At 27.8% G+C, this 67311-nt stretch overlaps 4 protein-coding genes across 4 annotated transcripts; 3 read left to right on the forward strand and 1 right to left on the reverse strand.

Annotated features, from left to right (window-relative positions):
• Positions 1-4358: 4358 nt before the first annotated feature.
• On the forward strand, positions 4359-19967 carry LOC107167630 (putative sodium/potassium/calcium exchanger CG1090). The gene is made up of 10 exons (XM_089226460.1): positions 4359-4760; positions 10120-10410; positions 11999-12218; positions 12612-12900; positions 12989-13112; positions 13180-13389; positions 14402-14609; positions 16779-16880; positions 17501-17632; positions 17844-19967. Exons 2-10 carry the CDS (start codon positions 10141-10143, stop codon positions 18035-18037), a joined length of 1749 nt encoding a protein of 582 aa, XP_089082586.1. The 5' UTR covers positions 4359-4760; positions 10120-10140; the 3' UTR covers positions 18038-19967.
• Positions 14616-16772, forward strand: LOC149056079 (histone-lysine N-methyltransferase SETMAR-like). Its single transcript, XM_089226461.1, has 2 exons — positions 14616-15452; positions 15535-16772. The coding sequence occupies exons 1-2, from the start codon at positions 15353-15355 to the stop codon at positions 16422-16424; spliced, it is 990 nt and encodes a 329-aa protein (XP_089082587.1). The 5' UTR covers positions 14616-15352; the 3' UTR covers positions 16425-16772.
• Positions 19968-23896: 3929 nt separating the features above from the next.
• On the forward strand, positions 23897-53968 carry Meltrin (disintegrin and metalloproteinase domain-containing protein meltrin). Its single transcript, XM_015516782.2, has 18 exons — positions 23897-24295; positions 39770-39879; positions 45564-45646; positions 45722-45797; positions 45876-45958; positions 46032-46147; positions 46203-46246; positions 46329-46493; positions 46563-46732; positions 46799-47014; positions 47077-47175; positions 47285-47444; positions 47521-47661; positions 49448-49620; positions 49695-49896; positions 49973-50168; positions 50238-50379; positions 51584-53968. Exons 1-18 carry the CDS (start codon positions 24202-24204, stop codon positions 53025-53027), a joined length of 3714 nt encoding a protein of 1237 aa, XP_015372268.2. The 5' UTR covers positions 23897-24201; the 3' UTR covers positions 53028-53968.
• A 1155-nt stretch (positions 53969-55123) lies between these two features.
• On the reverse strand, positions 55124-56570 carry Alg2 (alpha-1,3/1,6-mannosyltransferase Alg2). Its single transcript, XM_015516781.2, has one exon. The coding sequence runs from the start codon at positions 56331-56333 to the stop codon at positions 55143-55145; it is 1191 nt and encodes a 396-aa protein (XP_015372267.1). The 5' UTR covers positions 56334-56570; the 3' UTR covers positions 55124-55142.
• Between the last annotated feature and the right edge of the window lie 10741 nt (positions 56571-67311).

A 67311-nucleotide genomic window follows, 5' to 3' on the forward strand; every position in this document is an offset into this window, starting at 1 on the left:
TTTTCAAATCTTAGATATAAAAGGAAAATATTTTGTGAATTTCTATAGTTTAAAATAATTTGCGAATTTTCGTGATTTTTACGTATTTTGTCAAAATTCAAACTTTGAATGCTTGTAAAAAAAAATTGTGGCTATATATTTTTAATATTTATCAACTGTTATTGTTACAATGTGTTAGGGGCCTTGTATTACATTTTCAAATCTTAGGTATAAAAGGAAAAACTTTTATGAATTTCTGTCTATGATAATTTGAACATTGCCGTAATTTTTACGTATGAAGTCAATATTTGAACTTCAAATGCTAATAAAAAAAAATTATACATATGTATTCTTATAATTTTTTAATAACTATAAGAATAACTTACGATGAACTTTGTATTAAATTTTCAAGTATTTAGATTGGGCCAAAAAAATTTTATTGACACTTCAAAAAAAATTTTTTACAAAAATTGAAAATTTCAGCTGTCTATAAATATCTCAAAAAAGTCAAAATATTTTGAAAATTAAATCATGTAAAGAAAATGCCAATCTAAATAACTGATAAAATTCTCAAGTGTCTACGACTTATACTTTTTGAATAATAACAAATATTTAAAATCGTTTCAGGATAAATCGTTATCGTTACGCTATTTCGTAAAAATTTAAAATTCAAACGCACTTAAAATTGTTCTTATAATAATGCTTCGAGTTTTCTCTATAGCTAGGTACCACCCCCAAAGTTTGCCACACACAATATTGAAAATATGTCATCTTTGCATTTTTGCTTTCTATATAAGCGTATTACTATACAGCTAATCTACAGTATAACTATTCTACTTATTATATATTATATAATCTACGAGTACATGCAGGGTACCAACTAAATTAAAATATAATATTTCAATAATGCGCTATTATATGGCCTATTAAATCTGAAAATAAGAGCTTAATATGTCCTAAAGACATGAAAAATAGCAAAAATGAAAACATTTAAAAAAAAATAGGTATGAATGAACGATAGAATACGCGCACCATTATATAACCGATAAGGAATCATGATTGCTTACTGTTCGATACACCAATTTACAGGAATACTTTAAAATAGATTTTAATATTGATCAAAATGTGGGAATTTACTATTTTTCCTACGGATTCAAAAAATATATAATTAAAATAATTGATAATTCATGAAAATACATAATAAAACGTTTTAATGGCAAATTAACAAAAACTAACTCGCAAAAATCATTTAAAACCTTAAATGCGTCAATATGCAAAAAATAGCAATATTATGATACAATTTCATCTATATTCATGGAGTGCTAGTGTTTTTCTCGACAAGAAACTCACATGGAACATCCACAAGGATTTTGTTAGTAAAAATTCACATGGAACGATTTTTCTATTTTGTTGTGGTTCAAAAAAAAAAATAACTGTAGATACGCGCACCACGCGGATTTACACCACATGTATATTTAACCATGTCCTATATAAGTAATTGTTAAAAAAATTTGAATTGTTTTTAGCTATTAACTGACATTTTTAATTTTTCATATTTTTTTTTTAGTTTTTTTCTGTAAATGTCAATAAAATTGTATTAGTTGGGTCAAAAAACTGGAAAATTTAATGTAAAGCTCATAATATATTGTTATATTGTTACAATAGCACTAAAAAAAAAAAAATAATATAAAGATTTAAGTTTCAAATTTTGGCAATATTTGAAAATTTACAAATTATTTAATAATTAAAAATTTATAAAACGTTCATCTTTTATAGCGAAGAATTGAAAATGTTAAACAAGGCCCACGTAACTAGTCCATTCTGTAACCACTAATCACAGTTAATTTTTTATTGTTATTTAAAGTTTGAAAGTTTAAGTTTACATTTTTAAACCAAGAATAATGATTTTAGTTTTATTTTTATAATTTAAGAATATTATTTGTGGTACTTGAAATTATTGAAATATATTATTATATACAAATATGATAATATCGAATATGTAAATAATATTAATTTAATCTACCTGTTACAGACTACAGTAGTAATAATAACAATATAAATATAATATAAAATATCCTATGACGACAAACCGTCTCCGCTCAGAATCGTATTTTGTATTACACACTATACAATTATATTATTATTGAATTCAAATTGAATATATCGTCAATTACGATAAATAGTGATCCACTTGTAATAACCTACCGCACAGCAGAGCGACACGCCTACACCCACTTACCCGCTTTTTTATAACTGAAAATACGTATCTGTATATTGTGTATATTACTTACCTATACCTACCTATTTTGTGTTTAAATATTTTGAAGATAAATGTCAAATAGGTAACAATAATTATTAAAAATAGTCCAATAATAGTAAATAATAATAATAATAATAATAATAATAATAATAATAACAAATAATATATTCTATAGATAATAAAATAAATGTACACTACATGGTTGGTATGAAATAAATTATTAGGCCTATTGCTCTTCGAAAAGTCAAGCTTTCGTAACCCTGAACATGATTACAAAGATTGCCAATTCCTAACAATAGCATATAATACTATAAATTATAGGATTGCATAATTTTAACCTAGATTTTTTAGTTCTATAATAATTTAATTAAAATATAATACATATTTATATTATATTATAATAAATATGATACCTTGATTTTTGTATTATAAGTTTTAACGAAAAGTTTCGTACTTTACTCAAATAATTTATTCATGGGCACATATAGGTATATAAAACACTTTTTTATATAATATGTAGTGACTATATAGGCTTACTTAATAACTGCGCTGACAAAAGTTAATAAATTAAAGATTTAGCTTTAATTTAAAATTTTGAAAATTACCACGGCCTACCTTGTATAAAAAAAAACTAGGGCCTCCTCTAAACTTTAAGACAGTATAGGCCTTTATAATTGCAGTCCATCCTTTCAGTATATTTAAACATACAGATTATAGGTACAACTTAGACCAACTTTTATTTATTATTATTATTATTATTTTTTTTTTTTTGAGGGGGAACTATATCCCTCATATTTTCTCCTTATTATTAATCTATGCGATCATTTCTCTTACACCATTCTATATTAAATTGGTATACTTACAAACGGATTGTGAGTTGTGATAAATATATATTCACATTCACATCAATATATTTGTATGTACCTATAATATTTATTCAGTATGTTTGATTCACCAAGCATGAACATAACCATTTTGCTCTTTAATAATGTATTTATTCGAACTCTGAATATTGGAATTTTAGAATATATTACTTTATAAGGACCATGTTTTGAATTATTTAGATTTACAAGTACCAAATCAGCTTAATAATATACAGTAAGTTAACGACAGAGTCTTGCACTTTACAGCAATAATAATCGTTCTTATAGCCATGCCAAGTCCTGGGCAGTCGTTAAGAGGGGGAGGGGGAAGCGGGGCATTTGTCCAGGGCCTGCAAGCGCTTAAAATTTGCATTGAAAAATATTTTATACGTAAATCGCGTAGGCTAAAGGCTAAAGGTATATATATTGGTTGAATAAGTTTTGCCCTGCAGGGCCTCGCGAAGGTAGTGCCGGTGTAACATATATTTACCGGGGGTAAAGAAAACCTAGTATATTTATACCCCCGGTAAAATTATAAGGGGGGTAAAATTATCCTAGGTTTATTTTACCCCCGGTAAAAATAACCTAGTATATTTTTACCCCCGGTATATTTGAGAGTATTAGAAACCTGCGACACCAGCCATAGCAAAAATCAAAGAAAATATTTACGTTAATTATTATATTCAATATATATTTGGGAAACTTAGTCGCTTGCCACAAACTGATACCTATAGACTATATAGTATTATATAAGGTATATCATTTATATTGAATATCTCCGTATATGAATAAGCACGAGAAATTGGAATTCATCACACTGCACAAAACCAGCCAGTTTTCTACTTTCGTATATAATATATCCATCGTACATTGCACGACGCACGTCATATATTATACATTGTGTACACTATAATATACATTAAATCGCAGTGCACTATATATACACTGCAGGCATAACATGTATCATTCGTAGGATGGGTGACCGTCATATATAGTATTTGAGTATTTGACACCAATGATGGCCACTACACGGGAAGGAAACGACCGCCGTGGGCCAATATACAACATTACATTAAATGATATGACGTGCTCGCCGAACCTCGAAGCGGTGGTGGCGGTAGCAGCGGCGGCGCCATCGGAATATCGATACGTTCGCCTGTGTTGTTACATATAGAAACGCCACTCGACTTTTGCGGATTCCCTGCCGAGCTTGCGCCTTAGCCACCATATATACGCGAGCAATATTTACGCACACAGACAGTCGCGGAAAAAACGAGCGCACGCACACTCGCGCGTAACGCCAAGCTTTATTGTCCGCAGTGTATATATAATAGTCACTCACCCCTCCGCGTCGAAAGTGCACGTCAAGCGCTGTTTTGGTGCACCCTGTCGCCTCCGTATACTCCGTCTTCTTTTTTATAATTGTATATTACAACAATATAATATTATATCTATCGACGAGCAGCTGTAAAAATTTGTGAAAATCGTTTTTCTACTTCCGTTTTAACCGCCGTCAACGCCAAACGCATCGAACAGAAAAACTCATAGCGGTCACTGCAGCAGCAGCAACAGCAGCGGCAGTAACTTGCAAACTGCACGCGTTAACAGCGACCACGTCGTTACCGTCGCACGCAAACCGCTTGGACAAAAGTCAAAAGGTAAAAAGGAAAAAAAAACCGGAAAATTATAATCTCGGTGTAATATTATTAATTATTATGATGGTGAATGACGGTTTTATAGATATACAGCGGGGAAAAATAAAATGCATTCTCGGTGAATTTGACAGCATAATAATAATATTATTATTAGGTAGGTACGTGAGTATTTCTTACTCGATCAAACGACACGTCCAACACACGCGCGCGCGGCGGACGTCGTCGAGTTGCAGCTTTTAGCCCCGATAAACGTCACGCGCAGCGCTGTCGACGTCTTTATGACGACGTGTAATTGGGGTTTTGGTCTGGCTGCGAATTTTGTTGACAGGTGCCCCCCTCCCACCCCACCACTTACACACAATTATTATTATTATTATTATTATTGTTATTTGCATGGATTGGTCGGTGGATGGACGAGAGGGAGACGGGACAGCCGCCGTACTTTACCCGTTTCACGATGAGTGGCACGCACACAGCTGCATTATGGCACTTGCTGTCTCATTAACAATACAAAAGAGATTACACTGACGCTATAAATGTATAATGCCCGTTAAGGTTCCCAACGCGCAAAAACGCCGACCGAACTGCGGTCGTGTGTATACGTTCAATTATTATTGGACTATATTCTGTCATCGATCTGCCCACAAAATCATCCATTTCGGTCGTTGCACGACAGTGCGAAGTGAGCGGGTGGAAATCGTTTAAATTCGTCGATTCGTCTTTACCCGCATATTACAGTGATGGATGATGTTTTCCGGTGAAATTCGATATTGTGTACAGTGTACACAGTAGTTGCATCGACCGAAAAAAAGACAAACATATATTTTGTTATCATATGACACGGCGTAAGCTCTTATAAAAAAACAATGCGGGGTCACGTAAAAAAAAAAGAAAATAATAATACAAATTAAAAACACGTCATAATATACGCGCATGAATAATGTATAAAATATTATAATATTGTAGGGGTAATCGACCGACACTAAAATACATCGTGCGCTCCACACACGATAAAAAGAGTTATTTTTTGTTATACACAAAAACTTTTTTAGCAAAAATACAACACACACAAATGTATACACTATATGTATTATTATAACATGCATAATACAGTCGACGAAGTACTGCAATGGAAGAGTACTGTTGACACTGTTTTGTAAAAACGTTAAAGATGGGTCAGCGGTGTATATATAGTAGGCATGTACATAGTCTTCGACTGCGGGGAATTTGAGTGGAGCGACGGTGGAGTAGGAACAGTTGGAATCGATAAAAAGTTTCGGGGGGCGTATGGGACTCAGTCGCTGTAATTTTACTTAAATAATATAAAGTAACCTGATATGGCCATCTCAATGGTCTGTACTAACGAAAACGTTTGTCAGTATAGTCACATATTTATATTCCGCATATTTGTTGTGATTTTGATATTTTTTACTGTTTTACTAACAAATATATTAAAAAATTTAAATCATATAATATGTATTACTACATTACAATATGTATTTGCTCTAAGTGTTTCTTTTATACTGTCACGAACTTTTAGACAACGAATTTAGACATATTTCGTATTAGAAAAATAGAAATTAGAATTAAATAAACTATAACATTAATTAAATATTATGCTATCAATTAAATTTATCACCATTAAGATCCGAAATAAAATAATATTTGTATTCTTGTTAGGTCATAAGCGAATTGAAATTTTACAAACCCATTACATTCCTTAAAGCATTAATAAACGTTGTGGGTATGTAAAATACTATATTAGGATCATTTTCCTCACCCTATCATATTTTCTCTTATGTCTTTCCTGAAAACGGACATTCTTCTTACTTGTAAAATTCCAAACATGCCATTGACTGCATTGTTCTGTTAACCCATACTCAGGATCAGAGATTTTATTTCCTAAATCATTTTGAATCACAAAACCTAGAAAGCATACAATTACTTTAATCATTCTAGGTATATTGTATATAAATATCTATATATTATTATATTATCAAAATTAAATTTGTAATATAAAATTATAAAATCAAATAATGGATAATATATAGGTACTAATAAAAGATACATAATACAGGTAGAATATTAATTATCATTAGTTCCTGTATGAAACATACTAATATACTTTAGTTACGTATTAAAAAAATATATATTATGTTTCATTTATTACCTATATTACATTATTTTACTTGACTTAAAATTGATTGCTAATTATAAATTATATTGATAAAAACAGTACTACCAAAGTCTGAAATAAATGAACATGAAATACTATATAGGTTTAAGAAAATACCTACATATAATTTTATGTTCGTTTTCATATGGAAATAATACATTTAACTAAAACATTTTAAAAATAAAATTACTTATAATAATTACAATATAAATAAATAATTTTTATACAACGTTGAAAGTTTATTTTTTCTCGATATGTATAGTATTAACTATTAATACTTCAATACTCTAACATAATTATTCATGTAGTATTATTTAAAATAAATCTATATAATAGTATTTTGCTTTTAAACATTATTCAATTCTGGTATGATTTCTACTATTTCTAGTATTGATACTACATTATTACTACCACTAGATGGCATGTCAATTGGGTCAGTATATTTAGTCCAGTACAATAAATACATTTAAGTGCGATAAAAAACACCATAAATTGTATAATGAGAATGACAGTAACAATTTAGATAATACTTTCGAGTAATAAATGTAATAATGTAGAACACTATATGATGCCTATATTATTATAGTCCAAAACGTTTTCACTATCAGTAAATAGTGATGTTTTTTGTTGTGTAATCGAAATCCGATTCGATTAATGTTCTGTGTTAATAATAATTAATATATTATTATGACAACGAGTATGGATTCGTATCAAGTCATAATTTTGAAAAGTTTTAATTAAATCTAAAATAACATATGAAAATAAGCTTCAATTAACTTTTCAGATCCAAAAAGTTAAAGTTTGATTTTTTCAAAATTATAAACCACACATTTTCACAATTCTCTTTTAATCCAAGTATTAAAAATAAATTAAACAATACTAAAATTAATTATTACCTTCTAGGTCGGTGATAATTAGTTATTTTCAATAATAAAAATAATCAATAATAAATATTTAGAAATGTAGAATGTATATTTTCATACTTTTGACTCGACGGTGAAATGTAATAAAATTTCAAGAGTGGAAACATCGTTAACCAGCTTAAAATATTACTGATAAAGACTGACTAAACTTACCAAATACCCATCAATTTTCGAAAATGACACTGATTATCAATAATGACTATAGTGACCATCGACATTTCTGAAGTAGCGTAGTCATTATACCTATACATTGTGGAAATTTCCATCCTTAGCAATTGCATATAAATGTATAGGAATAGGTATTCTGTAATCATGAAAAATGATATTTATTTCCAACATTCCACATATTATAATATAATTTGATGGTACCTTTAAAAAATGTATATTATATATGTATGTTATATGTATTAATGAATTATAAATAAATTATAATATTATAATGTCATTATTAAAGTCGCTGCCACAAAAACTGGCTGAAAAATTTTTTCCACATATTTAATTAATGATGATAACCTAATAATAATTTTAATGCAGAATATTTATACTATAACAATTTTTCAATCACTACAAATATATTTTTAAATAAATGTGTTAAAAATGTTAGTTACATTTACTTCTGAAAAATCATAACTTAAGTATAAAGTTATTTTCCAGCCGGGTTTGAATTAAATTATTGATACACTTAAACAAATTCTAGACACATTTTAAAAACACTTAAGATATACTTCAAACAATATTAACACTTTTATTTAATGCTGAATTTAATGAAAGATTTTTTTCATTACTTAAAAAAGTAAAATCTTATCTTAAATTTTCAAGATTCAAGAACCCATAGACTATAAAGAATGAAAACACTAACAATATAAACTTGAACCATAAGCAGTACCTATAAATGAACTTTCTAAAATGATAAGTAGACGGTATAAATTAAAATGACATAATAGCTTTAGTATTCTTATTAAAATTTAATTTCTGCATGTATTTATAAATAATATTATTATTTTATAACATTAGTTTTAAATGTATATAAGATACTACTATAATTGGGTACTATATTATTATTTATTTTTAAATGAACTAAGATAGGTATATTATATTATAGTATAGTATATTATAATTATTATGAAATAAAAAATATATTGTATTGGTTGAATGTACCTAATATATGTAGATCAAAAGGTGAAAAAAGTTATAAATTAACTAACTTAAAATATTAAATATCTAACCACTCACAACTACAGAGGCATGAGACGCTGAATATAACCCCTGTATTTACTATTATGATGATCACAAATTGCTATTACGATAAATAAAAATAATAATGGCGAGTTTAAGTTTTGGCACATGTTATTAAAAATCTCAAATGGGGCACTGCTCTAAAACGATTATTTTCTGAATAATAACGAAATTGATTTTGTTAAATTTGGGTGTGGCATAAATTGTAACATTTTTCACTATTTTTTTTCTGTGTTAAATTATTGGTGTATAAGTAATGATAGACGATAAAATAGTAGAGTAAAAAGTACATGTAACCATCCACAGCTAGATGTGTAATAATATTCACTATTGTGTATTGGTACTAGGTAAATACAATTATTATATAACAATTTATATAACTACTGAAATTTTAAAATTATTTTATAATATGTATACATTATACCTATATCGATGAACATTTGACTGGCATATAATACCTATATTTGTATACATTTAAATATATATATATATATATATTGATATTATTTTTATAGATAACTTTTCTTGCAAAATATATTAGTATACATAATATAAAGGTTGCATCATTTACAAAAAACTGACAGAACCCACAAACAAACCAAAAAAGGTAAAAATCCAAACACAACACGCGTCCCCACACGTCGCCATATATCCAATTTACCCTCGTCCGGTCCATCATACTCAATATAACAGCCACCCAACTTACGTCCAGAACTCCAGATTCAACGTCAAACATTTTAGACGAATTCAAAACATTATTTAATCTCTCTACTAACCAATTAAACATAATCTTAAACAAACTCTCATCAAAATTCCCTTAACACTTAACAGTCACTAATTACATAAAATAAATGTCATAATAGCTATACTATTATTAAATTTTAATATTGTAGTTATCGTGATGATACATTTTAAATATGATAAATAAAAAATGTATTTATATTTTTATATAGCCATATAGTTATAGTTATCTAATTAGTTAAAAAATAACTTTTCATAACTACTCTGTTTAAATATTTTGTTCTAGAACGTACTGCGTGTCCGTCATATGGTTGGACAGAGGAGGCCAAGTAGATCATGTTCAATATTGATATGGGGTGGTTTTCTATTGCTTTATGCCGCGCTAACTGCAATCATAGATTGTACTCAAAGCAATTGGACAAGCACGACAGTTATTCCATTGTCGTCAATTGTCAAGCAATCTTCATCCGCAGCCTCTGTGACCACGGATGATACTTACGTGACTGGCGACGTCCAAACAATTCTTCCGACACAATCGCCACTTCAAAATGAAAACCAAACTACGGAGAGCACTTCGGTATCTATTTATTATTACGATAATATTACAGTTATAAAATACTTAAAAATTAAAAATATATAATTTTTAACGTCGTTGAAATTTCATTTGTATATAGACGAATAGTTCATTGTAGGTATAAAATATAAATTAAATGCATATTAATAAATTGTACTAAAGTATAATATACTATTTTAGAAAATAATACAAGTTATAAAAATCAATATAATATGAATATTTTTCAATTTTATAATTATATTTATGTAATATATTATAATAATTGATTATATATAAGTATAATGTGACAAACATTAAAACCAAATAGTATTTATGAAATAAATGGTTCTTTAGATAAATATAAATCAACAATACTCAAATATCAATAATACCATCAATTGTAATGGGTGGCTAATTGTCGCTCTAATTATTTTTTTAATTAAAGCGAATAATACCCGTATTGGTGTTTACATGCTTGAATACCACTAAAACTTGTTTCTCACTAAAATTCACAATGCATAATATCCTTTAAAGAATAAAAAGTACGATAATATTTAAGTGTTAAGAAACTAGTTATTAATAGAAATTATATTTTATAAAATAATTTGAATAGTAAACTATTTTTAATTTCAGTATTATAAATAACAATATTTTATTTAAAAAAAACATACAACCTACTTAAATTAATATTTTAATTTTTTACCATCGTGACAGATAAACAATAAACATAGGTACTGCAAGCATACTAACACATCATACTTTATAGTTTATATACTATCATGATCATAGTATAAAAAATAAATATAGCACGCAAACAATTTTTAATGTACGTATGTATAACATAGAGTTTTTATGATAATACATTACAGTACCTCAATTTTTCTGAGTTTTTATAGAACCAAAGTTTGAAAAATAATTCTTATTGTTTTTACACTTAAATTAAATCTGAACAATTTTTCATTAAGTGTAACTAAAACATATGCTTATTATAACAATTATTTTATACCAAGTATTGAAGTATACCTACTACCTAAATTTAAATTTATCTCAGTTTTTTTTTTATGTAAAGTCCTTTCACAATATTTTAAATTTCTTGTATTGCCTTATTCAATGTAACTGAAGCGACGTTAAAACAATAAATCCAGGAGAAAAAAACGCTTTTAATTTACATTCGATAGGCTTGAAAAATTCCTTATATCATCGATAAAAAATAATATCGTGATTTCATTATATATTTATTCGTAACAATTAATAGACTATGACTAGTCTAAGTATTAAGCGTGTATATATATATATATATATATATATATAATATATACACCCATTTTATAATTTATTTTAAAATATAGAAGGTGATTATTTTAACAATAAACACTGATTATTAATTCAAAAATAATTTAAAAAATGTTGTGTACCAAGATTGTAGTAACTACAATATGATAGTTCCTACGTCACACCCACCTTCATTTTTGTTACACAAAATCTAAGAGATCCTGTATTAATTTTTCCATGAATAATATCGTAAAATTATAAATTTATTTTACATAATTGTAAATTTGTAATCACATACTTTTGAATTTAATTCAAATAAAATAAAAACGTAATTTTTCAGGTTCTAAATACAGCAAATACAACGACAATTATTAGCGACGATTCGACTGAGAAATGCACACCACCAGCAATAAAACAATTCCCAAGGCCTTTTATGAGACCCTCTGTGAGGCGACGAGGAGGAATATTAATCCACATAATTATATGTATTTATAGCTTCTTAGGATTAGCAATCGTATGTGATCACTATTTTGTAAAGTCACTGGATAGAATTTGTGAAGGTAAATATAATTATTTCAGTGTGTCCTATAGAATAAGTTACAGGGTAATCTCCCATCAGAATATCAGATACCTCCGAATAATCAAAAAAAAATTAGCCACAGATAGTGTCCGGTATTTAGAGGTTTTTCTGTATAATATAATACATTTATAAACCATAATTAGGTTTGACTTAACGCTTTGAAACATTAAAACATATTTATGAACCTATTTTTAATAAGGCTGTAGAATTATATTTTAAGAATTGAAATATGTTTTGATTATAACGTATTGTATTATTTCAATAATAAACTAAACAAAGTGTAATTAAGAATATTAAAAGCTTAAAACGCCAATTTAATGACTATATTTTTAATCAATTAAGGTCATAATTTTAAAATTTCAATTTTTTTTAGAACTGAAAGTAAGCCCCGATGTCGCGGGTGCAACATTTATGGCGGCAGGTAGTTCTGCTCCTGAATTGGCTACCGTTGTCATTGGTGTATTTCTAGCCAAAGACGATATAGGCGTGAGCGGAGTCATTGGATCTGCCGTTTTCAATATCATGTTTGTCATAGCTGTTTGTGGTTTAGCATCCACAACCGTGACTTACCTCAACTGGTGGCCGCTTTGCAGGGATTCATTTTTCTACACTATAAGCATACTCATCATGCTGTTAGCCATTTACAATGAAACTATATCATGGTATAAATAGTTATAAATTATAAGCCCATTTGATTAAAACACTATTCATAAATCATAATTTATAATTTACATTTGTTTAATGTTATAGGATCGAAAGTTCTATGCTCCTTCTGGCATATGTCATATATTGTGTGGCGCTGTATTATAATTTGTACTTGGAAGCATGGGCCAATACTTGGAACCTCCCTTTTCCACCAAGAAATCATGGACAAGTTATTGAATGCTTATTTTGATACAATATTTAATTGTACCTAAATAATATAATATTGTGTATTACAGATAAACGAATTGTTTGCGGATCAACAAACATCAGATATCAAAGAAGGCCAAGAACAAATTCAATTGACCGGTACTAAAAGTCCGATGGGGTATGACACTACTGGATCAACAGGAATAGACCAACAAGAACAAAATCAACAGCATAAAAATCAACAAACACAACAAAATCCAGACTATTATATACCTAAGGTGTATCATGAAGCTGATGAGGTGTGTATAATAATTTGTATACCTATATACAGAGTGATTTTTTTATCATGAACTACTCATTATTTCAAAAAGTATCAATGTTTTTGAAAATATTTTTTTTACAAAGTTTCATGTTGTTAAAAAAACAACGTTTTTATTAAAAAATTATGTTTTATCCTTATAATTTTTTTAAGTTTTTTACTTTTTTGAATGACAACCTAGAGTTTTAATTTTATATTCCAAAGCAGAATATTTTTCTAAGTATTTTGATACGTAAAAATCGAATTTTGGACGAGTAGTTTATGAGTTATAAGTATTTTAAGTTTAGACAAGCGGAGTAGTGGACAAACATTTTGCGGGGTAACCCCGTACCACACCACTCCTCCAATCTAAATTTTAAATACTTATAACTCATAAACTACTCGTCCAAAATTCGATTTTTACGTATCAAAATACTTAGAAAAATATTCTGCTTTGGAATATGAAATTAAAACTCTAGGTTGTCATTCAAAAAGTAAAAAACTTAAAAAATTATAAGGATAAAAAATATTAAAAAATTATAATAAAAAAACGTTAATATTAAAAACGTTGTTTTTTAACAACATAAAACTTTGTAAAAAAATATTTTCAAAAACATTGATACTTTTTGAAATAATGAGTGGTCCATGATAAAAAAAATCACCCTGTATATATATAAATATATTATACTGTGTATTTGAAGTATTTAAAAGATTTCTTAAATATTAAATAATTTATCATAACTATTATACTCAAACTCAGTTGCATTCACTATAAAACTTATGATTAAGTAATATATAGACAAAATCATTTAATAAGAGAATATTTTATTTTAATTACCTATTTTTTATTTATGACGCAATATATAGGTTAATTTTAAATGATACCTACATAAATACATAATATGAGGATATAACATAAAAGTTGAATAATTATTAATGTACCAATAAATGATAAAGAACCATTTTAAAATATTATTATTTTTATTTTATTTCGTTGCTCATTATAACTATAGGTAAATCCACTGCTTAAACCGGAAAATGGAAATATTTTACAAGTTATTCAATGGGCCGTTATGTATCCAATTTACTTTACTTGTTATTATACAATGCCGGATTGTCGGAAAGAAAATTTCAAAAATTGGTATGGAATAACGTTTGTTATATCTATGCTATGGATTTCTGTATATTCATATATCATGGTCTGGATGATCACAGTTATTGGTAAGATTTTCTGTAAATATTTAGGTGCCTGTAGGCTATAATATCCTTACGTATTGAGAAAAATATAAAATGTAAACTATAAATTATTTTATTGAAATTTTTATAGATATTTATATCATTTCTATTGAATACAGTGTGATCACGATAAGTGGAAACACTCAATAACTATGTGCAGGCTTCATATATTTCAATTCTGCTTTTTCGGCTAACTAATAAACATTATTATACATATTTTCAAATAATTAGACTATTTTTTTGACACTTAACTTTGCGCATGCGCACAATAACTTTTTTTTTTTAAATGGCATGATCCATTTTTGACCACAAATTATTTTTTTTTGTATTTTTTTATGAATTTTAGTGGTTGAATTTCTTTTCTAAGTCAAAAAATGACCGAGTTACAGCAATTTGATTTACGTTTTACGTTATTTGCACGGGTATAACAGATTATAAAATACTTAGTTAATAATAAAAAAATAAAAATAACTAATCCAATTTATGAAATACCTGTTTACCTATTGTGTTTATCTTTATTAAACTTATCTCAGTAATTGCATTATAATTATAATGTATAAATAATGATTATTTAATAATTTCATACGGGCATAGGTACCAGTAGTAATTCAAATTAAGGAATTTTTCACAGTCGATATTATTCTGCAGTAAGTGCCAGTAACTAATAGGAAATAAAAATCGATATTTTGTAGTTTTAAACCAAATTTAATACTTATCTATTAGTTATTATGAATAATAATTCAGAAAAAGTTGACATGCTTTTTACATATTGGGAATGCCAAAAAAATACACGTCTTGCCAAAGAAACCTATGCTCTTCGTTATCCAAGTAACTATGATTTAACAATAAATTTAATTTTCTCTGCTTAATTTCTCATAAAATAAATACTCTTTTTTATTTATAAATTCAGATAGGCAGCATCCATCACATACTTTTTTTTATAAACTGGAAAAAAATTTGAGAGATACCGGTTCTTTTTCCAAACAAGTTATTAACCAACAACCAAGACGAGGAAATGCTATTGGAGAAGATATTGAGGTACAAATACTAGCTTACGTTAGAGCAAATCCTAGGACTTCTATTCGTCATGTTAGTAGAGAAATAAACATTTCATTTGGAGTTGTTCAAAAAGTTTTGAAAAAACATAAGATGCACGCTTATCGTGCTGATTTAGTTCAACATTTACGTGAAGGTGATGCCGAACGTAGAATTACGTTCATTGCTTGGTTGGAAACACAGTTAAACGAAAATCCTTATGTTTTAAATTACATTCTTTGGACAGATGAATCTAAGTTTACAAATAATGGAGTTTTAAATAAACAGAATCATCGCTATTGGGATGACCAAAATCCTCATTGGACATTTGAGACCAACAATCAAACTGTATGGGGAACGAATGTATGGTGTGGTTTAATAAATGGTAAACTATTAGGGCCATACTTCTACGATGGCACTCTTAATGGAAGACGATATAACGATTTCTTACAAAATGAGCTACCTAATATGTTAGATGACCTTCCATTAGACATAAGAACGAATTTAATATTCCAACAAGACGGAGCTCCAGCTCACAATGCAAATATTGTTCGCAATTACCTCAATGAATATTTTCCAAATCGGTGGATAGGGACTTATGGAGCAGTTCAGTGGCCACCAAGGTCACCAGATCTTACACCACTAGATTACTTCCTATGGGGTCATTTGAAAACGGTAGTGTATGCCAATCCACCTATTACGTGTCTTTACGTATATTTATACCTACGTATTTTTATTATTCACGTATTTATTATTATTAACTAAGTATTTTATAATCTGTTATACCCGTGCAAATAACGTAAAATCAAATTGCTATAACTCGGTCATTTTTTGACTTAGAAAAGAAATTCAACCACTAAAATTCATAAAAAAATACCAAAAAAAATAATTTGTGGTCAAAAATGGATCATGCCATTTAAAAAAAAAAGTTATTGTGCGCATGCGCAAAGTTAAGTGTCAAAAAAATAGTCTAATTATTTGAAAATGTGTATAATAATGTTTATTAGTTAGCCGAAAAAGCAGAATTGAAATATATGAGTGTTTCCACTTATCGTGATCACACTGTATATTACCGTATAGTCGTATGTACTCGTTCATTTAACTAAATTTAACTCTCAGGTAATACACTTGGTATACCAGACACAGTCATGGGACTAACTTTTGTTGCTGCTGGAGTTAGTGTTCCAGATGCTCTATCAAGTCTTTCAGTAGTTAAAGAAGGTAAGGTTTAAAATTTAAAAATATATAGGTAGTTATGTAACTAAAATGAAATTGTTAAACGTCAAACGTTTGTTAATATTTTATATAAAATTAAATAAATTTTTTAATATAATACTTTTAAGGTTATACTTTATAATGAGGTGCTATACTAGTGTAAATTCGCCATATTATAGTTAATAGTTTTAGGTTCATCATGTAACAATATTTTAATATCTAGGCAAACAATTCTTAGATACATCTAAAGCCTGACAACCACGCATGATCCAAGTACAAAATATGTACAGCTAAATTATATATTTTGCTCCGAAACTACTATAAACAATACCAAATTAAAATAAATTTCCTATAGGAACCTAGTTATATATTATAGTAGGAGGCTTACAAATTTAAACTAGTTTCCAAAATTAAAAACCAAATGCTGAAACTATATTTATTTTTCTTAGGATAACTGCAGGTCTATAAATACCTATATACAAAATACATGTTTCTATACAGTCACTATTTAAGTACCTATTAACATATAAATTTACCTGTATTGAATAACAAAATGTAATATTCTTCATAATTATATGCTTTGAAATCAAGCTTCATAATCACATTATTGTCAAATTTGATTTTAGGTTACGGTGACATGGCCGTATCTAACGCAATCGGAAGTAACGTATTTGACATATTAGTATGCCTAGGACTCCCGTGGTTTTTGCAAACTGCTGTATTTAATCCAGGAAGCACTGTAAAAGTATATAGCAAAGGTAAGTGAAATTCCATTTACACTATTGTCATTAACATAATTAATCATTAATATAATATTTATTTATTAAAATCATTAGACATTTAATTAGGTATACGTTTATTATACTACAATTCATTTTCAATGTGTATAAAAAATAATGATGCACAATCTAACCTTTATGAAAACTTCGCATACCTAGGTATGATATTATGTTATTATTATTGTTACAGGTTTAACCTATTGCACATTAACTCTCCTATCGACCGTAGTATTTTTGTTGGTGGCAACGCACATGAATGGATGGAAATTGGATAGAAAATTTGGAGCTGTACTAATGTTGTGGTATTTGATTTTCATCGCAATAGCTAGTTTATACGAAATGAATGGTACTATGAATCCACCCAGCTGCTTGACCGACTATTAATGTTATTTTATAAAAAGTATTTGAATAATAGGTTACATATAATTTATTAATTTATTTCGGTTTTAAATAAGTTCATTTTGTATTTTTCGTTCAAAATAACGTTATTCTCCTGTCGTGCATGACAGTTCAGCATCCTGTGATTTTTTGTATAAGTAATATATTGTAAAGAAAATATATAATATTACTTATTAGGTATAATACATTAAGCTATTATACTTCAATTGCGTATACGCGTTTTCTGGGATTAATGCTGATATTATCTGGAATAATTATTTTTAATTGAACATATTAGAAAACTTATGCAACGATATAATTTTATGATAACACGCTGTTTCCATATTTTTTAGTTTTATTTTTGGCCGGGCCATAAGTTAAACAAAAGTTATGTTATTTTTAATCGCACAATAATTTAGATTAGTGAGTTATATGAACGTATAATTATATATTGTTCCATTACATTTTATGAGGTATATGCGACATTTGGCTTTCCAATTTGAAATTTTTGTTATTCTGTACAATTTTTAAAATTGTTTCAATTGAAATTATGGCATAATGAAAACAACTTTTCGTAATTATTATGAACTCAATATGAGTTAGTTGAAAAAATAATAATCGTTGTTATTATATTTCCAATTATTAATAATATAACTAGGTAAAAAATCGTTAACAATTTGCAATGTTATTACTTTATTATCATTTTGTTATTTAAATATATAGTTATTTTTTTTAGTTAGCCAATTATTTAGGCATTATATACCCTACCTTAAAATGTTTTATTGTTTTTGTTTTTTTATTCAAAGGTCTGAATATTATAATAATAATTATTTGCAATAAAATAATATATTTAGAAAACAATTATAAATACCTTCTCTAAACTTAAGTGTTAATGCAATTTATTTAACTCCAATAATATCATTAAATAGTATTAAATTATTAATTTGATACTATTATAATCGAGACAATAATTAGTTTTATAAGCCATATATATTATTACATTTGTATAGATAGTTAATTTTAAGACAATGTTATTAAACTTTTAGCTTGTTTACGTCATATTGTAGGTACTTATATATAATTTGAATACCGTACCATATTTAACTATATATAATAACTTATAAGTAATTCATAAACTATAAAATCTATCATATATATTACCTATTACCTACCCTTTGGCTTTTACCGTATTATATGCTGCCTAATTAATATTCTTAGTACCATCTTACTTTTATGATATACTTATCCATGTTGTCTGCTATAATTTAAAAATTGTCTAAATTATTATTTTTATGGACACGCGATGAGTAGAACCTATTTTGGATTTGTAAACCTAAATGTTACTTATATTTTATTCGATGCTTTAACATTTTACTAGTTATACAATAATCATGTAATCATTTTTTATTTTTAAGTAAGTTATATGACTTACCACTTAGGTACCTATATCAATAAAATTTATTTGGTATTTACCTATAGGTACAATATCCTATGTACTCAAACATTAAATGTATTATTATTTTGAAACTAACGTTAAACATTATTGGTAATAATTATATTAGATGATATTATATAAGATAAGTTTACTAAAACTAATAGAAAGCACAAATATACCCATACAACTATTATTATAAGATTATAACGATCGAACTAATTTTTAATAAGAGTATATTCTCACAAATATATCGATATGTTAACTACTTTTATGCGTGTTTCGAGTTATCTTAAATTAATTATTATGTGTTAATAATGTAAAATATTTTAAAACTTACTATTCTATATTACAATTATATATTAATATATAAATATTTAATTATATACTGATATTCAGTTAGTCATGTACTATTGTTACACAGTTAAAATTTATTTATTTATATCGAAAAAACATTTAAGTAAATAAAGTTGCGTATGTTCATTTTCTTTGACATCCTATACAGTTTACAGTCTACACTATATTCAATATATTATATCCAAACATCCCTAACTCAATATATACGATTTACAAATAATATTATTATATACGCTACCTATAGCTACGCTATTTCGAATGACCGAATTTCACCTATATTTTATTATATTATCATAATATGTATCTCTACCAGGGCCGTATTAAGGAATTTGACACCAAGGGGCAACAAAAAAAATACGCCTCATTAATCATTGTACAAAATACAAATTTAAATTATAAAAAAATTAGCCACCCTCTCCTACTCATCCACCCGGGGCAACAGTACTCTGTAGCTCCCCCCTAAATACGGCCCTGTTCTCTACCTAAAGTTAGTTATGTAATTAAAATACAAAATTGATTTTATAAAAGGTCACGAGGAAAATTATTTTAACTATAGGTACATGAAACATGTAAAGGCAATAGAATATACCGAAAAGAGTATAATATGTATAGAACTATTATAGACTACCTTTATAGTATAAGTATATAATAAACTAATGTGACGATATGTGAATTTTGATTAACATATAGGTAGTAAAATGTGTCTGAATAATTGAACACCCTGGAAAACTGTCCCGCTCAGAATTTATTTCATATTTTAAATCATTCAAATTTTTTTAGTTTTTATACTGATATTAGTGATATTGTGTAAACACTAATACAGGAAACTTAGTTGAAACACACTACACAGTACACATCTACAACATTGGCCGTATTTACGCCCAAAAATATATATTATGTAGCTGGTACTATATATATATGAATTCAGATTACTTTAAAATATGTTGTGACAGGATTCTAATATTTCAAGTTTTATATAATTAATATGAAGATTGATGACTATAAAATGTAGTGAGTAAATCCAAATCCCCACACATGTTACATTTAGATATACTTAGGTACAATTAGAACATACCCCTAAATATTTCTAAGGACTGAAAGAAATCCTACAGGCTATATTCGTCTGCAGGTTTAATTTTTTACAATTTACGTTTGTGGATCATTTTATGAGTGATGTATAACTTATAGTACGAGTGTCGAGTGCACTGATAAAGTGTATTCATCTAACATCTAGTGGCATACTATCAGGGGGGAGGGGGGTAAACCTAAATTCTATTAAAATTTACGATATGTCTTGTTATATCCTGCAGCAGGTCATCTAATATGAAAAAAATTTAAAAATGACCTACTACTTACTATCTATATAGAGGTTTTTTGATGATGCAAGTATCTAATTTATCAGTGAAGCTCTTAACTACGAGAAAATTCACGTTTTTGAGTTATCCTCAATATATTAGGACAGCAACTAGCACACCTATTATCTCAATTTTTTTCTAAAATATGCGTACTGCAATAATATACCTATCAACCTATCCACGGCTAACTTCTAAAAAAAATCTATAAATTTAAAACATTTTAACCAATAGAATTATCTTGTTAAATTAATACCAAAGCAATGCACGGTTAGAACAAACAACTGTTTTTTTTATTTACGTTATTATTTTTTAGATTAAATCCTATCAAATTATAATTTTAAACATTGACATAAATTGTACTTGTGTATAGAGAATAGTAAGTACCTATTTTTACTATACATATGTAATATACATATCTATCTATATATTATTATCTATAATAAATTGTCCTTGTGCAGTTGTGCTTAATTAATATTTTATTATTTGATAGGATTTTAATTGAAATTGTTATATTTGCAGTATTTATTATGTTATACTTTACAATATCGATATCTTTTTATGAGTATTTATGCAATCTGTAGAAATGTAGAATAACTATTTAAAATACAGGAATTTTTTATCAAATTCTATATTATTTATTTCTTCGAAGAATATATAATTACAAAGCTAATTGACTGTTGTCACTGCGGATGGTTAATATTTAACAGTATTTTATATATTTCCAGTTAATATAAATGACGTGTATATTCCTAAAATGTCCACAACAAAAAGAAATATAACTAAGAATTAATATGTTGTTTTAATATTTCAGAATAAATAGTTAGTAATATTTAGGTCAATTGTTAATAAGCACCTAAATATAATGGTCCATGGATAATTATCTTTTGATGACAGGTTAAAAAATCAGTTATTGGAGGAAAATATTACGTGGACATTTTATTACTGGTATAAGTGTGAAACCTACCTATTGTTATGCAATGTTTGATGTAAAAACCAAATATTTATTTTATTATATAATATTTTTTTTCAATTATATAAAATATATGGGAATTGGGTTAATTATTTTTTGCATACCCGTATAACTATTAAACCAGAAAAGGACGACTTGATATTTTGTTATATTATGAACATATTCTCGTATTTTTAGTATTTTTATTTTTAATGAAGATATAGCTAGTAGGTAAGTTACCTTTTCCCTATAATGTTTGAAAGCTCAGTATTTTGTACTTGGACATTTAAGTACAAACACTTACAGAGGCGTGTTCACAGGGGGAATGAGGGTGTCTCCCTTGGTTTATTTTTATCATACAAAATATGTGACAAACCAATAAAAATATATTTACCGGTATATAACATGGTCGGTGAATATTAGGGAATCAATGTCATATGCCCCTCGCCCCAATCAAAATAACTGATCACGCATATGGATCCTTGACAAACAATTAAGCATAATAAATGTACCTATCTTTTTTTAAATTTATAGCTGCTCGATAATAATATTGTGTTAATATAAGTTTTTCATAATGCGGTAAGTGCGGTACCTATATACCTATTAATCATTTACATTTATCACTTTAAGTCGGTGATTATTATTTATTATGTCCAATAAACATAATAATTACAATCCGGTTGCGTACCGCTTCTTCAACAATAACATACTTTACTAGGTGGCAAAGGAAAACAATACATGTAAAATTATGCAACATTGTTTGTATTTGCTAATTTTATAATAAAGGTAAGCGGAAATTGAGTCGATGCGCTAAAACTGACACTGTGCGGCGTTAACTATATTACTCGTGTCTCGTTAGTCGTTATCGTAGTCATTATTAATTCGTTACGCTCAATAAAATCATTCCTATTACCATTAATATATATTTCATAATATTATTATTTATTATTATGATAGGAAATCAAATGATTCATGAGTAAAATTATTATATTAATTATCATACCTATTACTTCTTGACTACATGAGCGTCATGCCGTCATATGAGAATATAACTAAATGAGGAATGTCCGAATATAGATTTAAAATTTAGAATTAAAATAAAATCGTATTTTGCGAGTACCTAGTTATTATTTTTGTTGTGTTAATTGTACATATTACTTGCATATTATAAATCATAATATTATTATAATCGTGCAATCGTTTATTGTAATTTATAGTATATTATTACTATTTCAATACTGGCATCTACGGTTTTAAGATCCGTTCGCAGACTTCTCGTAAGATGTAACTTGTAACCATAGGCGCCCGCAGGGGGGTGCAAGCTGGGGCATTTGCCTCCCCCTAGCTTTTTCAAAATATTTTTTTTAATTGAATGTTTTAAGATAAATGACTATATACTATACAACAAATTTAAAGTATAAAATATTAAGTTGTAATATAATAAAATATAATACATTGTATACGAGTATAATAAAAAAGGTTATTATTTTAAAACACCTAGTAAAATTATAATATTTATCCTCAAATCCTAACATTGCCCCCCCCCCCCCCCCCCGAAAAATGTCTGCGGGCACCTATACTTGTAACTACGATAATTATGGGGAAAAGGACAGCCAGATGTGGCTGCACTGCTATCTCTCATAATGGTATCTTATTATTATTGTTGTTGATAAGTGGGAGTAAGAAGTAATAAGATAATAGAAGTGCTCTGCTCTTGGTCTGGTCGAGACAGGACTCGTGAGTCAAGAGGAAGTGGAAATGGTAAAAAATAAAAATCGTGATAGTTTTTTTTTTTTTAATAACATTTAGTTAATTATTGCTCGCTCATCTGTTCCGTCCGCTCATGTGTAGGGTTCGGCACGTCGCACGTGAAATAATTGAATTCTATTATAATATTGTAATTGTTTTAATATTTTATAATATCAACATTTTCATTCTTATGGTTTTTGTTCGATCACTGTGTTAAGTATTACATCGTTCTATATTTATATATCAAAATTTTTTATAATTATTTATTTTTACTACGTTGGTGTAAAATTTAACAACACACTGAGCTTGATGAACGTTCATCAGCGATATGTTCACTACAAAGGATCATCATCATATACTGATTATTGTCAAAGTGCTAGTTCTCATATTCTTAACATTGATCCATATTCAATGTGTTTGCTGTGAGTACTTTAAAGCCTATATTAATTGTATCCATCACAAGTCTCACAATATTTATAATAGTTACCTGTACTATATAAATAGAAGGTAATTTGTTGAGTTGTAATTAATATTTCTTTCCTTTCGATTTTTTGATATTGTAAGTTGTAATCAAATTCGATGTAAGTAGGTGGGTACCCAAACAGTCCCATTAAATAATGTTTGTTACTACTATTTTAAATTGGACCACATTGCTGATTGAACCATTTTAAATTTAATGAATATACCTATCATAAGCTTTTCTGATAAAAAAAAGTATAATGTAGGTACTTGTTATTATGTTATTTTAAGCATATTATCTTAAATCTAATGGGGAAGATATATCATGTAGATTTATTTACCAAGCAGAGTTTTCTAAATTGAGCGCATAGTTAAATTTATCATTTTTATTTCAATGGGGAATATATTTTTTTTTATGGTTAGTCAATGTATGATTATTATTTTTTTTTAAATTACAATGTTGAAGACATATAATTTAATAAAATGTTTTATAAGTTCAGAAATTATTTCCATTAGTAGGTATAATTGGCATATTGCCATTAAGATCTAAATACATTTGTTCATTGTACTATATTCATCTTGGTAAATTTTTTTTTATTGTTGACTCCGTTTAAACAACAGTTTTTGCAGTGTTTTAATATCTATATGTTTTAATAATATTTGTTTTTTTTAACTGGTGAGCACGAGTCTTGGACTTTTTTATTCAAATTTCCATCAGAGTTATTCTGAGGCAATTTGAGTACACATTTTTATATTTTAAGTGGTTTCTAAAATTGTAAAATACTCTTTTTTTCTAATAGTATTCATCCCTAGTCCTTAATTTATTCTTGATATGACAATCACATTGTATTTGTTTTTGAATAAATATTAGGATTGTAGAGAAAAGAGGGCATGCTTTTAAGCTTCCTCCTCAAAGGTTTATGTCGGTTACATGAACAATCATAAAACTTTTAACGAAAAAATAATAAACTAATGGTCCCTAAACAAGATTTAGTGTACATGATTGCAGGTCTGTTAAAGTTATAAATTTTTCATGCAACCCAGTCAGCATAAGTCTGTGTACAACACTAATAATATATTTATATCTACAAATTAGGTATAACTTTAAATTAAAAATATTATTTGTTTATTTACTTAATTCACATATACAGTATGATTCCTCTTAAAGGTAACATTAAATAATTTTGTCCAGTGATATTGGATTGGGATGGGATGTTTTTAAATAGTTAGGGACTTTAAAATACACATCTTGCATTTTTTTTTGAATAACAACTGTTTTAGATAAACTGAAATTTTTTAAGTAAATTTGATCCTTTTTACCACGCCTCTAAATTCAAAATTGACTAAATGTTAAGTTAAAGTTTTGATTAAAATTTTTGAATTTTTCAACAATTGTGCTAGAATTTTATTAATTATCAAGCAATTCCAAGTATTTTTTTTTTTTTTTTTGTATTCGTAGGCCTGCAGACATTTGAATCCAACATATTCTAATATCATTTATTATATTATACATATTATAACAGATAATTGTGTTTTCATTTAATGCTCACTACAAGAATAATGTGCCGGATGCAAAAATATTTCACATACCTATGCACGTACACATCTCACATTTAAACATTTTCCCCATTAATAAGTACGTTGCGAGGTACGTTGTATACGAGAAGTAACATGTTTTGCCTCGTGTTGTGCTAATGTGCTATACAATTTATATTCAACTTTATCCTTTATTATAATATAATTTGTGTTTTTAATAGGTACCTAATTGTTTTATAATATGATGACTATTAAAGTTAAAGCATGTTTTCCATTTACATAGGCAAATCTGGGAAATCCTTACAGATAATCGGTAAATAGTTGTGATAGTTTTAAAATATAATAAGTGATTGATACTGTGTAGATGAAAATTAATATATGTACATACCTAATGTCAGCATTTTAGGTATCATATAGTTTTTTTTTAACTTAATGAATAGGTAATACATTATACTAAATTAGTATGATGTATTAACTAGATACTATTACTAACTTTGTTATGCAACAGTTTTTGTTTTGTATTGATAAAATTAAACATCTAACAATAGATACCTACATGATAATATTTAGGTTAACTGTTTAAATTATAATATATCATTGTGTATTAAGTACTGACATTGTTTTTTTTTTTGACATAATGTCAATATTTTATATTTAAGCCCGTATTTAAGCATTCTCATTATTTTTTACGATAAACTGCCATGAGTTAAAAAACTTAGATTCAGTATTCCAGTGGATAAATGGCTAGCACAACTATTAGTTTTACCCTGTGCTTTTCAGTGACCAATCATTAAATCTTATGATATAGAAATTTTGTTAAAAGCTATTGCTTCGCAAAAGAACCATTTGCCATCTCCATTTTGTTTTAGTTATAGCTATTTCAAGATTAAGATGTTTCTGTTTGCTGCTTGGCCGCAAAGTTGTGAATGAGGTTATGAAGTATTTCAGTAAAAGTAATCAAATAATTTTTTAAGTATTGAATAATTTTCTAAATACTTTCAACATGAAGTATTCTAAATATCTTTTTTTTTGTATTGGTGTGGATCAGAGGCGTACTGAAGGGTGTCCGGCCCATTAGGAATACGGAGTTCCCGGCCCAAATAGTGGTGAAAGATGTAGCCTATATATATTACATATATATTATTTTGTTGTTAATATTGTTATGATACCCGTTATGATATAAATATTAAGTACTAAATAGGTAAAATATAAATTAGGTTATTATAGGTAGGTAGGTGTATGAGATTTCATGTACTTATATTTTGTCGTCAAACATACATCATATTAAACGTTGTAGGCTATCTATAAGTTTTTAAATCCTTATTATTTACAAAAAACTGTTGCATATCAACTTATTCCATTTTTTTTTTTTTTTTTTTTTAATGACTGTGACTAACACTATTATTTTTTAAAGTCTAATATACAAAAACACTATTCACTTATTATATTATTACTATACATAATACACAATACACATGTGTATTTTAAAATGTTGACCATCTGCAGTGTGTCATGTACAGGTAAAAAATTGATTGTGACTAACCATTGGCGCAACTAGGGGGGTGCAAAAGAGTCTTTAGCACCCCCAAGTTCTAATTTAGCACCCCTTGATATTTTAGATCTAACTATTATGATTATAATGAAATAACATCAATTTTATGTTTTTAATAGTATAGCACCCCACGTTTTAGAGGTCTAGTTGCACCTATGTGACTAACGTTTTGGTAACAAATTAAGCTATAAAGCTGTTAGGTACTTAAAAATAACTTCACTTATATTTTGCATTATAATAACTATTAAGTTGAGGAAAAACATTATTTATAATTATAATATTTAATAAAAATCAAATAATTTATTTTTTTTTACAATGAAAACCTTTTAGACATAACATTAGAACTAGCTTTTAAGTCATCTGGTCATCAATAGACAATAGTATATTAGTATATGCAATTTATTCAGAATACTCAACATTGTCTTTGTTTTTTTTTTGTTTGTTTGTTTACGATTAGTCAACTATTAATGCAATTATGTACATATAATAACAAAAATGTATTATTGCATTCAATTGTCACAGGTCACAGCTGCCGACTGTTTCTTTCTTTAAATAAAAAAAAAATTGAAATTTGAACATCATCAAGTTTTCACATGAGTTTTCACATGCTTCTTAATTATCTTGATTCATATTAGTCTTAAGTATCGTTTTAACAAACTTTAGTTTGCTAAAAGTTCTCTCACAATTAACTCCAGTGACTGATAAGGTAAGAAAAAATTCATATGAAGCACATAATTCTGTATATCGCCACTAGGATTTGTTTTCTTTGCATTTAAAATGTTTTGACACGATTGAGCTGTAAATTGTAATTCAATTTTTTTCTCGCGTTCTTTGGTGGCTCCCCCTTTTGTTTTTTTAGAACTCATATTACATAAAAATGTTAATTTACAAGCGGTAATAAAAACAATAAACGTAAATACAAGGAATAATGCTCTATAATGTATAGCTAAAAACGGATAAGTTTGTCGATTTACGATGAAGTATTTGTAGGTACTTTGTCACAGTTGCCAGTCAGCAAGACAACAGTCGATAATTCTGTACAGTGTACGCACTAAACTATTAATTGTTATTTTTGGATGATATAGCTTACTCATACTTATTTCACTAATATGAATTCACACAGCAACAAAATTGTACAATAACAAATATGTGTCCCGAGTTGAAATTAAATTATTATCCTTATTACCTTGTTATCAAAAGTTTTAAATAGAAGTAAGTACCACTGAACTAGGCTGAATTAAATTTTTAATTTCTTTGCTGTTGAAAACTTTCATTTATAACCATTTTATATTATCTAAAATCCAAATTATAAATTATAATATTGGTATAAATAGATTTATTTTGAAAATCATTATAATTTAATTTTAGTTAAAGTTTAAATTTACATAGTTCAGCCCGAACGGCCTTGGAAAGCCGGCGGCCCAGTAGGACTATTCCCACTATCCCACCTGGCCAGTCCGCCTCTGGTGTGGATGGTTCAACAAATACAAAAAAAGAAACAATAAAAGTGATAAAAATTTTGAAAAGATGTTTTTAAAATGTAATAAACATTTATTTAATAAATAAATTCAGTAAAAATGATAATAAACCTACTTTAAAAAACCAAAAGTATTTGAAAAGTATTCCAAATACTTTAGGTAAAAAATAAAAACTTAAGGTATACATTTTAAACTACAAAATAAATTGCATATTTTGATGAATTTCATGAAAATTTGAACTTGAAATGCTTATAAAAAATTATTTGGACTATGCACTTTTAATATATTTTAATTGACATAACTTATGAAAATTTTTACTGAATTTTAAAGCATTTTTACATCAAAAACAAAAATTGTATCTAACATAAAAAAGTTAAAAATTTAAAATGCCTATTAGGAAAAAAATATTTTGAAAATTATTTCATATCTATTAATTGCTCACTTAATATATTCGATGAAAATTAAAGTTTTTAATATTATTTATTTTTAGGTTATGACAAAATAGGCTTTGCTGAAATTGGTTTGAGTATAAAATCTCGTTTTACCTTCTTTTTTTCCTGGTTATTTTGGATTTTGGATTTTGACTATTTTATTTTTTTCACTTTTAACCCTTTAATATGTCATTTAGATTCAATTTTCTACTAGCAATCATCCTCAAATCTAAACATTTTTAATACTCCTAAAGGTCTAAAGACACACTAAAAAAAATCATACATTATTTTAATATCATAACATTCATGGCTTCAATAAAAATCTAAATTCTAAACTAAGCGTGAAAATTTGTTATTTAAGTAATACCTAACAAAATTTTTCAAGGTTTTACAATGATAATTTTTTGAATTACAACATTCCAAGAATTGATTGATGAAAAATTGTTATTCTACGTTTAAATATCCATGTTGATCAACATTTTAACTTCAAAAAAATAAATAAATAATGATAATAAAATACCTAATTTAAAATATTTTGGGTGTTTTATCATGTCAAGGGAATTATAATATTAATTTATTTGGTATTTTTAGTTTTTACTTTCGACCCTGCAAAGTAAAATATTACCTTCAATTTTTGATTACGAAATTAGGAAAGTAGGAACCACCCTCATTATTGAAGAATAAAGACAACTTTGTTGTAAAAAGTTACCGAAAACAAAAATTTAAATAATTTACTGTTCAGAATTCTAAAATGTATAAATGTATCAAAATTCAAAATTATAGGTCACGTGTAAAATGTAAATATTATATTTAAAAATCAAATTTGAATTCGTATCGATCTTATTATTTTATTTTTTCTAGTTTAACACGTAATATTATATTATTCTTTTTACACTTTTATATTTGATGGCGTATTTGTAGCCTGTATAATTAATCAATTCATATCCGTCGTGTTTATTATTTTTTTTATAATTTATGATAATGATTTTAAATACATATTTTTGTTCATCACAATGACTAATAAAAGATAAATTAATTACACTTCCTTTGGGCATTAAATTTCTAATCGTTCCTCACACGTGTCGTCGTGTTTTAAGAATTATAATATTTGAGTCTATCCGTTTTCAAAGAAAGAAAATACATGCTTATAAAGGGTTGCAATGTAATATGATCTTGATATGAAAACCACATCTATAATAGTCATCCCGTATAATGTATAATATCATATGATATTAAAAAAATAATGATGTACCTATATCTCTTGCATACCTAATATAATTATAAACTAAAGTGCATACTCAACACATAGTTACTTTAATCTATATCATACTTTGTGTTACCTGATGGCTGAACTATGACACTGTGTAATATAATGAGTATTTATGATTTATGTTGTACCTAACTGTGTACCGTGTACGTTAACTATTTTTGATTCTAAGCAAAGAAAAGATTATATATTACAATATGTATTATTTTGATTTGAATGAGTCAATACATTTTCAAATTAGTGACATTTTTGGCAATCTTGTAACCATATGAATTTTAGATAACATCCGAATTGGTTCGTGGTATATTTTATTCGATGAACGTATTAACGATACCTATACGTGTATTGATTGAAAAATGTATTGCCAATATTTTAAGCATATAGTATATACGTTTTGTATTATCTTAGGTATAATTTACTATAAAATAATATGTAGAATTGTCGTCGTAATTAAGTATTTCTAATTTAATTTACTGATTTCATGTATTGTAACTTTTTCACAAATAAGTTAAGAGAGTAAAAAAATAAATAATCTTATCAGAAAAGTAATAAAATATAAATTAAACATCATTGATAGATTATTTTTTTCAATTTAGTCCCCAATACATTCACAAATTCAAAATAAATTAATATATACCTCACAGTTATTATTCCAACATTTGAAATCCCTGCAATCTACATATTATTATGACTTGTAGCATTAGTAGGTACTGCACGACGCATGTGTTCCGTTAATACTCATACAATAATAGAGTATATTATAATTAAATTTGTGTGAACAACAATTTAAGTTTTTTTTATAATCAAGGAAATAGAAAAAAAAATCATAACAACTGTTGCAGTGTTTCTCACCGCAGAAGTTTAGGTACTAGTCCAACACGTGGGTATTTTTCATTCTGAAGTTTTTATTTCATTATTTTCTAATGCCGTTTTATTGGTTGCTGCGCATAATCTTTATTATGTAAATTCGTTGTTTTTTTTTTTGTAAAGTAATGAAAATATCTTTAAGCTATTAAGTATTCTAGTATACCTTTCTTTTTGCCTTTAATATGTATGAATCTGCATTTCATTATTATAACTTAATTATATCGTACTAATCTAATGTATACTCTAGACCAGTGGCATTCAACCGGTGGGTCGCGACCCATTTTTGGGTCGCGATAAATCTTATTTTTAAAATAAAAATAAAATGTATAAAATTAGGTATACAGTGAAACCTCCTTTAACGGACACCTCCAAATAGCGGTCGACATTTAAGCAACCGAGAGTGTCCGGTATTTAGAGGTTTCACAGTATAAGGTAAAAAAAAAAATAATATTATTACTATAATGGATATCAAGTATAATGTTTCATATTACACTTGTGTATGATTTTACGTAGCTAGTAAGATATTGAGATAAGAATTTACGAATAAACTTTGTTATTTATAGAATTAATATACATTGTTATAATTTTTATTTATTCCGTTTTGATAGTACTAATGCAAAGCATAAAGCAATTTTAGCTTTTTTACAAAACTTACGTGGGTCGCAAAAAATGTATGCCTAAAAAAGTGGGTCGCGAGTCCAAAAAAATAGAAGATCACTGCTCTAGATCAAGAAATAAAAACAACTCATTTTCAGTAATTCTTAGACAAAAATAATATCAAGCAAGCTAAAATTTGTAACACCTCTTTTCATTTTTCTATGTAACTTAAGAATATAATTTTAAGTAAATGTTATAAATTTAGAATTTATAAGCGTTTAAAAGTATTAAAAGTGGAGTGGAATGGAACAGAGTCACCTCGCGAAACATTTGTCCACTTTTCAGTTCATCTAAGCTTTAAGTCCTTACAATTATGAACTATTCAAAATTCAGTTTTTATGTACCTATCAGAATAGATACGTTATGAAAGAATCTATTGAAATTTAGCTGTAACAAATTATAATGTAATTACTTAAAATAATTAAAAATAAAGTATTTCAAAAACTTAACAACTTTTCGAGGAAACTAGTGTATACTTTTTTTAAAGAATTAGCCAGTTTATACATACCTAAATATTATATATTTATATGTTATATCTATTTTATGAGATGTTTATAAACAATACGCAATTACTCATGTAGTTTTGTCTGTCTATAAATACTACAAACGTGTTATTATTTTATCATAATAAACAAAACAAATGTTTAGAAAAAAAATACCTGCATAGGTACCTTGTTTAAGAAATATTTTTAGTGTTTATTTTCATCCTCCAAAAAAGTTCTATACACAAATTTTGTTTGGGTAACAGCCCGGGTGACAGTGTGTATTACCACAAATTTCTAGTAATTTCTAGTGCTGAGAAAAATAAGGCCAAGGTATATAAATACGAGTTAATTTTAAGAATATCTAGGATAGTTAACTAACGGCTAGACCAACGGGGCCCTGATACACAATGTTTATTGCAGGGTAAACTTCATTCATATGGAAGTAATTATTATAATATTATAATATTATTGTTTGTATATGAAACATTTTTACAAGTTATTAAAGGGTTTTAAGTGCCAAATAATAGTAATAAGATCCAGTAAACAATTTACAATTTAGTATTGTAACTAAATTTTTGCATCTGTAAAATAAAATATACCTGTAACATTTAGGCCATATTTAATGTACTTATCGAGTATACGTATAATAATATTCCGAGAGTTTAATGACTAATGAGTATATATAGTGATCATTACAACAAATAAATAATACTATAAAGTGTATAGAGCTATTCGAAAAAACCGGAAACCAAATCCCATAATAATTATTGGATTTCTCTTTCTTGAGTTTTAAGAGGACGCTATACCCTTATGTTGTCTTCGTCTAACAATTGTAAAACAAAGCAAAAACCGTTTAGCGCAAGAAAGAACCGAGAAGGCTGCAGACATAACTCAGAAACGAAATTTCCGCCATCTGTGTAATATTATTTTTAGTTTTTGGATATTGGATATTGGAACTACAAAAAAGTTATTCAAGTTTGAAAAAGCACAAAAATTATGGATTTTGGAACAATAAGAACTTTTTCCGTATAAATCAAAACGATATTTCACAGATAATGTTGTAAACTATATTGTACATCAATTTGGAGTCTTACCTATCATTACAGCTTGAGTGGTTGGCCGTAGCTATTTTCCTCCAAAAAAATAAAAAATAATTCTTGACCATTTTCCTCCAATAAATAAAATAACAAAATAGTTAATACTTTTGCATATCCAACAAAAATTATTTGTCAGGTATTATGTTTAATACAAATAAATCAATAAACGTCGCTTTTCAGACATGTTTAAATTAAAATTCCATAGAAACACATCCAACACTATAGACACTATAGTCAACGTAGGTACAATTCGCTATACTAAAAATATAGTCTAAAGTCTTATTGATGCGAGTATATCCTAGACATTCGTGTGTCTGTCTCACTCAATGGTGGTAATCATAATAATTGTTAACAACTGATACACAATATAATATATGTATATGCCCGTAATATGTTATATGCATTGACATATAAAATTATCTATTTGTTTTATATGTCTATGGTTATATGTAGTATGTACGTATCTTTATTAGGCTTAATCGATAGCTGATATACATAGCCGATACCAGAATGTAATCATTAACCGATAAGTGCAAAATGTGATATTTGCTAAAATATTGGAGGAAAATAGACATAATTTTATTACTTTAATCGAAAATTATGTGGAGGAAAACGGTATTTTGATTTTGGAGGAAAATGGAATTGCCCGAGTAGTTTATCCCGCGCAAAACAGTTTTTAGTACAAGTATGTTGTACATTAATTGTCACGGAGACAATAAGATATGCGGATGTATATCAAACTTAATGAGAGAAAAATTTAATGATTTAATATGATCCACCATTTGTATTTTACAATAATATAAAATTATTTCAAGGTTTCTGGTTTACTGTTTACATCCAATGAAATGTGATTATAGTTATATAATTTAGTCGATAAAATGTACAATTTTTTTCAGTCAAACTCTCAATTACTAAGTGTTGTTGAAGTAAATTAATTCAATTTATAATATTGGATTAATTCTTTATTGGGCTACTGCTACTTATAGAATTTTTATTTTTACCTAATAGATTATTTGATTTTTAAGTTCGAATCTTTAATGTAAGCATTCATACCTTTTCTCGGGGCATCTAACGTCGTAACTCAAATTTGTTCATCTTACCTTTGTATATGAATACAAAATGAACAATTTTCTATTTTAATGTGAAAAAAAAATTCTTAATTTATGCTATGATTACGTTCATTCAATTGGTAATTTTATTGTTCTATCCTATACAGGATGTGTGTATTGAATATATCATTCGAATACTAAATACTATATTTATACCTATGTCAAATGTAATGTATTTAATTTTTACTCGTATACGTATTTCGCTGTGTCATCAGAATATTCGATTGTTGCAGTGGGTAACATGTCATCAATTCATCATCATTTTTGTTTTGTAAAACTACTATATATCTCTTTACTTGATAAACAATATTACTTTTATTTGTATTGGACATCAACAATTATAATCGAGTAATAATTGTTATTTGTAGGAAAGTAAAATTATTTAGATAATAGTATAATATATAGATAAAGTTAATATAGGTACGTGTTTAAATATATCAACTAATTAGTACAATTATATTTCTGCAAAAGCATTTAAAATTTAAATATATAATTAATATTGAGCGGAAACGAAGTGTGCAAAATATGCAACTAATTAAAAATATACAATAGGTAGATTATTATACTTATAACTAAATTTTACTTTCAAATTATGTATAATTTATAGCACCTTTTCTTATTATTGGGAGGTATATTTATTATTTATGGATGTAATTCGTAAAGAATAAAATCGCTTAAACAAATATAAAAATATTAATGTATCATCTATATAATTTGTATTTTATAAAATTTAAATCTAAATATCACGAGGACGCCGCACCCACATTTGTTATCTCCGTTCTATAAGTACGTAATAATATCACAGATATAATAATAATATTTTATATCTGTGAATAATATATTGTTATAAGTAGTTTAGGTTTACCTTCGTTCGTTTTATTATTAGGCTAAATTATGGCTTAATATTAAACCTAAATGTTAAATGTAACTACATCGATCATTGTTTTTAAGTGTTTTTTCGATATTTCAATTTCGAAGTGAGTTATGATGATTTTTAATTTTTATTATACTTATATTTTTCACTCACTTTAAATTGAAATGTCGGGAAAAAGCTTCAAACAAACTACTGACAATGTTTTTATCTTTAGTTTTCATATATAATAGATTAATTTACTAAAATAATCGAAACTAAACTTGGACTGCTAAACGTAAATTTGTTATTTTGGACACTTAAAAAACAGAGACAGCAAATTGTGTCCTCTTAGAAGATCTTAATTTCAATAATTATTCAGGAATGTATTTTTGATAAGTTCCATATCATTTATTCACACTATTGTATTATTTATTGTTAAGGTATATTACATGAAAATGATTGGTTTTTAAAACCTATATTTACTTGATATTTTAATGAATATTCCCCTTAATATTCTAATGAATATTTTTTTCAGCTGTCTTATGTTAATGTTCCTGAAAGAAGTATAATTTTTTCAAAAATCCGTAGGCTCTTAAATTCATATCATATAATTGGTGAAATAATAGTTTGTATATATCATATTTATATTTTGTATTATTAATTAAAAAAGTTTTTCTATTCAATTAATAATTGATGTTTGAAATAGTTTCCAGAATTACTGTTTGATGTAAAATTTTATATTATCATATAGCTCTTAGAATATGTATAGCTAGAATAGTTATGATTAAGAAAACGCCATACTTGCCTGACATGTTTTCTCTGTTTAACGCACGTACAACATGACAACTTTACCCACAAATGTACATTCAGTAGTAGAACAAATTTTTTGTGTTAACTTTAATATAAGGTGAATTGACCTATTATCGAATTTAAAGAATTTTGTAAGAACAGGGAATTATGATTTATGTTAATATGTTGCATAATAGTTTTGTTTAAGTACCTACTTATAACTCTTTAAAATTAAAGCCTACGAGATGATAAAATTGGTAAATTGGTTCTAAAGTACTGAATATAAATCGCCATGTTTATATATTATACGTTTATAAGACGTAGACAACATACGCTGGGGCATATTTGTTTTTTTTTTTTTATCAATTATCCCGCGGCAACTTATGCCATTGGGAAGGGGGTGGTACTGTAGATTTATGGAACGGTAAGGTGTGTTACACGTGGGTGAGTTTTGGCAGAATTTTTATTGGGGCACCCGTAGGTTTCTGCCATGCCCCAGAGTGGGGGATGGTGGCACTTGTTCTCCGGACACCGTGACTTGCCCGGAGAAAAATGTCGCCCGATGGTCGAGGATCGAACCCTGTCCGGCGCTGAGCCACAGCCGACGCGTTAGACCGCTCGGCCACCTCATCCCCACCATATTTGTTTGTGCGTCCTTTAAACTGAAGAGTTCATACTAAGAGTGACATGAATATTTTAGAAAGCTTGATATTTTCTGTAATTATCAAAAAATTAAAACATATCAAACTATAATGACCATTTAGCTTAAACTTCCATTTATGTATGTCATATTAAAGTTACTATATAAATGTATTAACTAATATTTCGTAAGAATTATTTCTCATAAAAAATAATTTAATTTTATATTTATATTGATTCATTGTATGGATACAATTATTAATGAATATATTTTAATTTTTATGTGAAACATTCTTAAACAGCTCTGATTATTTTTTATTGGGATGCATTATTTATATATTATTACTAAATTATATTTCAAATACGAAAATAATATTTAATAAATTATAATAGCTAGGTTATCACTTATCGTTATTTATAAAAAAAATATTAATTTCGATTTTACAATATTGATGTGTGTATGTGTTTTTAAGTTTATGTTCTACTATTTTTGGTATGGTTTTGTTCTCCAAAATATTTTATAATGTATTAGGATATAATATGAATTACAAATATTTGATGTACCTATATATTATATTGATTTAAAATTGGGAGTATACTTCTTTTATACACACACACATACAAAATAAAGATAAAGATAAGATAAAAATACATAAATAATTTATTGATGTATACTAACACTAGAAAATTGAGCTTTTTGAACATAGTTTTTTTCAATATACTTATTTACATATTTACTTTGTGTTATTGTTTGCTTGTGTATAGTTGTGTGGAAGTGATTAAAATAGGTTGAGTGTTCACAACTCTTGGTCCTATAGAATCCTATATCATTACCTTTTCAATCGATGTTAAATTAATTAACATTGTTATAATGAGGTTAAATATAAAATTACGAAATAATAAATTTAATAAGGTGACAACGTTTGTTATTATCTTCATCTTCCAAGTATGTAACATTACAAATTTTCTTTCAGTAGTTAACGATTAGTTTCGTTTATTTTCATAATGAAATGTAGAGTCAATTGACAAATTATTATAATTACATTTAGAGTTACAAACATTAATTGGTTTTCTCCAAAAATTTTTGTTAATATTTTAATTTGTAAGTGACTAAAGTAACATTTTCGAAATGTTATTTTAAAAACATTGATCTTAAGTGCTGTTGAACGTTCCATAAATTCAATCAGAATATTTAAAAGCCAAAAAAGATACATACAGAAATTTAATTTTGAGTCCCTCCCTTCACTTATAGCTCACCTTAGTAAGCATATGATTGTAAATAATAATAATAATACAACTTTGATTGGTTTATAATATAGAACTGTGGTTGTATACATTTATCAAAATGTTTTGTTGGTTAAGTGGTAGTTCATATGCATTTGGAAAATACTAAGGAGACAAGAAATTACCTATTCTAAGTACCATCTAAAATATTTTTCTGATCTTAAACATTATTGTAAACCTAATGCATTCCTCATTTTGCTCAGAATCTAAAATTGAATTGTTGAATATGTAGCTATATCTAAAATTCTTATTTAAATTTAACTGATAATATGCAATTTTCACCATAATTATTAATTGGTTATTAATAATTTATGCATATTATTAAAAATTAAAAAGAATTATCTATTGAATTGTAAAATTATTTATAGTTAATTCGTAATTGTTATAAGTTGAAATTAGTTATTCTTGAAAATACACTTTTATCTATAAAAAAAGTGTGACTATATATTTTTACATTTACGTCTAAAATGATGATCGGAACTTTGAAGAATGTTGTTTCTATAATTGTATGTGATTTTAATTGTATTGTTCGATGTAATGACATGACAACCATAATGCCTATGCAAATGTTTTGGTTGTTTTATTTTAATTTATAAGTAGTATAATACTAGAGAGTGGATTTTTAGGTTTTTACATATAGGTACATTTATGATTTATTTATTGACTGAATGAATCCGAAGGTGAAAAATGTGGACGATATATCTATTATGGAATTCGTTTGAAAAAACTTATTTTGGATATTAAAGCACAATTTGGAAATTATTTAGCCTATAGGAAAATCCTGATTTCTAGGTGGTCCTATCGGCCCATGTAAGTTGTGACTAATGAAAAAGGAAAAAAGTGCTCAGAACCAGTGAATTCTACTTTGAAATAATACCTATAATTTTGCTATGATAGCAAATCAAAACTAAAACACTTAACATTATAGTATCAGGTTTCAAAATTAATATTTCTTGCTCTTTTCAAATCCAGTCTCTTATTAAAAATATTTATTTAAATACTATAATATTTTTCATTCTTTCCTCTTATTTTAGAGGCAAGACTGGCCTTACTTCCCTTACCTAATGAACTGCCCATCTGAAATGAGCATCTATTTAAATCTTAGAATATGATTTTCTATATAATATAAGAAGAACGTTAGTTATTTTTTCTTATTTCAATATCTTTTAAAGTGGTTGAATTCTATTTGTGTTAAGCATTTAATTTTTAACTGTGGGTATTTCATAAATTTCTACCATAATTCAGATTTAATGTTAGAAAATTAATTTATAATTGATAATTTAACCTTAGAGAACCCTTGCCTAATTTGTATAACAGCTTTTTTGTATTAAGATACATAAAATAAGAAATTTATATCACTATGCTTATGTAACTGAATGTTTATAATTTTCAGGTGGAATGACTGACCAAATTGATAATCAATTCAATAATTATGCATTTATTGAACCGAAATTATTTAATGCAAGACATAAAAGAGAAATTCAATCAACCAAAATAAATCCGGTTAGTTGTTAATTTATTTTAAATTCTATGAAAATAATTAATTAATAATACTAATATTGTTTGTTTGTCGTTTTTGTTTTGTGTAATTTTCAATAACTAATTTTTAAATGCAATTATTTCACAGTTGTTTAAATAGTGCAGACTCTAGATCATATTAAAATATATTATTAAATTATTTTAAATGTGACATTAATGTAACTGGGTTTCCGCTATTGTAATAATTATAATAAATAAATCAATCATATGGACTATGTTATAAGTTATATTACTGATAATTCCTACAGATTTTACTTGTTAAAATGAATGCACATTTTAAATATATGATAAATATTATTGTATATTTCCTGATTACATGCCTATATATATAATCAAACAGTTTAAAAATATTAAAATTTTGTCCTAAAACTATAAACAATAAAATATTTACCTAGCAGACAATGTTTGATGGAAGACCATAGTTCGGGAATATATAAAAAATTAGGTATATATAATAGTGTCAATTCATTATACGGAGAAGTATCTTATTTTAAAAGTTTTCCAACTGTCCCGACGAATACTTTTAAGATACCTAAATGTTAGGTATTTATGAACTTTGTCCCGTTTCTTAAAAAATTTGTAAAAAAAAAAAAATATTTAAACGTAACAAGCTACTTTATATTTTTTTCCACATTCGAAAAAACATTGAATCATATATTCTTATGTAGTATATGGTATGTTTTTTAAATTATAATTAAAAAATATGCATCAACGAGGTTGGTATCATAACTTATTAACCAGGGAAATACTTAGGTGCAACTTTAAAAAAGCGGGTAAGTGGGTACCGCTCTGCTGTACATTAGCGGGTGGGGTGAACCTCTGACTAGGGTAGGTTAAATTTGAATGCAATGATAGGTATCGTTGTATACGAAAAACGATTCTGAACGGAGATGATTTATCAGTCTAGGATATATTATATTTAAATATTGTCATATATTCTATTTTGAAACAAATATATTATTTTTCAATTAGGACGCATTTTGCATAAGGCATGGTTAATCAATTTTTCCAAAAACATTGCATGTAGTTATCATAATTCATAATACCTTAAATTATCATAGATATACATATACCGGGTTTCATAAAAATTTAAAACTCAAACGCTCAAAACATTTATCCTATAATGACGCTTCAAATTTTCTCTATAGCTATTTGAAGCAATACTTATGAAAAACTTAGTGTTGAATTTTTTAACCTTAGATATAAATATAAACAATTTTATGAATTTTGAACTACAAAATTATTTGCAAATATTCATGGTTTTGACGAATTTTTGTCAATATTTGAACTTCAAATGCTAATAACAAAAAATTTTGCGTATGTATTCTTATCATTTTTTAATCACTATAAGAATTAAACTGTATATAGATAACACTAACATAAACATTTGGTAAATATTTTAAATATTTACAGTGATTAGTTTTTGAATTACAACCGTATTAATAAATCGATTTGGTCGAAAATTATAGTTTTGCGTAAAAATTTCCGTTTTTCTGTCATTTTTTTTTTTTGTTTTTCTCGATTTTTTGTTGAAAACTATTGGAAAATGTTAACTTTTGATCTCTATAATGCACCAAGGATTGCACCACTTTTCCATCAGAAACCATCCCCAAAGTTTGAAATTTAAGAATTATTTCGAGTAGTTGTGCTGTACACAGCCACAAAAAAAAACACACAAATCATTGTAAAATCAATACATTCATCACTCCGTTCAGTCTAAAATATTCAATTACGAAAAAAATACATTCAGATTTTATGGGTTCGTTTTTTATCGGTTGCTATGGTAAAATAATTTATTATTCATTAGTTACGAGAATAGTAACTTAGATATTGTTAAGCAAAATTATAACGTCATATAACTTATAAGTTAATTAATTTCATTGTCAATTTTTCTATTGTTTGGTTGCCATCATGGTAACTGTAACTCGAAATCGGTAAAAAAAAATTGTATCTCTAGCCCAAGATAATGTATACACTATACAGTATACATAATGTAATATGTTCAACTTGAAAAGAAATTATTTATTGTTATTAGTTTAATACAATGATACATTTGTTCAAAAAATTAATTCGTAAATTACTAGCAATTTTATAACATAAAAAGAAGTTGAATGTCTAAACAAATTAATAGAAGAATCAATTTTAACTAAAAATATTTACCAGGTACCTATGAAAATTACTGAAAAACATTTGTGACACATTTTCAGAGTATTATTATTATTATTATTGAGTTAATAAATCCAATATTAAGCAAATTATTGATATTATGTGGGTTACTAGTTACTTTAAAAAATATAGAAATTATTTCTGGTAGAAAAATATGAACAATTTATTGACTGATAAAAATTGAGTTGAATAGACATTTGAACCATGCTATAAAGTTGTGATACACGGACATTTTTCAGAATTTCATGATCTTTTGTTAGTAAAAAAATAGAACGGGAAATAAACACTCACCCAAAAAATATTGACTAAAAATTACAACTACCTATGTTAAGAGGATGTAAATGACATTCATTGTTTCTGTCTTAGAAGTGCGTAACATAGCTAATTTAAGCTCAGCAGATTACGCGTGGCTTAAAAAATTGGAGTGAATCGACCTATTATGAAACTTGATGGTTAGAGCATTATCTGCTTTTGTATGTTGGTTTTTTTACGATATTTCAATCTTTAACTAAGTTATAAGGATTTTTAATCTACAATATATTATATAACAGGGGTCACCAATTAATTAATTAATTATTTTCCGCGGGCCACATTAAGAATTCGAAAAATTCTCGCGGGCCATAAAAATTCAAAATACATAGTATTTATTATAATATGCCGGTTGGCCAAAAATATTTTATTTCTAAATAAAAAAAATATACACTTATTAATTATTTAACTAAAACTAATGAAAATATAATTATATTATTGGCTTTTTCTCTCAGTCTGCGGGCCGCCATTTGGTGACCCCTGTTATATAAGCATAACTTGCTAAAAATATGAACTATCATAAGGCACTAACATACAAACACAAATAATGTTCTTACCATCAAGTTTCATAAAAGGTCGATTCACTCAAATTTTTAAATTAGCGAAGCTATACGTGATCTGCTCAACGTAAATTTGCCATAATTATGCGCTTGTAAGGCGGAAACAACAAATGTCAGTGTTACGTCCTCCTAAGACGCTGATGTTTCAATTGCAGAGTAATTAAAAGTAATTATTGATATAATTTTTATTTTGTGTCTTATTTTTATCATTTATACTAATTTTTGATGATATTAAAAAAATGTAATTTTATATGTTTTTAATTGGTTAAAATAACAGTTATCAAGAATGGTGATTTTTTCTTTACTTAACCTTGTTATTTATTTAACTAAAATTATACTTATATTGTTATATAATTGCGATTATATTTTAATATATTCTTTTTTTATTACTTTAAATATTAAAAGATTAATTTAATATGCTGCTGTAAAAAAAAAAAATAACACACTTCCTCAATTTTCACACCTCTATCACGATAGTCATTATAATTACACAAATAACTAACGTTATCATAGGGGTTTCGAAATTCTGAGTGTTCATGTTATATTACATTTTTGAAACAAATTTATTGTTGGTAAAGAAGAGAAAATGCTTCTATAATCTAAACTCTATCTGATGTTTGATGTTTTGATTACATCTGTATGATAGCTCACTGGTGCAACAGATGACTCATAATTTAATATTATATTACGTATATTTATGCTGCACCTAAGCCGATTGAAGAATATTAGAATAATAGGTACCTACTAATTACAATATATACATGCACAATTATACAATGTAGGTACCAAAACAAAAATTATTATTATTATATCTTACATATTAAAAGGAAAATTTCGAAACAGTTATAGAAAATCCTAGTTTATTATTTGTTTCTGTTGGATTAGGTAGGTATACTTCTTAATTTTAATACATTCAAAATATTTATTTAATATAACTATGTTTTTACGCGATGATTCATCTCTGAATTTTGGTTCTCTGTGCCGATTTGCAATAATGAATGGTCGTTGGATTCTTGATATTACAACACCAAAATGTATTTAAAAAAAATTAATCCAATTTTACATTTATACCATTAGATTGCTGATGTGACTTTTGCTTGATAGATGGCTTGATTATTATAGATCTCTGTAAGGATGGGCCTTGCCACTTTGGATACTAATATATTAAGAGCCAAGAGGACGCTACACCCGCGTCCCGCATGTGTTGTCTCCGTCTTACAAGTGCGTAACATCTTATGGCAAAATCTGTTTAGCGCGGGACAACTGTTCTCCCTCAATATTTATGATAGAATTTTCAAAATTTCACAACGCAAAGGTAAGAACTTTATCTGTGTCATAGCGTCGTTATTTTTTTGATAGCACAAACCAATAATTTTAAGCAATTTAATGAAAAAATAAAAAATAAATGTATTTTATTAAGCTTATATTATAACTTTAATTATATTTATGTTATCAAAAAAATAACGACACTATGACACAGATAAAGTTCTTGCCTATGCGTTGTGAAATTTTGAAAATTCTATTATAAATATTGAGGGAGGACAGTTGTCCCGCGTTAAACAGATTTTACTATGTTATACTACGTTTGTAAGACGGAGACAATACATGCGGGTGTGGCGTCCTCTTAATTTAAAAATATTTATCAGTTACCAAATATCAATGCATCGTTAAAATATTGGCTGGTAATAACACAGCCTCTTAATTTATTACATTGCATCTACAATTAGAGTTCATGGGGACGCAAATAATTATATTATCTAAATTTCAAATTCAAAACACTATTAGTCATATTTCTGCATGTTGATTTAGATAGGGTTTCCGGTATTTTGTTGCGACTATAGCTAACCGTTATGGGTGTTTCTAGGACCTTTAAATTTAGAATCATAAATTATTGAGTCATTATATTTTATTTTAACAATAACAATAAATTATGAGTAAATTACTAATTGTAGTTAATTATAGAATTGGGTATAAGATTGTCAGTATTTAGTACTAAAGTCTACGTCTTAAATAAATGTTAGGATATACTATTAAAAACGAAACTATTTTAGTCATGATTCATGACACATAGACAATTAACACGAGAATACGACAATAATATTTCACTATTATAAATAAAAACAATTTTTGCATTTCGTTTACTGTAATTTCCAGGTACATTATTTTATTTTTAAGTGCATTTTTTAATCCCTCTATTTAAACTTTAAAGTGACGTTGAATAGACATTTAATACTCAGTTTTCATACATGTGCCGCACATTTTAAAATTTTAAATACTTCAACGATTTATATACCTTAAATTATGCATTAAATAAAATAATATTAACTTAAGATGTTGGTAGGTAACCTAAAAATACCAAGAATACATAATACCGTATAATATGAGATAGTTGGTATTCATCAAATATGCTCATAAAATCATATTTAAACAAAAAGGTTACAACATTATCATCTTTTCATTTTTTATTACCTTTATAATTTTAATTACAGAAAAAAAACTATTATAAATACAGAAAAAATACGATTTAAAATAATTATTGAGTTGCTAGAGTTAGAATTTATGAGTTAGTGATTTTTATGTTTGTTTTATTATTTTTATTTTTTGTACTTGTAGAATGGCCTGGAGCATGCTCATGGTATTACTTTAGTATTTGTCGACAAACAACAAGAATATATTATTGATCTCAGCCTCAATAGGTAAGTTAAAAATATTATTAAACCAACAAAAATAGTAATCAATATAAAACTAATTTATTTTATAACTTTTTACAGAGGACTAATCCCAGTTAATTATTTTGAAAAACATCAGAAAAATGGAGCTCATGTAATAAATAGACCAAAAGCAAATGTAAATTTACATTTTTATTTTATTATAAATAGTATTAAAATTTAGTCATATTCAGTTAATTTATAATTAAATTAATAGGAACTTGAATTTTGCAACTATAATGGTAAAATTCGTCATTTGCCGAATTCCTGGGCAGCAATTTCTACATGTGATGGCATAAGGTTATTATAATAACTACTTTTAAAATAAAAAAAGTAAATATGATTAAATAATTAGTGATTTTGATTTTTGTAGAGGAATGTTTTTTGATGGGATTTCATACCATTATATTGAAAATGTTGAACGCAAATCAGGTGACAAGTACCATATTTTGTACAAACATGAAGATCTTAGAACTAATTATACATGTGGTAAGTGATTACAAAATCATTTTTTGAATTTTAAACATAACATTTTAATTTTCAGGATTTCCTAGTTCACTTGAATTTACATCTAATGAACTCAAACGCGTAAGGAGATTTATTTTTAGTGATAACAACATACTTTGATATATTGATATAAGTTTTGTATCTACCTATATCATTTTTGCAGGGGAAAAGAAGTACGAGGTCTTTTAAGGGACCATACAATCAAAATGAAAACTCTAGATTTATTGAATTGGTACTTGTTGTTGACCAAGAAGAGTATAAGTTTTTTAATAATGAATTGTCAAAAGTTTATCAGCATACTAAAGATATTGCAAATATAATTAATTCTGTAAGCTGTAACTGCCCTCTAATATTTTAACATTGCATGAAATGTTATTGTTATTTTTATTTTTTTCAGCTTTATATACCACTAAATATATTCATCACACTTGTTGGAGTAGTTGTATGGACTGAACATAATGAAATTACATTAGTGTCAAATGGTGACACTACATTGACTAATTTCTTAAACTATCGTCGTGAAAGTCTTCTCAAAGATCATCCTAATGATAATGCTCAATTACTAACGTACATATTATTTTTCTTTAAGAGTCATAAATATTATATGATTTATTTATTTATTTTTTTTTTCAGAAAATTCCAATTTGAGAATGGTATTGTTGGTAAAGCTTTAAAAGGACCTATATGTACCTATGAATTTAGTGGTGGTGTAAATAGCGACCACAGTTTTGTACGGGGTTTGGTAGCGACAACTATAGCACATGAAATAGGTCACAACTTGGGTATGGAACATGATACATCTGAGTGTGATTGCCCAGCTGATCGATGTGTTATGGCACCTTCTTCAGGGTAAAATGATTGTTAAATTTCAATTTTGCTAACAATGTATTTAATTTTATATTTTTGTTCAGAGCACAGAGCCCAACCCACTGGAGTTCTTGTAGTATGGAATATTTAGCACTAGCGTTTGAGCATGGAATGGACTACTGTTTAAGAAATAAACCTGTTGGGTAAGTTTATCAACCATAATTGTTAATGTATTCCTCACATTTTCTTTTAAATAACATATATTTTGTGTAATTATATATATTTACTCAAGTTTTATGCTTCTATTGTTAGATTATTTGGAAGCCCAGAGTGTGGTAATAGTTTTGTAGAAGATGGAGAACAGTGTGATTGTGGAATGAAAGATATGTGCAAAAATCCTTGTTGCAATCCAGAAACATGCATGTTTTATGAAAACGCCACCTGTGCTACAGGAAAATGTTGTGATTTAAATGTAATTTGAAAATGCCATTTGAATTTTTAGTATATATTCAATATGCTATACTTAAAAATAAATTTAATTTTCATAGACTTGTAGCTTAAAGTTTGCTGGTGTAGAATGTAGATCAGCTTCAAATAAATGTGATTTACCTGAGTACTGTACTGGAGATTCAGAGTATTGCCCTGATAATGTATTCAAATTTGATGGATCTACTTGTGAAACAAATAAGGTTTGTTTTAAACTGTATGGTATTTGAATTTTTAAATCTGTTTTTTTTCTTAAAGTTAAGTATTAAAAATTACATGTTATAGAATATTTTAAAGAATTATATTGCTAAAAAAAATACAAATACTTTCTAACCAAGTATTATATTGTTCAATCTTTGAGGCGATAACATAAAAATATAAATTAAATAAAAATGAACATTTGTTATGTCTAAATGCTTTTTTTAATTTATAAATACTTATTATAAAACTTGATTTTAACATGATGTGTGCTTTTAGATTTTGAGCAAAGCGATGAATGTATTGATTTTACCATGATGTGTATTTTTATTTTTTTTTTTTGTGTCTGTTATCACGTTTTGGGGTAGTAAAAGTGCTTCGATTTTCGACTTCAGTTCCTAGTTAGATCAGAAAGTGAATCTAGTTGGTACTTTGGGACTTTGGGGGGTCAAAAGAAAAAAATTCTTAATATTTTTCTAAATAATCGGGATAAACAAACTAAAATTTAAGGGAAAAACGGGAAATTTTACGCCCAATCGATTTTGGTTTTTGATGTAACATTAAAACAAATGACCATAGATACATGAATTTTTCACAGAATGTTTTCTAAATAATCGGGATAAACAAACTAAAAATTAAGGGAAAAATGGGAAATTTTACGCACAATCGATTTTGGTTTTTGATGTAACATTAAAACAAATGACCATAGATACATGCATTTTTCTCAGAATGTTGATATAAGTGTATTCTATCCACCATGCAATTTTCAAAACTTTCGAATTAAGTTGAACTATTCATAGGTATTTGCAATTTTCGATCATTATTAGCTTTTTTTAAATTAATATCGATAAAAATTTATTTGTTGGGTAGAAAAGCTTGAAAATTTAATGCAAGGCTCTTAACATATTGTTACAATAGCAGTTGAAAAATAAAAGAAATTCATAGTCACAATTTTTTTTGTATAAACATTCAAAGTTTGAAATTTGACAAAATATGTAAAAATCACAAAAATTTGCAAATAATTTAAAGCTAGAAAATTATGAAAATTTTTCTTTTTAAATCTAAGATTTGAAAATTTAATACAAGATTCCTTACAAGTTTTTCAATCTTTATCACAAGAAAAATATCCACCAGAAATTCAAATTAAATTTTTATGAGCATTTGGAATTTAAATTTTTACAACATTGGATTTTCACTGGATTTCATATTTAGCGATTTTCTTATTTTGGTGTAACTCTAAAACAAATGACCGCAGATACTTGACATTTTCACTGAATGTTTATATAGGCATTTTCTATATTTGATAAAATTTTCAAAATATTTAGATTTGGTTTGAGCTGTTTACTGACATTTTAATTTTTCAACTTTTTTAGTTTTTTTTTCTATAAATATCGATAAAAATTTATTTGCTGGATAGAAAAGCTTGAAAATTTAATACAAGGCTTCTAACATATTGTAACAATAGCAGTTGAAAAATATTCAAATTTTTACTAAATACGTAAGAATTATGGCAATGTTCAAATTATCTTAGATAGAAATTTATAAAAGTTTTTTAATAATATATAATATATCCTAGATAGATAAACCGTCTTCGCTTAGAATCGTTTTTTTGTATACAATGATAAAATGTCATTGGGTTCTAATTTAATTTCATCCATTACAGTAACCCACTTGTAATCTACTGTACATCAGAGCGACATCCACAACTTACCTGCTTTTTATACATGTTCATATGTTCATTAATTAACTTCAAGTATAACATTATACTTTATCATTTTTTTTTTTTTACAGGCATTTTGTTTTGATGGTTCTTGTCGTACTCATGCAGATCAATGCCGTTTATTATGGGGTCCTACTGGAGAATCATCTGCGAAAGAATGTTACAATATGAATAATAAAGGTACACCACAAGGTAACTGTGGTTACAATCGTCTGAACAAGTCTTATGTAAAATGTGCTCAAGAGTAGGTTAATTTTTTTTAATTATAATTCATTAATATGATGTTTGGTTTTTATTTTATTTATTTATTCAATTTAGAAATTTAAAATGTGGAATGTTACAATGTAAACACAAAAACGAACGTTTAGAATTTGGTATGGAGACTGTATCCACTGTATCGCACACATTCTTTAACAATGATGGATTAATGATACCTTGTAGAACTGCTATTATAGACTTGGGTCTAAGTGATGTTGATCCTGGTTTAACTCCAGATGGTGCATATTGTGGTGAAAATAAGGTTTGTACTATCATAATATTGTCTATAAACATTTTATTCAATTTCATAGAATGATTTATTGATTTGAATTTTTAAGATGTGTGTGAAACAAAAATGCATATCAGTAGAGGATTACAGAAAACAAAATAATAATTGTAAAAATGATTGTAATGGCAATGGAGTGTGTAACAGCAAAGGCAATTGTCACTGTAAAACTGGTTATGGTCCACCATACTGTGATAATCCTGGACCTGGTGGGAGTGAAGATTCTGGACCAGCATCCAGTCCAAACAGTACTTATTTAATGTTCATTATTTTATTGCGTTAATTTATTGTATTCACATATTTTTTTTTTATTTTAGCGTTTAAAGGATTCATGACTGGAATGTATGTTCTTACATTTGGGGCCATTCCGCTCTTGTTAGCAGTTTTATTATTCGCTTATTGTTCGAAGAATCATCGATCACCATCTGAATGGAATAAAGCTAACCGCAAAAAGCTATCGTATGTATCTAAATGTTTGCCATTTATCGAACGTTTGCAACATTTGGTCATTGATGATGGTGATGGTAATAGTAATGCTTGCACTACTACAACAACTAGACCGCTGCCTAGTATAAACACTGTGTCATCTTTAGTTACACAATACAACAATGAAATTTACTTAGAACCATCTAAGACCAGTAGTTTTTATAATAATACATCTAAGCCAATATTAGAAAATGCTTATATCAACAATGCATGTTCTGTAGCACCACCAAATTATATTGATGCTGTGAAATCTCGTCTGAGTAAAAGTGATATTATTATTACAAATCTCTTGTCTACAACTAATCCTCAAGTGAATAGTTATTTGCAAGATGGTGTATGGGGAAATTCAAAATAATTTTTCTTTTACAATTAATTATAATTCATATAGTTTAAGACTACTATGAATTTGAGATTATATATTTATATTAACACTTAAGTCTTGGGAATTCAACCACCTGATAATTTGACACAACTAGTGATCCACAACCTTTATTTTCAATAATAATGTATCTAGGATCACAATTTTTATGCCTTTGCATGTTTTTCTTTTAATTTAAACGATTAAAATATAAACTGCATTGAATATAATAATTTTTGTTTTACACATTTTTATATATATCATGGCTTATAATGTATAAAAATAATATTTTAAAATTTAAACCTTATATGCCAACATGTCATTAGTAATTATTAATTAATTTCTCATTTTTATGTAAAAAATATGTAAATGTTAATACTTTAATTTCAATTTTATTTATTTCTGTTAAATATTTTATTAGTAATTAATATTTAAATATTATAAATTATATTTAGGGACATTTATTTTATTTAAAATTGTATTACAACAGAGTAAATTAATTCTTGCATAACATATAATGCACTTAGGATGCACATGCCTTGGGTATGTATTTTTGTTTTGAATTTTGCTTTTCCTAACAGCTAACACTAATTAAATTTGTATTGTTTTATTTGTTGCTTTTTGTTGTGTTTCAAACCGATTATTTAAAGTTATTGCTTGTGTATGGCTTTATATTATAAAATATTATAATGTATTTACATTTACATTACTTGGACTATGAGACATTAAACTTGCCTCACGTACATTTTATCCGACTGAACTTTTGCTATTGGTCTTTCACTTGTTGGTGTTTAATATTTTCAAATTTTCTTTTAACAGCAACGATTCAGAAGTCGGTAACAAACCTAATGGTACTGTATCACCTTCAAGTACACTATTGATAGACAATCAAAAACCACCGACACTTCATTCAGATCTTGTAGGTAATTACAAAGGATTTAGCATCAAACCAATAGTGATCAACGAACAGCCGGTTGTATCTCGGACACCAATCAGGCCGGCGCCTTCTGCGCCTGCCCCAATGAACGAAAGAAGCGGTAGGCTGCAGATTAGTCAACCGGTGTTGGACGCGACTACATCGTCTACCGTACACAAGTTGGTGTCGATACCGTCGAAACCGGCGCCACCCGTACCGACCGCGGCCAGACCTGCGTCGTTGATGGCGGTGGACAACAAAAACAGTGGTGGCGGTGGAGCGGGAGGTTACCCGACACTGCGCAGGATAACGTCGTTTATGAAAAATCAAAAGACCGAAGAGAAAAAACCCACAATCCCTCGCGCCAACACCAAGTTCGACAAAGAAGAGTTGAAAAAACTGGAAATATCACACCCGATCCTCCAGAAGGAGATAAACGTACCGTCGGAACCGTTGCCACTGGAGGCGGACCAACACAAAGCTGTCGTGCTCAGGGCGCAGAGCCTGCGCGTCGCCAACAACGCCAATCACAGGCCGCGCGTACCGAACTTCGGGTCGATGAAGTGTAAACGGCCCACCAGCGTTGCCACCGCGGCGGCGTCTGCGGTCTCCTGTTCAAGGCCCACCTCGCCACCGCCACCCCGACCGCCGGCCGCGCACCCTGTCCAGTCCCAAGTCGACTACCAGATACCACGACCGTTTGTGACCGAATGCGGACGCGACGGCGACCGGCCCGCAAATGTCAGTTGCGAGGAGCCGCTTTCGGAGAACATCTATTCGGTGATCGACGAGCGCCCCGCGGTGGACGCTGCAGACGAGGACGATTCTGGTACGTACAAAGTGCCCAAGTCGTTGGAGAGTTCGTTGCTGGGCGAGATCGTGTCGGCGATACAGGAACGCAATCATGAGTCCATTTACACCAGCAAACCATCGGTCGATCTGCCGCCACAGCAGACTTACGAAAACTATAAGTCATCGCCGGCCAGTTCGACCACCAGTTCTGGGTACATGCGCCCCGTGGACGTCAAGTCGCGGGCCGCCTCATACGATCAACCGGACTTGGTCAAGAACTGCGATGAAAACCGTTCGTTAAACCCTTCGCCGGACGTGCTCGATGCCAAAAACCAACCTACAGCCGAAAAACCAACCATTCTGTTTCCGAAACCGGTTGTCGGCGTGGCCAGCAAGTTGGCGTTAACAGCTACGGTCGGTCTGAAAAAAAAACTTTCGGACGGAAGTCGATACCCTTCAAAAGCCGTGGCCGACATTCAGAAGAGATTTGAAAGCCACGAAAAAGTACTGAATAATCCTCCAGTATCGGCCAAACCAACCACTGGCAACAGGTAATGTTGGCCGACAGAAACTGCATAAGGATGTTTTATTACTGTTATTTATTTATTTATTTTTTTTTTTGGGGGGGGAGGGGGGGGGGTGGACGAAAGACTGCTGTCATGACACCCGCTTTTTTATATACAATTTTTTACATACACAATGGTGCTTACATTTATCATTTTTATTTTGGAGTTAATTACTCTTAACTGTAAATATTTTGGTGTACATAGAGTATTGTTTCATTTCTTTGAACAAAATGACTACTTCAAAAAAAAAACCAATGTGATAAACTTAACTCAAAATTAAATTTATTTGTGTTCAAAAAGTATTAGTTCCTTTACAGAAAATATTGCAAATTTAAATTTTTGGATTAGCATTATGATATTATTTTCGTTTTTAAGTATACTATTCAAGCCAAGCATCAAATTTAATATAGATAATTAACCAATCCTTCCGGTGCATTATTTACCTTAGGCTTCATGGCTTTTATAACTCCATTCGTAATTTTTATTTATCTTCTCTACTTTTTATTTTACTAGTCATTATGTTTAATACTTTAATGTGAAATTTATATATATTATTCTATATGTGTTTTGTGTTCATGTATTATACATTTTCATCCCATGCTTTGTATAAGCTTTATAATACCAGTTAATACTATACATCTTACAAATATAACGTTAAAATTTGCAAATTGCTTAACAATGTAATTTTTTTTGTTAAACTCCACACTGCTAGATTTTTATGTATTTTTTTTTTTGCAAATATCTACTTCAAAGGAAAAAAAAGACACTAATGTTATTGACGCCAAAGGCTCATGTTCCTCATAGTCTATTATTATATTATTATATAATTATTTTATTTATTGTATTTGTATATTATATTATATTGTACTTGTATTTTATATTATTTTTCATTTTTATTCGAGAACAAAATTAAAATTTTATACCAAATAATTATAGTATTGTTTTTTATCCTGAATTTGAGATTAACTTATAAATTTAAATAAAATATGTGAACTTCCAAAATATTTACATCTATCATAATAAAATTCCACATAGTGGTACCTCTAGTGTATCTACATAATTAAAAAGCTTGTTTTTAGATACTACCTAGATTTTAGAGTAACACACATATTATAATAATGTTCTACGTTATTACAAGCACATCCAGTACAAAATATTTAAGGAGTGTTTTCTCTGGATCGTCTGGATATGGTGATTAGTGTCAACTACCAGTCCGGACTCAATTATAATTATTTATTCAACATTTTTATATCGGTACATGAATCATTCATGAGAAACCTTGTACTAAATTTTTAAGATTTTTGACAGTGAAAATCTTTTGATAACATTTCAAATGTCTATAGTCAAATACTTGGGATATTTTTTTATTTTTCACAAGGTCATTGAAAAATATTGGGAATTTTTGATGTTGACTTTTCAAAATAACAACTAGGACCAATTTTCTTTTTAAAAACCACCGTCAAAGTTGATAATCAAAGGATTTTTTAAACTTATTTTTGTGTATACATACTCAAAAAAAAAAAAATCACTTCATTAATCAATACTTATTCATTGCTCAGCTGTGCTAGGGGATTTTTTTTTACAAAGTATGATAGTATACTCTGTTCAGAGAGAAAATGCACCTCAGTCCGACCAAGATCAGTTCTTTTCCATAACCCTACGGAACACCCTGTCCTAGAATAACCGGTTTCAATAGCGGGAATTGGGCAAAATGTGCTTTCTATTGCTTAACAGAGTATAGATATTAATATTGATAATAAATATAAAATTTAAATTGTATAGTTACAATTTCAATGATTTTAAATATCAATATGATATTAATTAGACAATAGTAAAATGTAAAAATGTCTTTTTGAAATATGACAGTAAAAACAATATTACATGAAAAAAAATTAATATAACGGTTAAAAATATGCTTGCAACTTAAATGCCCTAAATGTATTGCAATCATAATTATAAATAAAATATTATTTTACATTAATCAAATGAATAAATTAAATCAATATAAGTAACATTTGTCTCAAAATAAACTTAAAATATCAATTAATAGAAAAAGAGTAAGACTTATAACCGAGTATCACAAAATAGTATCCCAAATTGTATTTTATTCAGACTTATATAAATTTTCTAATATACTATCTATTTTATTTTTAAATGCCCCAAATGAAAAAATATCATCAAATCTCTTTTTTCCATGATTTCCAAATATTTCAGCTTTTCCTTCAATTTCTACAAGCTGTTTTATAGCATTAGCAAAATCTTCGGGCTCAGCATTCCGTAAGTATCCATTATGATTATTTACAATAGTCTCTTTAGGTCCACCATTATTAACTGCCACAACTGGTTTACAACAGTACATGGCTTCTAACGGAACGATACCAAAATGTTCAAAGGATGGAGTATACACCAAGCATAGACAATGCCTAAGGAGTGATATTTTTATGGCATCCGATGGAGATTTCAAAAATATAACGCGTTCATCGAGATTCATATCTCGAACAAGATTTACCAGCTCATGAAAATATTCGATATTTTCTAAATTCAGAGGATCATAACCCCCGGCCAAGACGAGTTTTATTTTCTTGTCTGACAACAAGTTGAAACTGTGGATCGCCAAACCCAGATTTTTCTTCCTCTCAAACCTATTTATAGATAAGATATATTTACAACTGTCCACTTCCATAAAATCTTTCAACTGTATCGTTTCGGTGTTATCGAAAAACGCAGTGTTTATGGACGGGTAGACGACTATTGGCAGCGTGTCAATGCTTTTAAACGTACTCCTAAAGACGTCCAACGTGAAATTACTGTTAACCAAGATCATGTGGGCGCACGCGGTGGTCTTCTCTTCTAGCCAGTCCAACGGCAGTCGATAGTACCGCTTGAGAGCGTCGTCGTGCGCGGCCAACAGCTGATCGGGATAATGGCAGTAGAACAGCACTCTGCATGGCATCCAATTCAATATGGGTATGCACGCCGATATCTGGTCCACGAACACCACATCAGGATTGATGGAACTGAAAAACGTCAAGTACAACGCGGCATACACCATGCGCGCGTAACTGCACAGAGCGTAACACTTGCCGAACACCGTCCTCGGTAGCCAATCGCCGACCACGGTCACCGGCAGCGTACCGTCCCTGGTCTCTTCGAAACAGTGCGAGACGCTGTGGTGATTGGTGACGAACCGCACGGAATGGCCAGATTGCTTCATCGCCACGGCCGCATCGACCACCAACCGTTCGGCACCGCCTATGCCCAGATCTGGGTGCAGGAAGACCACGTTCAATTTCATCGTGAGACGTCGCCCTCCTCGGTCGAAAACATGTATCTTAATAGGCAAACGGACACGTCACTAACGCGCGTGTATTCAGATAATATATTATATATTTATATAAACGGTCAAACGTACATTGAAATATATTAACCCGATGTGAAGACACGAAACGTAGATTATTAAATTTTATTAACTTTGGCGCCGGCCACCGTGTTCGGTGTTGTCACGTAAGTTTAAATCACGTACGCACTATCTTATCTTACCATCATACTATCTTATCAGTCAATTAGACCTTCCTCTTATAAGCTGGTCTATGAGAGTAATTCTCTTTGCGGTTAGCGGTTAGCGGTTACAATATAATATCGTCCTCTGCATTCGATCTCGATGACAACATCATGTAGGCAAACCGATTATTTATTATTTAATATTTATTAAGCTTAACTGTTATGAATAACATTCAAAATCCATTGACCATGATTCCATGAATATATATATATTACACGTTTGTATAATTTAATAATTTAATTATTAATTAAATACTGACAGGTCTGACTGCAGAAGTGCAGAGACATAATAGAAGACCATTTAATAGAATTGTTGAGAAGATGAGGTACAGCTGAATTATGGCTGAATATAATATTATTACAGAGTTTCAAAATGAAAAGATGCCAATATACATTTATTTTATTTTATTAATATGAGTGTTAGGCTTACCTAATTAATTATTATGGATATTAGATACTTACCTTCAGTGGCGTAATTACGGGGGGGGGATTTGGGTGTCGTATCCCCCCCATGACCTTTTTTTAAGATTGATTAACTACATACCTATGTACTTCTTTGTCTAATAATATTATTATTATTTTTTTTATATAAATGTAATGTATATATTGAAATCAAATACCTCGGCGAATTATTATTATAAATAACCTATACATATTTTATACTTTATAGAAATAATACAAAAAAAACAAATCCTTTATGCTAGTTTTACATAAATACTTCGTACCTAGTTCATTTTAAATGCAGCCACGCAAGTTTATAAGAATCACTATTGCAATATGAATATGTTTTGTGTAAGTTTTGAGTTTGTTTATGCATTGTGTAGTGGTACAAAAATAAACCACCGAGCAGTAAAGTATTATTTTATCGTGGATCGACGACGATCGAAAGACTATTGTCAATTGTCATATCTGTCCTATCTTATCCTATCCTAATATTTTTCCGTAGTGCTATTGAACTAAAAATAACTGATCGATTTGTACACTTAATCGGATTTTATTCCATGTCTCATGTGTACATATTATATTACTCTGAATTCTGAAAGGTGCTTATAATAAATACTTTTTATTTTTTTTTATGGGAGGGGGGTATAGCTGTATAGGTAAAATGTTGAAATATTTTATCCCCCCCACAAACATGGCCAAATTACGCCACTGCTTACCTTTATATAATATGTTTATTTAGTTATCTTATATGTGTATAACCTATATTATGCCGTGCATAATGATAATGATGGTACCTATATATTATTTTCAATGTTGTAGACATGGGCGTAACTATAACTTATAGGATTTCAAACAGGGGGGGGGGAAATTAAAACAAGTTCGTTAGGGTTTATTTACGCTAACACAGAACGACAGAACGGCATGCACTGTTTGCACTGTTGCACTATATTATTAGCAGTAGGTATGCGTTTTGAAAAAGTGATTTTTATAAAGTTCTATAAAATCGACATTATCGCTGTCAGTTTGAGTAAAAGTTGATATTAATGTAATAATGTATAAAGTACAAAACGATTAGCGTTAAAACTCGTAATTCAAATAATTTTCACATAGATCAATCGATAAAATATAAAACAATTACACTCGGTCCCACTAAACTATTTTTAGACTTGAATGTTCTTATATCGCATTTATTATTTCAATGTTCACGTAAAACTTAATTATTACAAATTAAAAAAAAAATGTTTTAATTCAATTTGAGGATCAGGGGTGGGCAAGTGCCCCCCTGCTCCACCCTCGCTACGCCCATGGTTGTAGAGTAATGTAAGATGTAACGCATATTAAAACAATTTTTTTTCAGTCTTACTGTATACATTCAATCATATTTTATTTAAATTATCTCAATAATTGTAATATTTATCTGTAACCCCGTCTCTAACAACTTAGATAAATTATGAAGTAACATTGAATTGAATTTAATTTATTTAAGCTCATCAAATTTTCAAATGAACATAAAATACCTTCAAATTATAAGACGGTACATACAAAACATACAGTCATAGTATGCTGATATCCATAAATGCAGTTGGCATTTGTAAGAGTAAGATCCCTATAAGTATGTCAAATAGAACTTAAAATAGAGTTTTAAATTTCTGAGAATACGACAAAATGGTACCATAGATATTAGATATGGTATAACTATAATGTCATCGGTGGACGCAGTAAATTTCTAAAATCTCTAAGACCTTATAAGTATTTGCAATTATTTATTATAGAATAATACGTATAAAAGTATAAACCTATGTCAAAAGCCAATTTAATATATTCTATTCTTGCAAATGAATAATTTCATAAAATTCGGTATATCTACATCCAGTGCAGAGCGGCGAAGATGATGCGTGATAGCGTCCTCACAAACAGAAGTTAGTCACTAGAAGAATCAATATTTTTGTAAGTTTTTATATTATTTAGTTGCGAGTGGTCTAATATAATTTTATAAATAATTTCGTGACGGACAAGAGTCGTAAATACCGAAGTGCGCAATGCATAAAATACATAAAGCAACTACACTGCAGCTCGGCCGTTGTCGTGTTATTTTTTACTCATTATGTACGCCGTGGCCCACTCACAGAATATTAATAATAATTTTTGTAATTTATAAACAGTACACACTTATGACCCGTAAAATTCAACAATTACTATTTACACTCTACGCGTTCATTTTATAACGGAAAGTTTTCAGATTAATTCTCTTCTCCTCCTACTCATCCTCACAAAAAAAAAAAAAAAAAAAAAACGTACACTACCTACGTACTCGTATAATATATTTTTTCTCAATAATTGCATTATTTTCAGACTTCAATTTTGTAGTATCTAATGTGTTTCCGCATGTCAGCTTCGGATTGCATACACGTCACGGACTCCACCGAAGTCCTAAAGAATCGATTGGTAAGGTAAGCTTATTTTCAGTTTTTCATACATATTCTTTTGCGGCTTAAAATTATAAAAAAATAAAGGTACCTTGTCTGTACACTTTTATAATAATGATTTTTGTAGAGTGTTTCACCTATGTACATTTGAAACTAAAAACTTAATTACCAAGCAAACATATTTTATTCTATGATTTTTTAAAATAAAATGAAATAGGCATTCTCTTAAACCCAAAAACTCAGACTTATGGCCTTTAAAAATTATTTCATAAATTAATAATAATATTTTCTATAAATTGAGCATGATAATTTCTCTGCGAGCGTGACATTCAAATAATTGTTAACGTTACACAGCAATTTATTAAAAAATGATTATGCTGATTAAACGTATGACAAAAATTGTCAATATTATAATATGATAAGTCAATAATTTAAGATATATACTCATATTAGACAATTCTCAAAAATCGAATTTTTTAAAAGTTATTATGATTTTTTGAAAATACAGGTTAGGTAGGCATATAAAAAAGACAATTAGACAAGAAAAATTGAACAACTCCTATAAGCTTTTAGCTTGTGTTGGAGTTGTAGTTCTTAGAATTAAGTTTGTAATACGGACAATTATTCTAAGAAAATTTTTTTACTAATTTATTAAGACTACAATTTTATAAAAGATAATGAATCAATATGGTAATACAAATAAACAACTTAAAACTAATAATTTTTGAAGATAAATGAACTTAAATTAATTTCAAAATGTTATTTTTAAAATGATTATAATTTCTTAAATGACTATTATTAATATTTAATGGTTTAATTGCCATGATAGCAGTATTCAACAAACTTTTGAAACCATCATTTTTAAAACCTCGTATATCAGAAACTATATATTAAAATTATGGAAAAACATTTTGGAATGACATTTCTATGTTTAAATACAGGTAATAACAGCAATTTTTCAATAATCTATTAAAACTTAAAAGAATTGTGTATGACTAATAATTATGCAAGACATAAAATTATTACTTACTATTATATTAAGATAGACCATATTCAATATATTCCAATTTTCCAATCTAATACATTAATTATGTTTAAGTTATCTGCTACTATATAAAATATATTATTAGGAATTATCTAAGTGTTCCAGATAAGAATTTAGAAAAATCAAAAAATTATCATTAATACTGTTTGGGGATCTATAAATATGCCAAAGGTTTTTTTCTTTTTCAAAACATATTTCCAAAGAATTACAATCATGATTGCAGATTAAACTTAATGGTTAAAATTATTTATTTTAAGATCGTTTGCATTTTTATTAATTACGACAGTTAAATTTGTTAACTGATATCCATCTAAATATTTACTTAGAATATAACAGTTGGGTACATAAAAAGTGTAATTTGGGACTGGTGTGGCGCGGTAGTTGGCCGTAGTCTTTAACGTTGTCAAGCATCGCCTGGCTATGATGTTTTTTATAGCCATATAAAATTAATAAGTTCTTAAATAAAACAATCAAAACACATAATAACATTAAACGATTAAACAGATTGTTTAGCTATATATTAACGATTCTGAACGGAGATGATTTGTCAGTCTAGGATATATTATATTTAAATATTGTCATATATTCTATACCTTATATCAGTGGTGGACTGAGAGAAAAACATAGCCCGGGAAAATCATAATTGTAGAGGCCCTCAATATACTAACGGCCTTTTATATATATAATATATTTTTTATACGTCATGTGGATGCCTATATACCTAATAACTATTTTAGATTCTGAGCGGAGCGATGAATGTATAGTTTTTACAATGATGTGTGTTTTTTAATTTTTTTTTTGTGTCTGTCATCACCTTTTAGAACATTAAAAATGCTTAGATTTTTTTCAACATTATCTCTTCTAATAGGAAAGTAGTGAATCTAGTTGGTAGTTTTCCCAGTAGTTTTCCCAGTAGTTTTCAAAAGTAAAGTGAAAAACAAAAGAAAAATTATTTTTATTTTTTGATGTAACTCTAAAACAAATGACCGTATCTACATGCAATTTTGACTGAATGTTAATTTAGCTTTTTTTATACACCATAACAATTCAAAATATTTTGTATTGTTTTAAACTGTTTACGGCAATTTAAAATTTCATGTTTTTTCTATAAATATCAATAAAATTGTATTTGTTGTCTCAAAGTGCGTGAAAAGGTAATGAAAGGCTACTCATATATTGTTACTATAGCGGTTGAAAAATATTAAAAATGCATAGGCAAATTTTTTTTATAATTATTTAAAGTTTGAACTTTGACAAAATGTATCAAAATCTTGAAAATTATCAATCATTGTAATTAAAAAATTATGAAATGTTCAGTTTTATAACTAAGGATTGAAGATTTAAAATACAGATTCTCATAAATTGTTCATATTATGGCCAACAAATCTAAAAAAATATATAAACAAAGTTATTTCTTACAGACATTTTAAATTCAAATTGCGAATTTTTATTTCTTTATTTTAAATAATAATAAATTTTTTAATTACATCTAGATTAGTATTCTTGCTCTACGATAAGAGGTATTACCTCAGTGTAGTGAGCAAAGCTAGTAAATTCATATGTTAACCATATTATACTTTGTTCACATTTATCAACTACAAGCAATAAATAAATTTATTATTATTAAAATAAAATTTGAACGAAGTTACATATTAAATCCAATAATATCGATTTTGGTTATTTTGTTGTAATTTAAAAATAAATATTATTCGTGGATATAAGAAACTTTTAAGAATATATTGACATATTGTTGTGTTTTATACACACAATGATATTTTAAAATGTATTTTTTGGGGGAAAAATGAATTTAACCTACTGTAGAAGATACTAATGCCTAATACTAAAATTAATTACTTTAATCACAATAATATTATAAAACATGCCTATTGCCAATATTGCTTTAGTAATATTATAGACATACCGTCTCAAAATCTCATTTTTCGTACACAATAATATTATATCATTGAAATCAAATTTAATACCATTCATTACAGTGACCCACTATTGTAACCTACTGTAAGCCTGGTCTGGCCGAACACAAACCAGTCCCGCATTTTTAAATACCTAATCAGAAATCTAGGTTTTTATGTTTAATAATATTTTATATTACATACTTACTACTTATTAGATAATATTTTAATTTATTATTTCACCATTATAATATTAATAAATATATATTTTATACCAGCAGCGGCCCACCGGGAAATTTCCCGGTATCTCGGTCGTCCAGTCCGCCTCTGCCTTATATTATCATAGATATATATATACCTGGTTTGACGATAAATCGTTATCGTTATGCTATTTCGTAAAAATTTAAAATTCAAACGCACTTAAAATTTTTCCTATAATGATGCTTCGAGTTTTCTATATAGCTACTTGAAGGAAAACTTATGGAAAACTTAATGTTGTATTTTTAATCCTTAGTTATAAACACAAAAAATTATATGATTTTTCAACTTCAAGATTACTTGCAAATTTTCGCGTTTTTGACAGATTTCGTAAAATTTGAACTATAAACGATTATAAAAAAAAATTGTTCCTTGCATTGTATTCTTATAATTTTTTAATCACTCTAAGAATAACTTATGTGAAACTTTGTATTCAATTTTCAAGTTTTTTTTATAGAGCCAAAAACATTTTATCGACACTTCAAAAAAAAATTTTCAGAAAAATATAAAATTTCAGTGGTCTATAAATAACTCTAAAATTAAACTGTATATAGATTACACTAATATAAACATTTGGTGAAAATTTCAAGTATTTACAGTGATAAGTTTTTGAATTACAACCATATAAAAAAATCGATTTTGTCGAAAACTGGTTTTGCGTAAAAATACCGTTTTTCTGTAATTTTTTTTTAATTTTTCTCGATTTAGCATTATTTCGACTTTTTATGCTGTAGCACAGACACACACACACAAAAAAAAAACACATATCATTGTAAAATCAATACATTCATCACTTCGTTCAGAATCTAATTTGAATAGGTCAGAAAATATTGTTGAATATTTTATTGAAATTTCAGAGATGGTATTCGTCTGTGAAGATTTGCCAATTAAATATCATATTCGTTGTGAAGCCTATGTGAAATGTATTAACAATGTTTCGAAGATAAAGTTTCATAGTAAATTCAGATATTGGGTAAGTAATTTTCTATTTTTCAGTAGATTAATTTTAATTTTATTACTTTATTAATTAATCAGGGGATAGATTACTTGCAATTTTGAAATTATTCGTTTTGTAACCACTGGTATAACACTATTCAAGTTATCAATAAAATCATGATAAAAATTAGGAAATTGGTCAGGTATAATATTAAATTTTTTTTTTTTTAATAATTTCCTCAATGATATTTAAATATTTTCATCAATTAACAGGTACGATGACCTGTAGGTACTATAGGGACTGGGAGTGTGAGAGTGGGGGCAGAGAAGGATAAAGAGATAGGGTGGAGAGAGAGAGAGATAGATAGATAGAGAGAGAGAGAGAGAGAAGAGAGAGAGAGAGAGAGAGAGAGAGAGAGAGAGAGAGAGAGAGAGAGAGAGAGAGAGAGAGAGAGAGAGAGAGAGAGAGAGAGAGAGAGAGAGAGAGAGAGAGAGAGAGAGAGAGAGAGAGAGAGAGAGAGAGAGAGAGAGAGAGAGAGTGTGAGAGAGATAGATTAGGGGGGGGGGACAGAACAAAAAGCGAGAGAGAATTGTGAGAGGTTGTGAGAGACAGTTTGATAGGTGAAGGGGATAGGGAGTGATAGGGATAGGAAGAAAGAGGGGTATTGGCAGAGAGATAGGATTAGGTTAGGTGGGGGGAAGGGAGATAGTTAGGTAGAATAGTTATGTTAACAATTTTGAATATGTAGGAAAGGATCTTAAATTGCAAAGGGTCACTCGACCCTTTGAGTGATACTACCAGGTTAGGTAAGGTTTACTACCTTCGACTTATGGGATAGAATAAAAAGAGAAGGTTGGTTAGGCCGATTAAGAGGATGTCAGTGGAATTTTTTTTCTCCGACTCATGCGTAATATATCAAATTTTTTGTTCACAATAATCTTAATAATTTCTAAAATTAGAGGAAAATGAATGGTTAGATTTTTATCTAGGGCATATCATAGGCTTATTATACTTTAATTAATAAGTGAGTTATGAGTATTTTAAAGTATTCATAACTCGCTTCAAATATAGACTATAAGATGCTCTAGGTATTAATCATAAGTATCTTAAAATTTTAAAAGAGGCCATTTCACTCTAATTTTAGAAATTATTATGATTATAGTGAACGTAATATTTGCTATGTTGTGTGTGGGTCACAGAGAAAAAAAATAAATGCACTGACATCCTCTTAAGTGTTATCAAGTCAAAAAAGCTCTTGATTGTTGATTGTTTACGTTATTATAAGTCTTGTAAAAAGTATGACTTTGAATTGAAAGTAGGCATGATTGGAAGTAAAAGTTATAATTAATAACTGTAGAGCTAGGACTTTTATGTACTTATTAATAATTCATCAAATATATGCAGTTAAATAGGCCTTAAAAAAAATTACATTGTTTTTTTACACTATAAAAATTAATTAATTAAATATTATATGCATTTTATCATATGTTTATATATTTGTATTAATACCATGTGTCCCACAAAACAGGGTAGGTACAATTTATCACTCATTACCCTATTATACCATGTAATCTATTATAAATTCCTATATGACTTAAAATTATTTTAACTCAAATATTTTAGTGGTATCCATACAACTGGGTTTTGTTGTTTTTGTGATTGTCGTAGACTTCTTCTTTTTGTTTCCCATGAGTATTTTTTTATTTTAATATATTGTTATGTTGTTTATTCATGAGACATCGTGTTAGATCAGTAAAATGTTTTGCTAATATTTTGATACTCCAATCAAAAGTTTGCTATAGTAGGGATATGTTAAGTCCTGTGTTTGTATTTTTAGGTACCTGTAGTCTTGTAGAAATCTGTAAGTTATGACATTTGAATTGGTTATTATGTTAAATTTGTATTTTTGTTGTATGGTTAACTTGTAATTATATGATTTTATTCTTCTAACATGAATGATGTTTTCAGTTAGATTTTTATCGAAGTTTAATTTTACTTTATAATTTAATTCTGATATTTATTTATTATTTTTAAATTACTTTAAATTGGCCTCTGTATTTTTGTGCTAACTTAGGCATTTTGCCTATTTGTGAAAATGGACATTTTATTAATTCTTGGTCACCTGGATTAAAGCTTACTATTCCGTGACTTTTGTCTAAATAATATTTTCGTTTAATTTGTGCCATTTTTTTACTATTTGTGGAATTTCATTCCATATTTTGTTTAGTTTCTTTAATAATTTTTATATGTTGTAAGGCATGCTCTTTCTGGTATTAGTATAATATCTATTGGAAAATAAGGTTCAAAATCATGCATTAGGAAAAAAAAAATGCTATAATTGGTATAATATGTTGTGCATACTGCATCGTTGATAATATAATATGTTATTTATTATGACAAATTGTCGTGATTTCCTTAATATGTTTTTATTTATATTTTCTTTGGGTTCATTAATCGCTTTTGTTGTAAATGCAAAATTGATCTTTAGAATTCGATGGATTTATGTCGTACATTCGTACCTAATTAAGTGATTTGTCGATTCCAATATTTTTATCGTTTGTATTTGTTATTGTATTATAGCCCGTCTGATACTCTGTTTTCTTTACTATTTTTATGTGATATATCAAAGGTGAAATCTTATAGTTCGATATTATTTTTGAAAAAGAAACATTTGTTTGATATTATTGAAAAATTCATTTTGTCCATGATTATGAACACTTACGTTAAGTAAACTTTGTTGTTTGTTTCAGTTATTTGATCGTTGTTGTTATCTCTGGACATTTATTTTTTATCATTATTTTTTTTCTTTTGTATCTAAATCAAAATTATTTGTTAAAAATCGGCTTTGAATTATATTCCCAATAATCTGCTATGGATTATGTTTTATTCATTATTAGTTATCGTTTGGACTATAATCTTAATTTTATTTGAATTCTAACGACTATGTGTTTAATTATTTTATAAAAAATGTATGAATCTTCTTTGGATTATATTATTTTATTTATTATTAGTCGTCGTTTGGACTATAACTTTAATTTTATTTGATATTATATTAATATATTTATTTGATCTTTATTTATTATTAGTCATCATTTGGACTATAATATAGTTATAATATATTTTTATTTTATTTGAATCTAAACATCTCTGTGTGATTAATTATATTTTATTTATATTTCTTAGTTTTTTGGTTTGGTCTCCAGTAAATTTGGTTTTTTTTATAGTGTTAAATGGCATTATTTATTTTGTAAATTATTGAAAATTAAATTTTTTTTTTGTTGTCCGACATACTAGATTGGTATGTTCAGATGAGCCCTTCCTTGTATAAGAATTTCATGATATCTAAAAATGATATTTAAAATATGGATTTCCATTTAAAAAGAATGAAGAAATACATGACTTATAAGAATTTTAAGTCATATAGGAATTTATGATTGATTTGTCTAGTTTAATGTCCAACAAACAAAATTAAAGATATTTACAGGTTAATGAGTAATAAAGTGTACCCTGTTATTTGAGACACATGATATATATTGTATATATTTAAAAAAAAAAAATTATAGTGCTAGTAAAAATTTCATATTTAATATAATTATATTTTGATCCATAAAAATATTTACCTATGTGCTTGATTTTCGATAAACTATCAAAAGATGCACTTAAAACATTTAGAATTTTATCACTTAAGTTTT

This window comes from Diuraphis noxia, unplaced genomic scaffold (genome assembly GCF_037042655.1).
Source record: "Diuraphis noxia isolate RWA-SAM2 unplaced genomic scaffold, SU_Dnox_SAM2 contig0004, whole genome shotgun sequence".
NCBI lineage: Eukaryota > Metazoa > Arthropoda > Insecta > Hemiptera > Aphididae > Diuraphis > Diuraphis noxia.

Bases quoted from the DNA above. Each gene is read 5' to 3' on its own strand.
- LOC107167630 (XM_089226460.1), top strand. From the start codon at position 10,141: ATGGTTGGACAGAGGAGGCCAAGTAGATCATGTTCAATATTGATATGG. The intron at 14,610-16,778 runs GTAAGATTTTCT...TTTAACTCTCAG, and splicing joins CTGGATGATCACAGTTATTG to GTAATACACTTGGTATACCA. The intron at 16,881-17,500 runs GTAAGGTTTAAA...ATTTGATTTTAG, and splicing joins TCTTTCAGTAGTTAAAGAAG to GTTACGGTGACATGGCCGTA.
- LOC149056079 (XM_089226461.1), top strand. From the start codon at position 15,353: ATGAATAATAATTCAGAAAAAGTTGACATGCTTTTTACATATTGGGAA. The intron at 15,453-15,534 runs GTAACTATGATT...TTATAAATTCAG, and splicing joins CTATGCTCTTCGTTATCCAA to ATAGGCAGCATCCATCACAT.
- Meltrin (XM_015516782.2), top strand. From the start codon at position 24,202: ATGTTCACTACAAAGGATCATCATCATATACTGATTATTGTCAAAGTG. The intron at 46,494-46,562 runs GTAAGCTGTAAC...TATTTTTTTCAG, and splicing joins TTGCAAATATAATTAATTCT to CTTTATATACCACTAAATAT. The intron at 47,176-47,284 runs GTAAGTTTATCA...TTCTATTGTTAG, and splicing joins TTAAGAAATAAACCTGTTGG to ATTATTTGGAAGCCCAGAGT.
- Alg2 (XM_015516781.2), bottom strand. From the start codon at position 56,333: ATGAAATTGAACGTGGTCTTCCTGCACCCAGATCTGGGCATAGGCGGT.